This window comes from Sphaerodactylus townsendi, linkage group LG10 (genome assembly GCF_021028975.2).
Source record: "Sphaerodactylus townsendi isolate TG3544 linkage group LG10, MPM_Stown_v2.3, whole genome shotgun sequence".
Lineage (NCBI taxonomy): Eukaryota > Metazoa > Chordata > Lepidosauria > Squamata > Sphaerodactylidae > Sphaerodactylus > Sphaerodactylus townsendi.
This window is the reverse complement of record NC_059434.1, coordinates 62,595,251-62,656,198: the sequence shown is the minus strand read 5'-3', so window position 1 is coordinate 62,656,198 and position 60,948 is coordinate 62,595,251. Positions and strand designations below refer to the sequence as shown.

Here is a 60,948-nt window from a genome sequence, read left to right as displayed (position 1 = left end):
AAAAAATAAATAAATTACCAAACAGTATTTTTCTAAATATACAGGAGATCTCCAAAATGTGCCAAACGATCTACCATTTTTGAAGAAACCTCTGTTTTGTTGCTTTTATTTAGTAGTTACTGGACAATCAAATGTGTTATTAGAAGGAACAGCTAGAGGCTTATGAATAATCACTGGCGGGAGTATGTGCTAGTAGAATCAATAATTTGGAATCCCCTCGCTCATATTTTGTAACTTCTTCCTCTTGAGAAATTCACTTTCCAAATTTCTCTGGAATTCACCCCCCTTTAAATTACTCCCAAGTATATGGACAACTGTGGGAAGTTAGCTCAGAAATAAGAAAGACTGAAGGATCCTTGCACTACTTTGTAGCATGGCAAGGGTCACTTAGGTCAGACCTGCCCAACATTGCTAATGAGGGGTGTTAACTACCCCCCCCGCCCTGTTTTCTTGCTTCACCACTGCCCACTGGATCAGTCAGAAGCAAAGAATGAGCCAATACCCCTCACTGGTACTGTTGGCCAGGCCTGAGCTGAGTGGGCCCACAATAATTGGCAGGGGCCCTCCTTGGCAGAGGCCTACCAGGAATGCTCCCTGTAAATGAAACGACTGGTCTCCTGCTCCCCAGATGTATTTCAAATTCCATGCTATGGGGCATGCTTACTGTTCAGTAGGCTATGTTTTTCTTTAAGTTAGTTTGCAAAGTCATATTTTTAAAATGTGTGTTTGGAATTCCTTTAGAACCTCTTGCTTTTTATGTGGGTGTTTTTGCTGATTTTTAATTGATACAAGCTGGCCACTTTATTGTCAGAGTATAGACTCCTTGACTGAGGCCTTTTCTGTAGTCTTGCCCACGAGGCCCCAAGGAAGAGACGAGACGCAGAGATTCCATCTGGTGGAGAGCGCCAGCGGCAGGAAGCGCGGGATTCCATGATCCTGGCAACTCTGCCGTGTGCTAGGCTCAGCCTCCTTTTATTAGGGTTTACAAGAGGGGGGGGCAATGTGGGCGGACCGGGAGGCAGGAGAGCGGGAGAGCGGGAGGTCATCATGTGATGCATGATCTCGCGCCAGGGCTGCTTCACGTGCAGGAGGAAGCCGGGTCCGTGTCTGGGTCTAATGAAATCCACACCTGGGGCAAGAGCCCCTCTGTCCCTTTGTCTGGGGCAGGTCTGGTGACCGTGGAGTCCAGGCATCTCTATGACCCGTGACTCACGGGGGACCGGGAGGTGGGGAGCCGCGTGTGCACTCCAGAAAGGTCGCAGCCGGCACCCACGGCATTCCAAGCTGCATCTATTTCCACGGTTCTGCTGGGCTCGCGGGCTCACACCCTACATCTCCCCGCTTTCTAACGCTTTTAGAGTTTCGGGCAACCCGAATTAGCTTCTAGGACAATTTAAGGGGAACGGCTTGCCGCCCCAGGAACCCTCTCCAAGCTGGCCGAAGTTGTTTTGTGCAGCATGAGGAACTTGGTTCCTCGTGAGGAATTCAAAGGGCTTCTCATATACATTATAGACAAGGCTAGAAATACATTACTGCATAGAAAAGGCTCCAAAAAATAAGGCATACAATCAAATCCAATGCAGAAATGAACAGCAGTACAGTATCTGGCAACTCATGCACTGTCATATGAATCAACAATAACAAGCAATTGGTAAGCGGCATGATCATCTAAGGTCGCTTAAAGCAGCGAAGCTCTTGCTTGCTGCTTTCGGAGGCCAGAGCATCCAAAAGCAGTCGAGGTGGAGTTGGAAGTGGACTTACGTAGAGGCGCCCAGGCCAGACGGGCCACGATAGTCTTGGCGTTACAGGAAACAAGTCCGGGGGACTCCCACAGGGGAAGTCATGAAGGAAACATACTCTGCCTCCAGGAAGGGCAGAAGCGGTGGCGACGCATACCTGGGCTCCCAGGAGGGCGGAGCCTGAGGCAGGACAATGTAGCAAAGGCGGCTGTGAGGCAGCAGGGGAGTCCCAGCGGAAAGATGAGCCGGGATGTAACAACTTAACAAATAACATAACTTCTAAAATCAAGGCATGCAACTAACTTTCAAGCGATCAGTTGGGTTACAGTACTTGATAGCTAATAATTCCTTTGGAGGTCGGCTCCCAAAAGGGCATCATATAAAGAATGGAAACAATAAGCATAGCTAAACAATACATAAGCTAGGTGATGAGAGAGGAAGGGGGGCAGCCCGTGGCTGCATAATAGTCCAATGCATGGCTCTTGCTGTTGACTACCAAAGCTACAGAGCAAATGATGTTAAGAAGTCCATGGATTTCTCAAGAGCGTAGGGAGGAAGCTACTGATAGTCTTTAGCATTGCAAGTTCCAGTGACTCCCCATGAGCGAAGCTTCGCGGAGAGAAGGCATGTTCCGGAGCTAACAACTCAAGTGGCTGAGACAGCGGAGAGTTCCAAAGGTTAACCTATCAGGAATGTTCCTGGCTGCAACTCCAAACTTCAGCCAGGGGGGCGGCAGAGAGGAGAAGAGAATGGCATGATTGTAGATTGAGGAGCATGCGACATCGTGGCGTCAACCTCTATGAAGAGCTCTAGCTGGCTCCAGATTGATGTTCCCCTTCTGGGGGGGGGGGGGGGGGGCAATGAGGGGCTCGCGTATCTCCATGGAAGAATAGGTGGTGTGTTGGCTCCAGAGAGGTCCCTCCCATCTCGGCCCAGGCCGGGGGGCCAATCAATATGCCCTCTCCAGCAATAGAGGCCGGCTTTCTCGCGTTCCTGGGATTGAGTTGGCCCCATCGAGCTGGAAACCTGTGTGGAAGAGAAAAAAAAAAAAAGAAGCAAGCAAGGCTTTTCCCCGGGGTTTGCCTTTGCTGAGTTAGTTCTCATAAATGACAGTGGAGAACCGCCTGAGCCCTGGTGGGGGGGGCTGAGCGAATTTTTTGAATGATTGATAGAGAATGCAATACTTTGGATATGGTCTGCTGGATGAGCACCTTGATTGGAGTCGATAGGGGGGGGCACTACTCCCCTTTCTTTCGTTTGTATGGCCCAGATCTCCTTAAAGATGCGGTTGGCCCATTCCAGCGATCGGCTTGCAATATTCAAGGCATTATGAACACATAACACAAAGGTGGAGAGGGCTCTGAGGAAAGGTCACACCCAGGTTGGGTGCTTGTTTGCAAAGCAATCCCAATCACCGTCTAAGTGTGGGTTTCTAGTAAAGCAACTTAAACAATTCACAGTGCATAGAGAGGATTTAGAAAGAAAAATTGCAGAGAAATAATTCCTGGGCTTAAGGTTTGATCACACGAGCGACTTGAGAGGGGTTTTGCAAGAAAAACCTTTTATCAAATCCTAGATCTGGAGGTGGGGTGTGTCAGCCCATTCGAGAGAAGGAGGAGGTGAGCAGAAGAGAAGGGAAGGGGGGAAGGGTTTGGAAGTTAACCCTACCTTCCCCTCCTGTAAGGAGAATCTAGCTGGTTTGAATTCGCTTCCTATCTTCACAGTGGAGACTGTGTAAGATAGGTGGGGCTGAGAGAACCCCTAGATACTGTGACTGGCCAGATGGCACTCAGCAGAAAATGTGGGAGCACGGAAATAATCCTGGTTTCACATATAAACCGGTGCTACGCCAGTGCGGCAGTGTAGGCTCAGATGGCCAGAGGAAAAGGTTCTCAGGGAAGAGCAGCAAGAAGGAATTTGAGGGCTAAAACTAAGATGGAGGTGGCTTGAAGCAGAATCCACTGGCATCCTAGGGAGCACTGTGTCCCTTTAAAGGCTGAATCTATAATGGGTGAAACCTTTCAGGGCATAGGCACACATAATCAAAAGGAGGAAAACTCTAGATTCAAGCACAAGAGTATAGCTTGGAAGCAATGGGAAAATCCCCCTCATGAGGGGAAAACCTTAAGGGTCCCCTTTAAAGGGGCAAGACACACAGAACATACATAAGCATACCTAATACAATGAGGAGGTTTGTGATTTTGACTGTCCCAAGCAAACCAACTGGGATTTCTTATGAGAGCATTCAAGGCAAGGCAATTCAATCATAACAGGGATTTCTGTGAGAGCATTTTAAACAAGGCTGAAAAGGAAGTGGGGTTAGTCTTTTGTCCTAATTCTGTAGGAGGTGTATCCAAGCTGAATAATTTTTATTGAACATACAATTGGAGACATATCTAAGAGGAAATAACATGAGCTGAAAACATTCGGGCTTCCCTTTCCCCCCTTCTCCTGGGAGCCGGAGGCTCTTGTTTTGCTGTGGAAGAAAGGGGTTATGTGAGGGTCGAAGGGGGATTTGTGCAAGCCTTTGTTCTCTACGGGCTTGATTCCGAACCAGCTCAATCTGGACTTTAGAGGCAAGCATGTGTTGGATCTTTATGAGAATGGCTACACCTGGATTTGGGAAGCTTAACCTCTGGATCTCGCAGGGCGGTTCCTTTGCAGGCTGGGGTCCTGCTCTTCCTGAGGTACTGGCGCTTTTGCTGTTTCTGGGTGCTTTGAGCTTAGGGCTCTGCACATGCTCAGAGGCTATGAGATCTGGCTTGAACCTAACTGCTGGAGGGGGCCAAGGGGGCTTCTTCTTTATGAAGGACTCTAGGCTTAAGGCCATTGCGCGAGTATCTTCCCCCTCCCAGGCCTCCCTGCCCTGTAGATTGGCTGCGGGGCATTTTGCGGAGGTCTCAAGGTTGCAGTCCTCTTGGTTAGCGAGATGGACTGGGCATGGTGCCAGAATGTTGGCATTTTCTTCCGTCGGCATTTCTTTCTGCTGCAAATCAGTGGCTATGCGCTTTGCCTTGCGGAGTTCGGTGAGAACGTTGTAATCTATGGGGCGATGCTCAACAACTCGCTGGGTGACGCCATCTTCCCCTACATGGTCGGTGAAGTGGACGGGGCACATGGCGAGGAGGTCAGCTTCGTCTTCCGTCAGGGTTTCCTTCCTCCACAGATCGTGGTAAATACGCTCTGCTAGAGTTTTGAAACTTGCGCCATTATGTGGCATTGACGGAGGTGTGGTGGCTTTGGAAATGGGAGGGGGAAGCGGATCAGAAGGCGGAGCGAAAGAAGGAGGCAGCAGGGCCGCAAGAGGGCGAGCGGGAGAGTTTGAATGAGGCAAAGAAGCAAGTGAAACGGGAGGAGGACAGGCGTCCTGTTTAGTGGACAGAGAAAATTCTGGGCTTGAAATTGTAGGTGAAAGATCAAAAGGAGGGAGATCCATGGCAAAGACACCATGGACCTGCAGGCTGATGGTGACATAACATTGTCTCCACGTCAGTAGCAGCGACATCGGCGCGCGAGGCTCTCTGTGCAGAGTGCGCTCGATGTTTTCCTAGTCCTTAAGATTGAATGTCCCCCTCTCTGGGTACCATGGACATTGCCTATCAATCTCCTCAACCAATTCGAGCAGATCCCTTCTCTTTACTGGGACTCTGCCGCTTTTCGTTAGGGCCTTCAGCTCACTAACGTGCTTGTCATAAGCTGTGCTTTTGCAAGCTCCCATACTTACCGGTGGCTCGTCAGACAAGAGAGTGTCCTAGAACGCGGGTCCGAGGATGCGCCGATCCAGCGGACGGTCGGTACCGAAGCGTGGGTCCGAGGATGCGCCGATCCAGCGGACGGTCGGTACCGAGAAGCCCTTTCCCAGGCAACGGTAAGCAGGGTGGAAGTTCGAGGATTCCCGGGTTTCGGCACCAGCTTGTAGTCTTGCCCACGAGGCCCCAAGGAAGAGATGAGACGCGGAGATTCCATCTGGTGGAGAGCGCCAGCGGCAGGAAGCGCGGGATTCCGTGATCCTGGCAACTCTGCCGTGTGCTAGGCTCAGCCTCCTTTTATTAGGGTTTACAAGAGGGGGGGCAATGTGGGCGGACTGGGAGGCGGGAGAGTGGGAGAGCGGGAGGTCATCATGTGATGCATGATCTCATAGGGCTGCTACATGCAGGAGGAAGCGTCCGTGTCTGGGTCTAATCCACACCTGGGAGCAAGAGCCCCTTTGTCCCTTTTTCTGGGACATCTGGTGACCGTGAGTCAGGCATCTCATGACCCGTGACTCACGGGGGACCGGGGGGTGGGGGAGCGTGTGCGCCCAGAAGGCCGCAGCTGGCACCGGCATTCCAAGTGCTCTATCTACGGTTCTGCTGGGCTCGCGGGCTCACCCCTACACTTTTCTACACAAGTTGTTTACCAATGTAACTTGCTGTCAAAAGCTAGATTTTCTTTTCTTTTAATTCTGTACTTTCCCCCTCTGTTTGGTTCTGGAAATGTTTCCCTTCAGTTTTTTTCCCTTTGTTTTCCTAAGCACTTGTTTTTGGTTGATTATTGAGTCAGCTTCATTTGTATATGTGATCATGGTGAAATGGTCTTTTATTTCTCTGACACACCAAACTCCAAAGTTGCCTTTGCAGCAAGAAATCAACAAGAGACTGCCACAGTAACCATTGTTCATTACTGAAGCTCTGGCTGGAAAATGTTTTTTGGGGGGTGGGCTATGTATTTCTGTTCCTTCAAGTAATGACACCTGCTGCTCCAGAAGTCTCTTTTCCGGGGTGGGGGGGTGGGGTGGGGTGGAGGGGGGTTGTTCCATTTTGTGTGGGTAGATCTCAAAGGTAGACATAAAGGCTGAGACATTTTTGAATTGTCACTTCTCTTCAACTGTGCAGTAATGCTAGAGTGCCTGCACAAAAGAAAAAAGGGGGAGGGTTGTTCTTCTGTATCTTGGATGACATCCCACCACCATTACAAATAGTATGCTTTCAGCAGTAGCATGTGAAATAAATGCAACTGAAGACGCAAAGGAAAAACAGCTGGGGAAGTGGTGGTGGAGGTGTGTGGATTTCACAGAAAAGGTTTCCAAGGCGCAAAGTTTTACCACTGGAAAATCTGTGGTAATTTTTGCATGCAGAAAAGGCGTGACCATCATCACTGTGAGAATGACAGCATCCAGTTTTGTTGAGCCTCCTGGATTATTAGTGGCTTTTGTTACCATTATATTTTTCTGCAAAGTGCAGCTGGATTGGGAATGAAAATCACCTTTGTATTGTCAAAGGCTTTCACGGCCGGAATCACTGGGGTGCTGTGTGGTTCCCGGGCTGTATGGCCGTGTTCTAGCAGCATTCTCTCCTGACGTTTCACATCTGTGGCTGGCATCTTCGATCCTCTGAAGATGCCAGCCACAGATGCAGGCGAAACGTCTGGAGAGAATGCTGCTAGAACACGGCCATACAGCCTGGGAACCACACAGCACCCCAAAAGCACCTTTCTTCAGTGTTTGCACTGGTTAGCTAATTCTGGAAGATGGTGCTGAAGGACTGCTGTTTAGCCCAATGACACTTAACACTTTGCCAAACCTTGTTCCCTATACTATTTGACATCTACAACAAACTACTGGAGAGATTTTCTGACGTTCTTGAGTCTCTTAACGTCTGCATATTCTGCCCACACCTTGAGAGGTGAGTCGGGGTCCTTCTCTCTCTCTGTATGAGAATAGGGTGGATGAAGTCATGATTTAACAGGAAGGCAATGTCTAAAAGGATTTTTGCAGTACTGTCTCCAACAGACTACAGCTGCAGTCTCGCAAACTTTTAAATATCTGTAGCTGGTACAGATCAGGACAATTTAGCACATGTAATGTGTACAGAGAAATCTCCTTCAAAATGATCAACAGACCTAGAGGCACTTTTGATCCATTCCCAAAGCTGAATGTTTAGTTACCTGGATCATGGATGTTAATTGTTTTCTATCTATATGCTAATAACCAAATGGGACTAACAGCAATGAACAACTCGCTAAGAACCTTCCTGAAATTTATTTTCTTGTGACTTAAAATGATCAAACTTGATGGTACCACATTAGTAGCAATATGGTAGGATGAACCGAAAAAGTACCAGTTAAGAGAAATCCGAGCCCTAAGAATCAGGTCAAATAAAAGAGCTTTGCCTTTGGGGAAAACAGTGTGTATTCGTTAATCTGTTTAGACTGACACTACACTCTGTTGGCTACAGAATATGCTGATGCTTCAAAGCGTTGCAGAGTCAGTTTTGCAGGGCTCAGCTGGCTTGTGAAAGATACAGTGTGGAATCAGACAGGTTTCAATGGCTGGAATGCCTGAGGATAAAAAGGTACCAATGTCAGCTCTAGCTTAAGAATTTTGTGATTGTTGTGCAGCTGCAAGGTGACAGGTAGAATTGATAGAAAGCAAGTTTTAATGTGCGTGACATGAGGAAGATAGCTCAATGGATAGTCTGATGCTTTGCTGCATCCAGTGGTCTTCAAATAAATAAATTTTAATGTTGTCAAATTTATTTTTGTGATACTTGAAGGAGGGTTAAACAGGTTTTAAAACCAAAGTATACTAATTAACGCTTTAGCTTATTACCCATTGTTAGCAGAACACTCACAGGCAGAACTAAATATAGAGATAACCTATATATTGAAATATCCCTAGAATAAACTCCAATTTTGTGCTCACCTGAAATCAGGACACAGACCTGAGTCAATCCAAACATGTCAAACATGGATTCCCAGGTCATTCCTCTAGTGATCAATGAGCTTTACCAGGGTTTGCTTTAAACTTGCAGCCTTTTGATGTGCGAGAAAATCAGGGAAAGGACTTCTGGTTCTAAATTTACAATCCCAAAGCTGATCAGCTAATCTTAATTGTAAACAACCGTAATTATCCAAAGATACATTGAGAATCAAGATGATGGATAAAATAATGAGGAAGAAAGTACAAAACTTAGTTACTCTATGAACAGTGGTTGTAAGGAAAGTCTCCAGATAACCCTTTGGATCCCTAGATCACCATGGTACCAGCAAGGAAAAAAAAGTTCTTTACATGCAAGATTATGTTGATATTACAAACTGTTAGTGGCTACAATTTATTTTTTTGTGCCTTTGAAAGTCTGTCTTCTGTAGTACAATTACTTTAAACGATTGAACCTTGTATTGAATCAAAAGAATATCACAACATAGCTTTGCCATTTGTGCTTTCCATGCGGATATCTCATGACAAATATCAGACAACAGTGGGGAAACAACTTGTAATGAGCAAATATTTTATTAGAAAACACAATGGATTATTTTCAAAGTATGGTTTATACAAATATTGTAAAGCAAACAATTCAACTTGTTGTCAGTTTGTGTATAACAGCGTTTCACTGCAAATGAGGTCACTCCAACCTATTACCGATGTAGAAATTAGGGAACCTAGATCTCCATATGTCCAGGGTCTGATAATTCCCATCAGCCTCTGTCAGCATGGCCAATTGGCCATGCTGGTAGGGGCTGATGGGAATTGTAGTTCCTGAACATCTGGAGAGCCGCAGGTTCCGTACCCCTGGTCTAAACCAAAGAACCTGTGTGTGAGCAGAAATGACTTCTGTACATGTATTGGTGTGTGTATCACTATTTATGCACTCATGCTGCACTATTCGCAACACTGGATGAATCAATGATCTTTGCTGTTTTGTGATGCATCATGAAGAAGAGTCTGGAAACACTGTGCATGACTTTTGAATCTTGATAAGATTCCTGTAAACAGTAATTTAAATCATGTATCCAATAATAATAAGTTGGCCCCCCAGTGTAGATCAAAAAATCTGCAAACTCCTCCAGGCTAGGTAGGGTACATAGTCCTACAAATATGAGATAACCCCATAGTTCGAAGATAAATCTGAAAACTAAAGAAGTATGTGTGTGTGGGGGGGGAGGGGTTAAAATACCATTCAGAAGTAGCCAGTGGGAATGAAGCAGGCTGAAAGGAGAAGAAAGTTTTAGTGGGTGGCATGCAGCAAGTTGAGGAGAAACAGTATTGGTTCACTTATTTTCAACATTAAATTAGCTTATCTGGAAATCTAATAGCAAGGGATGGCCACCATGTGGATAGGTAATTCACAGAACAGGCTACCCACAGCTGTGATCGAATGGCTCTTGCCGGTCCAGGAGAACTATGATCCTGTTGGAACAAAAATTGGGGTACAATTCTCTCAAGTTAACAAATGTTAATTTAAAAAAACCCTGGCATTTGGGTGCCATTTGGTTTGCTTTTGCAAAATTACATGCAAAATCACTGCAGTGTCCCCCAACAAAAGGTAAGGAGATAAACATAAGCTAATTCTTCCCCCTTTTCCCACCCTAAATAGGGAGAAGAGTACAAGCAGGTAGGAGAAGTTAAAGTGGGCAGGGCATGTGAGCCAGTGTGGCAAGAAGGAAGCTGAAGTGCGTAGGTGGGGGGGGGGGGGCAGAATGGTGGGTGGGGAGTTGGACGTAGGAAAAGCTGGAAGGGAGGAAGTGGAATTTTCTCTAGGATGCTGATGGTCCCTCTCTTGTGCTGATAAACCCAAATCCAGAAATTCATTTAAAGATGCAGAATATAAACTGCAATAAGCTGAAGAGGCAGCAAAATACTACCCAAATACACCACTTGCTAAAATTCTGACTTTTTATTTTGTAATCTTTATTCTGCTTCAAAAGTGTAATTATGTTAAAGAATAAAGTTTTTGTAAAAGAAAATCTCCACTGCTTTTTGAATTGTGCAATCATGAAAGCATTGTTTCAAGGAGAACTGTCTACGTGGCCTGTAGCACCCGTACAATGTACATAAAGCAAAAATTGCGAAGTCATTACTTCATATCTTCACAGCATTTGTAGGGCTTCACTTTTGTCTAATGTTCTAATATTCCCACAATCCTCTCACTCAAATAATCCTTTACTTTGCAATATAACTGATCTCAATAATTTGAAAACACACTGCACGCACGTGGCTTTACCAAGGGGCATTCTGTGACATTCTAACAAACTTAAGAGAGAAGTGAACTCGATAATGTGATCTGAATTATAAGATGCATAACAAAAAGCATTAACCATGACCTATTAATTAAACTACACTATTTCGTATGAGCCAGGAATATCTGCAAGCATATTTCCCATGGTTCTTGATTATCCTGGATTCTCTAGAATATGTTCACAGCTGTGACTAGGGAACTTTACAATTCAGCAGCGAACGTCTACATTTTTTTAAAGGGGCAAAAGTACAATCTATTATATATAATTTTTCTTTATATATACTATATAATGGATGTATATAATATACATATACTTCTATAAATAACCCTTTTAAATGATAAATTATGTTGCCCTCTATGAATTGTTAGTGAACAACTACTCTTTTACATTATCTATGAATAAATACTAGATGCTGTAATTAAATTTCTAGGCACCGTGTTGACCTGGCACCTGGGATTAATCAAGCAGCCCTGCCTTGTGTAATGTGTAAGATGGCCATAAAATGTAGCATGTTCTTTGCTCTCTATGTATAAACACTAAACATGAAAAATACAAATTCATTCAGTAGTAGCTGATGTGAGATTCGTGTGTTTAGGGCTGGATCATGCTTCCAAAGGCTTGAAAAATACTGATATCTAAATCCTATCCCATGGCAATAATCTGACTTTTCTGTTACTGTATGTCAACACACTCATACCCAGCTGAACATTTCCATAGAGCAAAGGGGTTTTAAATCTGGTTCTTCTTCCCTTAGAATCCCTACTGTGCAACCCAAAGGGGTGGGGCAAAGTCATATTGGAAGGATTGTGTTGATACCATGCAAAGTGGCATGGATGCTGGCATCGAGGGACTTACTTGGTGACAGGCTGTGGGGGCAGTCCTCAGCCGCAACAGCCTCTGATGGCATGGAGGGGGCATTCCCAACTTTAATCAGCTCCCAAATTGGCTCCCAATTGGCTCCCAAAGGATTTTGCCCCCTATGCCAGGAGTTGACTTATGCCACCAAAAATGTGGTGGAAGTCAGTGATCCAAGTGGGATTTTTCAGGTGCCTGGGTTTTTATATTTCCCCCGCATCCTGCACTACTTGAAACCCCATTGGAGGTGGTGTGGGTGAACTGCCGTGGCTATACCCACTCGCTTTGGACTGGGTTGCCTGTAAGCCACTATAACACATTCATAGTGATACTTGCAAGTAAAATTGCATCCACTCTGTCCTTCATGTCATTATTTATTAAAAGGGATCAGTGGTTCTTCTCAGATTTTACTGATGACATTTCTACTGTTAATTCTCAAGACTGTAGACAAGGGCTTAGATTCCATGAGTGCCATATACTTGTTTGACCCCTATCCTTTGTAGTTAGATTAGAAAAACTGGAAAAAAAATCAATGACTTGGTTAACATTACAAATGCCTCACTGATGAAATGTTTTACAGTATCCTTGTGATTTTGGGAAATTACAGGTCAGCACCAAATACTGTTCTTCAAGCTGAGCAAACATAAACTAAATAATCACATGTACTTCTGCATGATATTAATAAACTGGACCCTATTCCAATCTGCCTACAAGGACATAAGGTTGCTGAGGTAGAGATTCTTTGTAATCCTATGGAATCTACTGGATTTCTCTTCAGCTTTTGGAACTACTGATAATGGTGTCCTTCTGGATCAACTATGTGTACTCCCAGCAGACTAGATTCTAGTAGAGCTGGAAAACTGTTCCCCATTTGAGCACTCAGGAATCTTCCATATTTTTTGAAATCCATTTTAAATTTCCAATTGTCTTTAGGGATGCAGTTAAATGAAGGTTTATTGGCATATGTTAATGTTGTGTATTTGTATGTTAATCTGTTGCTAGTCAGCTTGGGTCCTGATTTAAGGGACAAAGTCAAGCTTATAAATAACTAAATAATGAATGCTCTCTGGGTTATTGGATGCCTGGAGTGGATGCTGATGTTTCTCTTTTCCATCAGAAAAAGGTGCAACAATTTCACTCTCCGGTAACCAAGGTTGGTAATGGGTTGGACAAACTGAAACTCATTGCAAGTTTTGTGAGTGAGGGAAGGAGTGAGCTATGTTCGCATCACCAGGTGTCCTGGCTCCCTGGCTTGGGCTGATCAGCATCCCTGCTCCTTGTAGGAATGTAACAGTTAATGTCTGCCTGACAAAGTTGGCAGAAGGGGCTGGCAGGCACGGCGGGAAGTACCAGGTTGCTACCTCTGGAGACTCAGAACTGAGCAGTTCAAGGGGTGTTCTTTTATGCCAGGTGGCTATCGGCAAGAGGCAGGTTCTCTATCATGGAGCCACCAGTCCTGTCTGCATGCTGCCTTCGACAGATGTTTTCTCTCGCTCCACTAGATCTGGCCCTGGGATACAGTAGCAGCAAGGGCATTAGGATAAACAAAGTGAGTTGGAATTGAGATCTCTAGGTCCAAACGTAGAACTTTGCCCCCCAATGAACTTTGCTCACATGACTGAAAAAAACAAAGATTATTGTTGGAGTGTTTTATGTAGCTCGTCTAGGACCTAAAGTCTGCTTCTTTCCTTTTGCAGAAATGTCAAAATTAGAATGCAGTTAAGTTATAAAGCTGTTATACAACACAAGTGTTTTTATTCTGATCACCAATGTCAAGATATCTCTTTTAAAAGTGTGAAGAGACAATGGACACATGACCAGGGAGGGAGAAGCTTTCAGGTTATCTGCAAAGTTCAAAACGTTTTCCTCCTTTTATGTAGGAATTTGGTTGCCCTGACCCAGAAGGTTGTGTCAGATCTCAGAAGCTAAACAGAGTCAGCCCCAGTTAGTAACTGGCTGTGAGGCCACAAAGGAAAGCCAGAGTTACTGTACAGAGGAAGGCAATGGCAAACCATCTTTGTTAGTCTCTTGCCTTGAAAACCCTGCAGGGTTGCCATATGTTTGAGGTGACTTGATGGCACACACACAGGCGTTAGGTTGAAGGCTAGGAACCACAAGCAGATTTCCGCGTGCAGAATTGATTTTTCCTGCATGCTCCTCTGTTGCAGCCACCCGAGAAGCCACATCTGAGCATCATGGGACCTTTGGGAACAGTCTGAGACATGGCACACAAAGCTGCAGCCGGAGGGGAGAATCCACATAAACTGCAGGCCTCCCCTTGTGCAAGCAGAAATGCTAATCTGAATACAATTCTAGCATTAATGGCATCAGTTTGTTATACAAAAGCAGATTTGCTTTGGTAGATGTTGTATGTTCATACAGTCACGCAGGTACACACAATTAACTGTGTAACAATTGAAGCTGAAAAAGTTTGCAAAAAGATTTACAGTAAAAAAAAATCATTAAAAGCATAAAAGCTTATACAAATCGGCCTTTTAAAGTTCGGTTCCCAATACAAAACATAGGTAATCAGTTGAAAGCAGCCACGGCACAAATATCAAAACAATGCTGACAATTTATACAAAGACGTTTCATACCAGTAAGAACTGAAGCTCGCAGGCTTCACATTCAAAAACATTAGGTTCCACAGTCCTGTACCAAGATTCCCCTGTACTTACTGTTCATGGTGAATCAGAAATGTTTAGATTCCTTTTAAATTGCAAAGATAGTGTCAGTCTGAAAAGCAAGAGTGCAGAAGTTGGCTACAGAGTTCAGCACAGCAGTTTTTAATACATTATCCCTGTTTGGCTAAGTACATAAATCCACCAAGACGTGACATCGTTGTTTATCTGCCATACGCTGTGTTTTATTGTTGCACGTAAATGATGACAAGGCACAGGACAGCGACAAGTCCAAGGGCTTGTAAACCAAGGAACCAGAGCATAACCCAGAAGAATATGACTATGACAGGTTCTACAATCCGTTCTCCAAAGTATATCCTTGTGAAGCCTATGCTGATGAGACTTTTGTTGAGCTCACCAAAGAGAGTACCCATCTTTTTATGGTCATCTATCACCGGTTCATCACTGTTGTTGTTTCTTCCTTCTTGTTGGACCTGCAGCCAGAAAAAAAGCAAACAAATCCATAATATATCAACTTGCTGTATCAATTTGCTATTTTTAGAAACCCTATTTCACCTTTTACTTAAAGATTGAAACAGATTTAAGTCACAGATACATCCTATACAGGCCTTTTCTTGTTTAGCCAATAGTAAAAGATCTTGCTTGTGGTATTCCATATGCCAGGAGGAATCACAATAAAGCATTAGAGGTTTCAAAAACTATCACAGTCCTCAGGACCAGAATAATCAACCACAAATATGTGTGGGGTCACACCCTGACCTAGGTAGCCCAGGCTAGCCCAATCTCATCAGACTTTGGTAGCTAAGCACAAACCCGAACTCCCCGCACCAAGCCCTACAAACCTTTCCTCAGTCCCAGCAGTGCTGAGGCTGGCAACTCACTGGGGATAGAGACAAGGGCAAGAAAGTTCACCCTCCCTGAATTTTACCTTACTTTCCTTTATCCAAGTGGCACCACAGCTGGCAACACACTGGGGGCAGAGACAAGACCAGCAAAGGAGTGTGCCCCCCTGGCTTTGTCTGCACCCTCAGTATGTTGCTGCCCTCAGTGCCACTCACATGGGGGAAAGTAAGATGAATTTTCCTCTGTGTGAGTGGCACTGAAGCCGGCAACACACCGGGGGTGGGGGAGACAAGGCCAGAGAGGGTGTGTTGGCCTGGCCTGTGTAGGCAGGAAGGGAGGGGAAAATGTGTCCCCCATGTGACCCAGGCCCCCCTCTTTCCTCCCTCCAGATATGCCATTGCATAATGTGATGCAGGGTGGGAAATTCTATTCCCTCCTGTTGCCTCCACTTCTCCCATTCTTATTGTGGGCCCATTTTTTCTTCCCACCCTGTCTAATCTTTTTGCTTTTATTTACCTAGACCATCTACTCAGTTGCCTATTTCTCCCCTTAACCATGTGGTTTTTCTAATCTCCCTTGCCAGTCCTCAAGACCCTGGTCCCCTATTAACCCCTCCCCCTTTTAACCACTTTACACACCTGCACTACACTACCTACTTCAAGTTGTTAAAAAAATCTTTTAACCACTTTACACACCTACACACTAGCTACTTCAAGTTGTTAAAAAAATCTTGTCTTAGATTTCATATTTTTCTTAAAAATGAGGTATTTCAGAAACACACATACTAGCTAGAGATCTCCCTCTCCTCCTTGTGACTGAATAGGATTACTACCTATTGCTATGAACTACATGACAAAATCAAAAGGAAAAGATGAAATTCAGAGACAGTGAGAGGTTAGCAGTAAGGTTTAATTAAAAACATTTTTAAAGGAAAGGGATGATGAAAGCTTTTGAATTGCTAGTTCATGAGGAAGGAGAAATAGATACAGACTCCAGATAAAGATGAAGTCTTAAAAAATCTGAACTCCAGTTTGGCATGAACTCGGTCACCTGCCAAGCCCCTTTGCCTGCACCCCATCTTGCCAGATATACAGCAAGATACTTTTGTTGGGCCAGTCAGGGGGCCTTTCCCCACTTACCTTAAGCCCCGCGCTACTCTCCTCAAGTAGCGCGGGGTCCCAGGGAACTCCCCACGACAGAGGCGGCGACAGCACAGCCGCCCCGACGCTGCCCCTCTCGCGCCCCCTCAGTGCGCGGCATCCCTGGCGCTCTTGTAAATGGCGCCTTTTGATGACCCTGCACAGAGCGCGGGGTCATGGGGACGCCCAGGCGCACGCCAGTGATGCCATGCGCTGAGAGCAGCGTGCGGCAGGGCGTCATTGTGATCAGGATTTACAGCATAGTCCAGTGATGGCGAACCTTTTCGAGACTGAGTGCCCAAATTGCAACCCAAAACCCACTTATTTATCGCAAAGTGCCAACCTGGTAATTTAACCTGAATACTGAGGTTTTAGTTTAGAAAAACCGGTTGGCTCCGAGGCATTCGTTACTCAGGCGTAAGCTTGGTGGTAGTCGGTGGCTTTGCTTTGAAGCAACTATGCAACTCTTCCAACTAGTGAATCACGACCCTAGGAGGGTTTACTCAGAAGCAAGCCCCATTGCCAGCAACCGAGCTTACTCTCAGGTAAAGGATCGTGCTTGAGTTCTTCGCATGAAAATCAGTGGGGTTTAACAGCGCTTAACAGGGTTACCTACACTGCTTCCCCAAAACTAGATCTTAGGTTTAATGCTAATAATCGAGCCCAGTGGCCCAGGCCAGCCTAGATGGGGTGGGGGTGCTGTGTTTGTGCGTGCCCACAGAGAGGGCTCTGAGTGCCACCTCTGGCACCCGTGCCATAGGTTCGCCACCACTGGCATAGTCCCTCATGGTTAAGAACCACCCCCAGTCCACACAGTATTTGCCACTCTAAACTGAGCCGTATGGTCAATGGTCAGAGGATATGACAAGGAAATCAATTTTCCTCATTCACTTCATTATCTTGTCAGCTGTGACACACATACATTTGACAGAGATGGGCAATGTTAAGGCTTAATGATCACCCTTGTAACAGAGCATGTTACCAACCTTGCAGGAAACATGCTTGATTCTGCTAGTGCAGGGGTAGGGAACCTGCGGCTCTCCAGATGTTCAGGAACTACAATTCCCATCAGCCTCTGTCAGCATGGCCAATTGGCCATGCTGGTAGGGGCTGATGGGAATTGTAGTTCCTGAACATCTGGAGAGCCGCAGGTTCCCTACCCCTGTGGTTCCATTAGAAAGTGCCACAGCTAAGAAGGAAGCTGTTCATAAACATTTTAGTCAACAGGATCAATGTCCATCAATAAAAAGCTGGCAAGTAAACTGTAATGATATAGAATAGAGGTCCACCATAAGGTTTCTGTAGATTAAGGCTGTATCAAATTCAGGTTGATAATCAAAGCATAATTCCTATGCTGGCGAGTAATTGGGAACGATTTTATGGAATGCGTCAGAATTCTGTTCTGACATCCATGATCTTCATTATTTACATGAGGCCACTGAATAAGATAATTGGAACTAGGATACCGTCTGTATGCAGATGACACCCAACTCTACATTTCATCCCTTAAACCTCCAGGTGCATCCATTTCTGCTCTGAACCACTGCTTTGAGGCTGTGATCAAGTGCTAAGACAGAACAAGCTGAATTCAGCCAAGGCACAGTTAATGCTAGTTGCAAAGGTGATTGATCCCATAGAGAATCTGGATACACTTGAAATAGATGGAGTAGAAACAGCAGTTGAAACAAGATACTTAAGGATGTAAGGAAGGCACTATCTTCAGAGGTTTTTAGGAGTCACCGCAATATAATTTTATTTAGTAAAGATGTTAATGGTTTATAAGTTGTAAGCAGGGAATTAATTGCTGTTTTATTGTACTTAAATTTGCTGTTTTATTGTACTTAAATTTGGAATTGTTAACTGCCTTGAGCTTCAAGGGACTGAAGGATATAAACATTTTAATAAAATAGTAATTTGAGAGAATTATTCCAGTTTTCCATCATTCTAATTAGTAATAATTCAAATACTACCAATCCAATTAGATCAAGAAATATAAATCTGCAGAATAGAATTCTTATCCAAACTAATGAAGTAAGAGTTGAAAGTGTTATGTTTCTCATAATAAAGCAAAGCACAAAAAGCTATTCCTATCCCGCTAACAGATGGACAGATTTGTAAAGTACTAGCAGGAAAAAAAGAGTATGACACTACTAGTTGTCACCAATAGGACAAAGCTAAAACCTCTCCAGAGGTATTTACAAACTCTCTGGGAAGATGTTTTCCATTCACATACCTTGGGCAATAGGCTGGCCCTTGCTTACAGACAGCTCTTCAACTTGACACAATTACTCATCAGCAACAACAGATCACCTACTGGTTATATGTCATGGATTTGGCCTGTACCAATGCCAACTCATGTATTTTATCCATCCAAATGAGACTCCCACAGAACCCAGAACCACTAGCCATACCACTGAGAGTTCAATCACTTGCAATAATATAACATGTGCTATGATGTGCATATGTAATGTCCTTCTGCTACAGGGCTTATTTTCAGGGTAGGTCTTATTTTTGGGGAAACAGGATACATTACTAAACAACCTCTATACAAAATAATAAATAGATACAAAACAGACATTAAATGGAAACACTTTTGCATGTTTCTTCATGCTAAAGATAACATTTCTACAGATTAAAAAGAAAGAAAAACCCCTGCCATTCAGTACTTAGCATTCAGTTTTGGAGCATTCCCATGTATTTGATGCTTTTGAGATGTGGGGATTCAGAATCAGCCTGATACAGCAGCACCACTTGAAATCTGCACCAAACAGTCTGCAGTGCAGCCCAGTCACCTGTGCAATTTGCCATTACTATCAAAATAGTATTGAAAAAAGAAAGAAGAGGAAAGGTCTTGCTGCACATCACTGATATGTTCAGGGGCATGATCTATCCCATTTCCACTTCCTGATACTGGAAAAAATGAGATATCCTGAAACTTACAAGCTATTCTGGTACACTGCGGAAGAGACTTGGGTTCAAGTCCCTGCTCAGACCCAAAATTCACTGGGTGACCCTGGACCAGTCACACGCAGCCTAGAGGGTTATTATGAGGACCAAACACAGGGCAGAGGCATGCCATAGATCAGTGGTGGTGAACCTATGGCACTCCAGATGTTCATAGACTACAATTCCCATCAGCCCGTGCCAGCATGGCCAATTGGCCATGCTGGCAAGGGCTGATGGGAATTGTAGCCCATGAACATCTCGAGTGCCATAGGTTCACCACCATGGCCATAGATGGTCACTTCTCTTCCATTCATACTAAACTCAACATTTTAAAAGATAAAGATTGTTAGTTTAACTTTGGAATGCAAACAAGCATCAACCAGTTTCCTTAAAAAGATGTACTTTAAAATATAAGAAAGCAGAATTACGTCCAGCTGTGGCATTATACTCGTATGAACATAAAAATAAAATAAGATAGCAAAGCTTGAACAGTCAAGAATGATGTTTAACTGGTAGTAAATGGCCTGTATTTCATCTGGAAGGAAAAACAAGTACAGGATTAATATGTTAGTGTTGACCAGAGAGATAAGGAATAAACATTGCAAAGCAGAACAGCCACTAAGCAAAGTTATTTAGCTGTTATGGCAATAAACAGTCAGATATGACAGAAAGAAAACCAAGGATTTGCCAAAAGTTGTTATGGCAACTGAGCTATTTAATAGCTGAGCAAATACAATTCCACACAGTTGATCTACAACTCAGCCAAATCTTTATGGAACCATTTTTTTAAAAAAAATAAAGCCACTTTTCCAAAGTATTTCATGAAACAAATATCTAAACCAACCAACTATTTAGCTCAGTTGCAAAGACATTAAAAGCAGAAAGAAGTGCAATTGTCAAGTTGAATTTGGGATTTTAACAGGTCCAACACATTTCAGTATATATCATACCTTCACTCTGCAACTTAAGTCTGTACACACATGTTTGTAATAGTCAGGGCTTAGTGCAGTGTATGAGCTGCATTGCCACTATTTTGCAACACACTGTTTCTCTATAAACAGGAACTACCCCAGGCTGGAATGTGGGATGGAAAACCTTTCATGACCCATCCCAATCTCCCATACACTGAGCAAAAAGTTTAAAAGATGACAAATTGGTGTGAGCACGGAGGGTGGTAAAAGAGTTTTGTTTGTTTTGGTTTTCCTTTGACATTTTTCTCATTTCAGCAATCCTCAGTAGAAAAAGATGAAACAGAACTCGTAGTTTGAGCAGAGCGATACACAAACCCATTCCTGGCTTTTCCACTGTCAATGTCCAAATTTATGTAAAAGAAGAAGGTTTTGGATTTATGCCCCACTTTTTTCAACCATAAGGAGTCTCAAAGTGGCCTACAAATTCCTTCCCTTGCTTACCTCGCAACAGACACCTTGTGAGGTAGGTGGGACTGACAGAGTTCTGAGAGGGCTGTGGCTAACCCTAGGTCATGCAGTAGGCTTCATGTGAAGGAGTGGGGAAACAAACCTGGTTAACCAGGAGTCTGCTACTCATGTGGAAGAGAGGAGAATCAAACCTGTTTACCAGAGTAGAATCTACCACTCTTAACTGCTATACCACACTGCACCATAGGGAGAGAAAAGGAGCAAAAAGATATCTTATAGCACTCCATGGTCAGGAAGAGTGTTTTTGTACCCCAGTGATTTCTCAGAGCCCATGATGTTTGAGCTGCAGGAAAGGGCCATGTTTGAGAATGAAGCCAGGGAGTTAAGATCAGGCTGTGTGCCACTAAGAGGTTGGTATGAGGAGAAGTAGTCTAATTCCTATGAGACCCACCCTGATTGAAGGCTCTATTCTGTACACTTCTAAGACTCATCGACTCTCTGGCCATGATTAAAGACCAGTGCTTTTAGGATAATAACCTATCCTCTGAGATCACTCAAAGCTCCGACTTCTCCAGACCTAATCAAATTACACAGTCAGAACCCATCTCTTGTTGCCAGATATTAGTCATACCTGCTGCATAAGTATCTCAATTGTCTTAGACAGGCACATTTTCCACTCCCATTATAACACCTAGACACATCTCTCTCAAGCATCTCCAACAGTTCAGATCTTGATACTTCTTTTGATAAGTATGCAAGTTCAAGTACTTCACCAACCACAGATCAAACCTAAACGCCCCAGAGACTGGTTGAATCCTAAAGTTCGGCCCACTAGCAAAGTGGATTCAAAATTGCAGTCAATAACATTTGGACCCAATAGGAAATGTCTAGAGCCCTGTTCAAATGTTATAGTTAATGGACATAGATCCTGGCTATCCATGAATATGTGCCAACGTGTGTTTACTTTACAAATGAAACTGGAAACCACTGGATTTTATATCACGTGTTGAGCTGCACATGTATTCTGTGACATAATGATACAATGTACATGCAAAGGACAATCAAGTGTACATTGTTCTCAGAATATATGTGTTCACTGTAACCTGTGAACAAACTTAGGATAAAGGGATATAAGAATGGTACTCTGAAACAAGCAAACTAGATTTGATCTCTCTGCCTGACTCTTCTTCCACCAGTCCAGGGCACAAGACCAGGTTAAGATACCACTCCATCCCTACTAGGATTGTTCCACCATCACAGACACTCATAGTTTAATACATATCTTACATTTTAGTCTATTGCTTTGATTTTTCATCACTATTCATTAGAGAGTACAAGCAGTTACCACCTCCTTCTGTCTTCTCCAACGATTCTACCTGAGAAAGTATTCTGACTGCATACTCATGTAAAATCAGGCTCAAAGGTATATATCTGAAGACCAAAGACATGTGACTCCTGCTTCCTTGGTAACACAATCCTTGCTAACCTCCAGAAACCAACGGCTTATTTTGGTTTCCAAGCTGTCAGTAGGCATATAGCACTAAGTTTAAAAAGTTGCTTTTCCTGCTCTGTGGATAATTTCCCCCCAAGACAGCTTCTATATCAGTCATGTCATCTTTACAGGCCTTTAAATTAATTAGCATATGAAATTAGCAATGATTAAAGGTGGCAGACTCATTTTGCAAGGCATAAGAACCCCAAACAGGCCTTTGGTGATACACACAGCACAGCCTCAATTAATACATTAATTTTTTTTTTAATGACATATATTTGGCATGGGTTTCACAACAAGAATAACCACAACAAATCAGCAACACAGGACATCCATTTCCCCTTCTATACTTTTTAGTACATAATTCTGCTTTCTTTTCAAAATTCTTCTTGTGTATGGGTTTGTGAAGAGTGGGAGTTTCTATGCTGCAGATATATAGAATACAAAACAGTCTGGTTTGCCAAATGCTTACAACAGAGATAGAAAAACAAACATGGCAATATGTTGCTAAACTATCACCTAATGAAACAATTACACCATCAACTTAAGCAGTTACACCCTTCCAAGCTCACCCTTCCAAGTCAATGGGCTTAGAAGGTCATATGATGGCACTACTAATGAAAATAAGTACCAGATTACTGGCTGTTTAAGGTTTTCCGGGTTGTGTGGCCATGGTCTGGCGGTTTTAGCTCCTAACGTCTTCCCTATATCTGTGGACAACAGCTTCAGAGGCATGTCGCGGTTAGATGTGTTTCTGTCCCCGGCACACAGAAATACATCTCACCATGACATGCCTCTGAAGATGCCAGGCATAGATGTGGGTGAAACATTAGGAGTTAAACCACCATGGTCACACAGCCCAGAAAGCCCACATCAGCCTGTCAATTTGACCATGAAAGCCTTTGACAATACAGTGCCTGATTTCTTCCCTTAGCCAGTTTCCCCCTGAAAAAAAGGCAGAAAAGGCAGCAGATTCAACTATGACAGCCTTGCCCTTGCAGTAGGTGTTTTATTTTTTATGCTGAATGGGAAAACAATATTACAGAACAGCAGCAGGTTGAGTTGGATGCTCAAATCCAAGTGGTGACAAGCTGTGGTGACTAGAGAATGATACTCTACAACAGTGGTTCTCAACCTTCCTAATTCTGCGACCCTTTAATACAGTTCCTCATGTTGTGGTGACCCCCAACCCTAACATTTATCCATTTTACAGATGGAGAACACTGATTCTGGGCGTTTCCCCACTTACCTTGGTCCAAAGGTTGCTGCGCGCAACTCCCAGCGCGCACAATTTTGGTGCACGCCCGGGCTTCCTCACGACCTCGTGCTCTGCGTGGGGTCATCAAAAGGCGCCGTTTCAAAAGGCGCCAGGAATGACAAGCGCTGAAGGGGCGTGACAGCGGCAGCGTCGGGGCGGCTGCGTTGTCGTTACCCCTGTAGTGAGGAGTCTGGGGGACCCCGTGCTACTTGCGGAGAGTAGAGCGCGGCTTAAGGTAAGTGGGAAAACGCCCTCAGAGAGTCTTAGGCGACCCCAGTGAAAGGGTCGTTCGACCCCTAAAGGGATCCTGACCCCCAGGTTGAGAACCACTGCTCTAAAAAGCGGCAGACTGTTTGTTACCTTCCGTCCAAGAACTGGGGCAAAAACATCTTAAGCAAATCATCCAAAACAAAAGCTCCAATACGCAACACCAGAATGTGCAACAAGGTTCTGGAGTCCACCTTAGCCTGAAGGCAACTCACCACAATAGCTGCTGGTCAACATATAACAGCTTTTTTTTCTTGAAGAGCCTAATCAGTTCATGAGACTAAGCAACATGAAACAGTATAACACTCAGAGGATGAAGATATCTGATAGAAAATTATTCAAAGAAAGAGTGATCTTATACCAATAGTCCTTTAAAACTGACACTTCTGCCTCCAGTGGGTTGCAATTTTATCTGTTATTTATTTTCATCAGTGCTAAACAACTATAATTTATACTGTAAAGAAACTGAATGGTATAGTTCCTGATCTACTGGTCAGGATCCAACCACATGAAGAAAATATAATGGCCCTCAGGTTTTCTTAAAGAGGGGTTGTACATTTTAAAAATTAATTCTGCCTTCCTATTGCAGACCCCCACTATGTTGAAGATGGGGATACTAGTGCATAACCAAGAATCCAGCCTGAAGGGAATTTACCCTGAACACAAAGGAGACCACAAGTGAGTAATTGGTCTATGTTTCTTTCCGACTGTGGCTAAGAGCAATTCAGGGGGACAACTTCTACTGGGGATCCTGCTCCCTGTGTGTGTGAGTGTGTTTGTGTGTGTGCGTGTGTGGAGGGAGGGAGGGAGAGACTGCTCTAGTATTGCAACTCTGATCCAAATGGATTACTGTGTACACACACTGATATCAGATCACTAATCTTTACTAGAACATGTAGTTTGGCCTTAATAGGCTTTTTCTGTGATAAGATCTACTTGCAGAGAAACCACCTGTAATCAGAGAGGCCTCCTTTCTCCAAAATTGACCTTATATCTCTTCTCATTTCTCTTTTATTGCCTCTTTTTTGCATCTTCCACTACCAACGTGGCAGATTTTGTTTTAACACAAACCTATTTCTTCTGCAAAGCCTTCATGATACAAGAATTACAGGAAGCTCTAAATGACCTGCTCTGAACCTCAGGAAGGAGTGTTGTATTTATTCACAAGGTTCCGGCAAATTACCTAATAGTCTATTAATAGATATTGATCCTGCTGTATGGCAAATTACACATAGTTTAAAGATAGCATTGCCAGCAGCCTTGAAGAAAAATGTCCTATCCCTTTAATAGTGGCTTAAAATGTGGAAACAGGCAGGCAAAGGTTTTTTGGCATGGAAATAAATAACATCCCTTTGAAGCCTATATTAAAGGGAGAAGACTTTTTTTCTCCAGGCAATTGACAACTAAACTTGAAGATGACATAAGAAGAATGAAAACCTGCATTTTTAAAGCTATGATCCTGGGACCAAGTGCCACTTTATGCAGAAGGACTTACAAGCAAGTGTGCACAGGATCAGAACTGTGTTGAACACATTTTTATGATGGGAAAGCCTGCCACAAGCTACAGGTATATGAATTTCACAAACAGAATTTCACAATCTGTTGAAATAATTTCGATGCAATCTTTCTACCTAATTCCATATTTCCAAGGCAGCATTGAATAGTGGTTAAGTTGCAAGATTAGGATCTGGGAAACCCAGGTTCAAATGCCCACTTGTGCCATGGAATGTTGCTGGATGACCTTGAGCCAGTCACATACTCTTAGCCCTGACCCTAGCTGGTATTTGGATGGGAGATCGTCAAGGAACACCATGGCGACAGCAAAACCACATCTAAGTATCTCTTTACCTTGAAAACCCAGTTGACTTATACCGTGACTTGATGCTGAAAAAGCAACACGCATTAAAATATTAAAGCATTTTGAACATTAAAAGCATTTAAAATATAAATTTACACACTTATATAAATAATTAAGCAATTAAATAAAACATATAAACACTTAACAAATAAAAGTACACCAACAGGGAAAAGGGCTAATAAGAGTTAGAAGGGAACACCAAACCAAACAAAAAAGTCTTCACCCGCTGGCAGAAGACAACAATGGAGGAAGGGAGAAAAATCTGCCTGGGGATGAAATATCAGAATTTCTTGAGTTGCCGTTCCATCTAGCCTCTGATGGTGGGAGCACACAAAGCAGGGCTTCTGAAGATGAATGGGGTGGTCAAATAGTTTTATATGGAAGCAGCTGGCTCTTCAGGTGTTTGACCCCCAGGCCATATAGGACAAATATCAATAACAACACCCTGAATTGGGCCAGGAAGCAAATTGGGAGCTAGTGTATTGGGAGCTAATGTAGATGGAACAAGACCACAGGGTGGACCCACTGTAGTCCAGTTTTGTGGACCCACTGTAGTCAATGTCCTGGCTGCAGCATTTTGTACCAATTATAGCTGTTAGACTGAATACGAAGAACTAGAACATTTTCCGAGGCTATATTTCTGTGGAAAACCTTCCACCCCCCACATTATTTATATCTTACATTTCTACCCCACCAATCTCCCAAGGGGACTCAAGGCGGCTTACATATAAACATATAGTAAAACAATACAATAATATAAAAGCAGTATGAAAGATATAAGCATTAAAACCAATTATCAACAAGATGATAAAAAACCTAAGTAAGAACATAAAAGAGCAGACATGCATGCCGCACCCAGACAAAGGCCATAGGACGATATTTAAAAACGGGTGCTTGGCTGGCAAGGTAGAAAAGGCCTGGCAGAACAACTCCATTTTACAGGCCCTGTGGAACTGAGACAGACTCTGCCGGGCCCGGATGTCACTAGGGAGTGCGTTCCACCAAGCCAGAGCCAGGGCCCTAAAAGCACTGGCTGTGTCAACGCCAGCTGGACACTCTTGGGACCCAGGACCACCAACAGATTCCTCTCTGCAGACCGGAGGAGTCTTTGAGTGCAATAAGGAAAGAGGTGGTGACGCAGATATGCCGATCCAAGAACGCTAATGGCCTTAAAGGTTAACACCAAAACATTGAAGACGACCCGGTGCTCGACAGGCAGCCTATGGAGATCTTTTAGGACAGGTGTTATGTGGTCCCGGCTGGAAGATCCAACTAGGGGCCTAGCATCTGCATGCCGTACAAGCTTCAACTTCCAGATCAATAGAAAAGGTAGGCCAGCGTAAAGTGAATTACCGTAATCTAGCCCAGAGATATGTAAATATAGCCTATTTATCTATAATTGACAGAGTTGCTGAACTGTAAATCAATGCTGGTGGATAGGTTAAAGGTGAGATGGACAAAACTCAGTGTTCGTACATGGTGAATTTGCCCTTATTTATAGCATAATGTAAAATTTGCAGATATTATTTAAATGTGAATCAGAATATTTCCCCAGGAAACTCACATTACTGATTACAACATATCTGAAGAACGTGAAATGAAAGATGCATTCAAAGCAATTTGGAGAAACAAATCACCAGGTGTGTTTGGATATTAGTAGATATAGGATTTGGTTATCAGTGTATTTGGATATTAGTCAAGCCACAGAAATAGATTTCATCTAAATCTCCACAAGAATATGGCAACAGATATGGAAAAAAAACATGGCCTATGAACTGGAAACGCTCAATCTAAATTCCTGTTTCAAAAAAAATGACATCATAGACTGCAGACGCTATTGGACCATCACATTAACTTCTCACATGAGTAACATGATGCTCAAAATATTGCAACAAAGACTGCTATCATACCCAGAACAAGAAAGGACAGAAGTCTGAGCGGGATTCAGAAACGGAAGAGGCACGAGAGATCATATTGCAAATTTATGCTGGTCACTGCAGAATACGAGAACATTTCAGAAGAAAACCAGCTTTTGTTTCAGATTACAGCAAAGCTTTTGACTGTATGAATCATGAAAAGTTATGGTTGGTTTTAAAAGAAATGGGTGTGCTACATCATCTGATTGTTTTGATGCACAACATATTCTAGACAAGAGGCTACTTTTCCAGAATATGGAAAAACAGAATTGTTTCTGACCGGCAAAAGTTTCAGACAAGGGTGTATTTTATCTGCCGATCTGTTCAATAGGGAAAGATGGATTGTATTTAGATGAAGGTAGAACTGGTGTAAAGAATATTTGACAGTTTGAGATATGCAGATGACAATTTTTTTGTGTGTGATGTCAAGTCACAGCTGACTTCTGACTTTTGGGGGGGGATTTCAAGGCAAAAGACTTTAGAGTTGATTTGGCATTGCCTGCCTCAGGCTTGCATCCCTGGTATCCCTTGGAAATCTCCCATCCAATTACTTGCTAGGGTTGATCCTGTTTACCTTCTGAGATCAGGCTACCTTGGGCTATCCAGATCAGGGCAGAAAATAATGAAAACTTGAAACAACTACTGTTGAAGGTTAAAGCAGAAGGTGCCAAAACAGGATTACAGCCAAACATCAAAAAGACAAAAGAAATGACTACTGAGGAATTGAACACCTTTAAGGCTGACTATGAAGAAACTGAAATTATTCAAGACTTTCTATTCCATGGCTTCATCGTCAACCAAAAGACTGCAACCAAGAAAACTGGTACTGAAGGGCAGCCATGAAAGAACTAGAAAAGATCCTTCAGTGTAAGGATGTGTTACTGGTGATTGAGATCAAGGAAATTCATACCATAGTACTGCCCACTGCTATGTAAGCTTGTGAAAACTTTTCCACCATTCACACACATAAACAGCAACGGGCAGTACTATGGTAAAGAAATTTGATTAAATTGAACAGTAGTGTTGGAGGAGAGTTCCATGGATACAATGGACCACCAAAATGACAAATAACTGAGTTCTAGATCAATTAGAGCCTGAACTCTCCCTAGAACAGTAATTCTCAACCTGGGGGTCGTGATCCCTTTGGGGGTTGAACTACCCTTTTACAGGGGTCACCCAAGACTCTCTGCATCAGTGTTCTCCATCTGTAAAATGGATAAATGTTAGGGTTGGGGGTCACCACAACATGAGGAACTGTATTAAAGGGTCGCGGCATTAGGAAGGTTGAGAACCACTGCCCTAGAAGCTAGAATGACCCAACTGAGGCTGTTGTACTTTGGTCACATTATGAAAATAAAAGGCTCACTGGAAAAGACAACAGCCCAATCCACAGCCTCAGGCAGCTGGGGATGATGTTGCTATGGCTTCACCCTGTCACCTTTTCCTATGATAGTGTTTTCATTTCATCTCTTGCTTTTAAACTTTTTGATACTGAAATATATTATGCACTGAAATGATGAAATAAAGAAACCTGCATTTTATAAATCATGCTGGAAATGTGCATACTTGTAAATGTATTTAGCCATTTTGTTACATGATATCAGAGGCTGCTATTTTCTGGAAAAGTGGTGATAATCTTTTACCGAACAGTCTCCTGTAGCAACTTCTGCATTTTTTAAATTCTTGAACCTTGCAGTGTTGTTAGCATTGTTTCAGTTTCACTTGAACAGTTTACACCTGAATTCTTGTGGAAACTTACGTGACAGTAACACCTGCTGAATTAAATTAGATTTATTTCAAGAAAATGTGCCTGGATGCACAGCAAGTTGCCAAGTGCATACAGTAAAAGACCGTGATGTGCCGCCTTGTTCACACATAATCCAAGACAAAACACCTTCGCCTTATTCTCTGAACTGCTTGCCTCTATGTTATTTAATCTCTGTTCCCTAGTAAAGGTTGAGAAGTTCAGTCAAAGGTGGAAATGGTGTCACATAAATATGCAATCATATATTTCTATTGCAGTCTATTGCAAAGTTTCAGAACTCTGATCATTCTCCCTGAGACTTCATACTCTCTTGTCAATGCATTTTGGGAACTCTAAATTCTGACACACATAAAGCCAAAAAAGTAATATTCACAGAAGATCACGTTCAATTTAGGTCATCAGAAAATTCCGTTTATATTTTCCCCAGAAAAACCTGTATTACTATTATCCCCATTTTAGAAACAGCAGTTAACCTTCTCCTGGTTTTAGGATCCATGCTCATGTTTACATGACAATCTAAGCTTCTCTTCCCTGCAGCCTTGTTTCTCTTGGATCACTTCGCTAAAAGTGAGGACACCATGTGCCTTGAGATGTCAACTACTGGGCCACCTGCTACAACTTCTCACATGCAAGATGACAAGCCCTTCCTGTGCAGACTAGATTTTTAAAACCACTCTTTGCCGATAGCTCAGGCCACACTTCATTTCCTGTGCCCTTACAAATGCTACTAGACATGCTTTTCATTCATTTTTCACAGCCTACATCCTCTAGGCCTTGGTTTGAGGATCAAGAAAAGCTGTACCCTCTTGCTTACTCTCAGCCCTTATAAGAACTGTGAACCAAAACAAGGTGCTTCAGGACTAAGACGTGCAGTAGCGTATCTGCTCAGGTCAAGTACTAATGCTATTCATGCATGCCTTAAAGATTAAATGTTTAGACTAGGAAAAGACACTTGGGAAGTTTGGAAGGCTGGTGAATTTCTGGACCTAATCTGAAAAGCTGTTCATTGCACCATTGCAGAATGCATTACCTTTCTCAGTTAGCTCCTGCTGTCAAGTTTATGTTGGCAAATAATTAGTATGTGTGTTTAAGAGACAGAATGTCAATTAGACCAGAAAAAGGTATTGCTCTGTTGGTACAAATGTGGATCAGAATTAGTATCATTGCACTATGTTAATAGGACACAGTACAGCAAGGCAAAATGAGGCCCAATAAATCAGCAAAACAGGCTGCTTTTGGGAGATGTAGTTGAGTGGTTTTGGAGAGGTTGAGTGTTTTTAGAGATTAAAATATCAGTTAAAGCTGTGGCATGATAAGCTAGCTGATCATGTGACTATATGCAGCATGGGCCTCCGGGATAAGGGGCTTCTTGTAACAGAACACTGTTTTCAGTAGCAAAGAGCCCAATACTGTGATCCCTTCTATGTAGTATTTCAGATATCTTCAGATGGGGGCATGTTACTACTACGAATGCTCATGTATGGATAGGTGAACATAAAGTCGCAAATGTCATATGCCATACTAATATTGAATAAATTCAAACTACCACTCAAACACTATTTGAGTCACAACTCTACATTTGCATTGCATTGTAAGAGGAACATGTGAACGCCCCTGAAACAAAGTTAACTCTTTTAGCACGCTTTAATGACAATGTTTAAAAAAGCTACTGTGGTTAAAAGGAGCCCAGACAGTCCAGATTTGAATTGGGGTGGGAGGGTATGTAGAAACTTAGACCTGTCCCTTACCCAATATCAAAACCATCCTCCACAGTTGCCCCCTCCCACTGTTGTTTATTGTGACCTTCACTTTGCAGTTCACTTATTTTTCAACTTGCTCAGCTTCTCACCAGGTTCATAGTTCAAGCCCTCCCACACGACATCAGAATTTATTTCACTGTACTAAATGGCTCCCACTGATGCTCTGCAACTTTCCCTGAGCAGGGAGCTCTTCAGTCACATTCACAGTATATAGAAATCCTTAGCTTCACACCTTAAATCCAGTACCTTGCAACTTACTGTAACTTTAGAATGGCCCAGCAGCCCAGCTCAGCTGTCATACGACATTTTGCACAAATATATTTAACGCGCGGGCAAAGTTTGCACGCGAACACGGAGCAGCCAGTGAGTGCCCGCTTGCGCCCCGACCCCTTGCGAGCCAAACTCCGGAGAGGGCAATATTTCAACCCCAAAGCAGCGTCTTGGGGTTGCCATCGCAGCAGCCCTCTCCCTTGTTTCGGGGGAGGGCGTGCCTGTTTTATTGCAGCCCGCCACCGCACCGCCAAAGCTCACGCTGCACAGATGTGCTGGGAAGCCCCCGGGAGGGCGTGTCCTTGGCGCTGGGTGGGTGGTGGGTGCATTGTCTGCGCTGCCAAGAGGTGCCTGGGCATGGGGGCTGATTCAGCCAGAAAGGGAGGGGGAGGAATGCAGCCCCTCGAGCGTGCCTTTTTCTGCAAGAGAAACGACCACTCACCTGCTGCTGCTGCTCGTCCTCAGGGCGCAGCTGCTGCTGTTGGCGCCTGGGCCGGGCTGCCGCTCTCCCACCTAGCGATGGCGCCGACTCCCGCTCCCTCTCCAACGCGCACTTGGGCGCCAGCAACAGTAACTCCTCGGTGGAGCCCATCGGCTCCGTCGGCGCGGGGGCGAAGCGGAGCGAGACGCCTCCGTGGTGCAGCTCCAGGCGGGCGAGGGCTGGCGAGGGAGGCGAGCAAGGCAATGGGTGGCACGGTCTGCCAGGCTGCTTGGACGGCCCGCAGCCACAGCCTCGCAGGGCGTGTCCAGAGCGAGCGCCGTCACGGGCTTCGGAGAGGAAGGAGGCGGGAGCGGGGAAGCAAAGGCGGCGCGCGGGGCTGGGCTGGGCTGGGCCGGACCGGAACGCGGCTGGGCACCTGCACTACTAGCGTGGCCTGCCGCCTCTGAATTCGAACTCGCTTCTCAGGGAGGAATTCAACGTGCGCAGCCTGCTTTGTCTGCAAACCCGATCCCTGGGTCCTAGTGCCTCTGCGAAGAAATGCCTCCTCGTGTTTCCAGATGGGGTGTCAAACTCAGGCCCTCCAGATGTTCATGGACTACCATTCCCAGCAGCCCCTGCTAGCATGACCAATTGGCCCTGCTGGCATGGGCTGATGGGAATCGTAGTCCATGAACACCTGGAGGGCCAGAGTTTGACACCTATGCGTTGCGATTCTGCAGGTCAGGAGAAGTGAGGTGTGGTGGGCTAGCAAGGCAGAGAGGCATGAGACTCGACTTGGAGCTAGCCCAACCGTTTGGAGGAAGGGGGTAGAAGAGAACAGCACGCACAGGTGTGCAGCTACCCAGGTGTGTCTTCGTTTCCCGCATGCTCCTGTTTTGCATTCTCAGGTCACAAGCTTTGCGACGTGTGCCTGTTCACTCCGTTGCAAATGCTACTAGAATATGCCTGTTATCAGGTTTTACAGGTGTACACCATGTACACCTATATACTTACAATGAACTGAAGTTATTTTCCCCTCTCTCTCTTCCTGTCTCTGCTGGCTTTGCATCCTCTAATTTTGGCAACTGGATAAAAGCAGCATTCTGGTGTAGCCAATAAAAGCCTGGCTGGAGGGCAAGTCAGAAGTAAATGAAGGAGTAGGCTACCCGGAATAGAGATAGATTTTGTAACAGATTTTCCTCAGTTGAATGGATGTCTGTTAGGCAGATGTGAATTGCATAGAAGGCTTACATTAAAATATAGCCAGTGGTGTGGGGAGGCTTCAAAAGCTTGAAACCTCCCCTTTTGCCAATAAGCACTCCCCCCATTGGTCTTAAAAGACTTCCACCACCCAAAAAGGTGGCTTGAGTCTCAACTGATGGCACCAGCGTAACATGTCGAATGGTTGGGAGGGACCCAATTAGTGTCGGCTCCTCCCCCAACCTGCCCACACTACGCTGGCAGTGGAGGTGCTTCTCCAGTACTGAGGAGGCCTGTGGCAGCTGCATGCTGGAGAAATCACCTCTTTGCCTGGTTAAGTGTCCTTGGAGGGCAGCTGCACGGTGCTTCCATGGGCACATTCATCTTCCCAGATGGGGTGCTAGGTCACCCAACAGGCTTCATGTGTAAGAGAGAGGTAACAATCCTGGTTCACCAGATTAGAGTCCATATTCTTAACCACTATGCCATGCAGAGTGTTCTAATCATGGGAGTAGCTGCATGTCTGGCCGAACTCCCCGCACAGCTGTTCCCCACTGCCTGTGCAAAAAAACTCCTATGGTGCCTTTAAAGTGCAGCTTATGTTTCTTCCGAGACATGCCAAGGGTGGCAAGACACTGCGGGCGGACTGAGATCTAAGAGACCCAGGTTCAAATGTCTAATCTTGGGTAAACCAAAAGGATGAGAAACAAAAGGATATTACAATGAAGTACATAAATAACGACCTGAACTTTCAGTGCCTGGTGAAGGCTGACCTCTTTATCCAGGTGTTTGGCTCATTCCCCCCCTGCTGGGAAGGGGGATTCGTTCTCTGTCTGCATTTGTCCTCCATCTTTTGGGTGTTTGTTGGGTGGGAATTTTAAAATTTAGAATGTTTTATGCTTGGTTTTTATTGTATGGGATTTTATTATGGTTTTTATTGTAACCCACCCTGAGACTGTAGCGAAGGGAATAAATCTAAATCATAAATGAATAACTAATCTATGACTTACACTATAAATGGAAGCAGTATAGTCACATCCCATTCACACAGCGTCATAAGCCCCCAAAAGCCTGTTGGATGACCAAATTAAAAATATGAATTCCTTATAATAAAGCAACAGGGTTCAATAGTTCACGTCAGGATACAGTTGACTGAATTTGTAATACATGTGTGAATATATTTCCAAACTGATACCTCATAGCTTTGTACACACAATTGAATTGGTCATTATTTGTGTGTACATGTGTACATGTATGTATGTGTGTATGTGTATGTATATTTGTGCGTGTGTATATATATATTGAGAGAGGAGTAGCAGCAGTGGGAAGAAGACTTGGCCAGGAAGAGCAGAGTGACCTGCTGGTGTTCATTTTGGAGGGCTTTTCTCAAAGCCACACAGCTTTTAAAAAAACAGTGTATTTTAACAAGTGGGTTATCTCTTTTCTCTTTGTAAGGTCTCCTGTGAGCTAAGGCCAAGAATCTGGAAGGTGGGGCTTAACAGGGGTTAACAGAGTTCATCTCTTGTTCCTCTTTGTCCTGAGAGGTGGGGCTTTTGTCCTTAAAGGTGGGGGCTTTAGTTCAGTCTCTTGAATTGAAGCGGTACTTTTTTTAGTGGCTGCTACAAGAATTTAAATTCTAATTTTTTTTGTTTTGAAATTAATAAGGACAAGGAGTTTGACAGATAGTACATGCAGATAGCTCCAGGGGCACTGACTAAAAAGCTTAATATTTTAAATATCTAAACAAATAAGATATGAAGGCAGAAAGCCAGCATGGGGAGGGGCTTTCCAGTACCTTTTGCACTGAGTGTCACATGGGCGACTATCTGCCACTAGGACAGAAGTGAGCGGGTGTGCTCTCGCTGCAATGAGCTTCCTGGCACTCAAGGAACGCGTAAGTGCTCTTGAAGCCAAGGTGTAAGGTGACCTGGAGAAGCTGGGAAAGAGGCAGAGAGGGTGACAGGACGGTAGCTTTCCGTGACTTAACAGCCTGAAGTCCCACTTCCCAAGGTGACATCTCTTCAGATGTCATGGAGAATGAAGGTCTTGGGGATGGAGGGTACTCAGTCTCGAGGTGAGGGAAGATGCTCCCTCAGATGGGATCCCTTCCCTTAACTCCAGCATCAGCTATCCCTTCCTCAAAGCACTGAGGATAAAGGCCCTCGGGAGGTGGGGGGCTCCTTGTAGTGGGTGATTCATCATTAGAAATGTAGAGAGTTGGGTTTGTTAGAGGCGCGGATGACCGCGATGGGTGGACTTGCTGGCCTGCCTGGTGCTGGCGTCAAGGCGGATGTCACGCCTCGCCTTCCAGATAGGCTTTTAGACAGTGCTGGGGTGGAGAGTCAGCAGTTGTGGTCCATATTGGCACCAACGACATTACTGGGAAGAAATGTAGCCGGAGGTTCTTGAAGTTAAATTTAGGCTGCTTAGGAAAACAGGTTGAAGTCCAGGACCTCCAAGGTGGCATTCTCTGTGAAGTCGCTACCTCGCTCCATCGCCAAGAGGGCGAAGCTAGGCAAGCTGGATGATACAGGGTCCTCTGGGCGTTGGGATGAGAAGGTGGTGTAAGGCAGAGGGTTTCAGATTTGTCAGGAACTGGGGAACCTTTTGGGACAAGGCAGGTCTTCAGGCCAAACGGGACGGGCTTCATCTTAACCAAAGAGGGAACTAGGTTGTTGGCGCCAACATTAAAAAAGTTGGCAGAACAGCTTTTAAACCGATCACTGGGGAAAGCCGACAGGAGCTGAGGTGGGACTTCGGGTTCGGAATACAGTATCTATGGGGATGCAGACAGAGAGGGAGGTTTTTTCTAAATCAAATCCACATACAAGCTGCAGGGAACATATAGCAATGTGCATGTGACAAGTGGATAGTGTCTGCAAAAAGACTTGAGGGTAAAGGCACATAAATCCCAGGTTAAGGATAGAGACAGGGTATACAGGGTGTGTCTCATGCTAATAGCTGCAGCTTTATCTCGACCTAAAAAAACGCGGAGCTAGAGGCTACAGGGAGTTTTAAGGAGGACTTTGATATAGTGGGCACTTTAAGCAGAGACATGGTGGAAATGGAGGAGAACCAGTGGGATGCTGTTATTACCATGGGCTACAGGCTCTATAGGGAAGGATATGGGACAGGGCGCATTGGGGTGGGAGCTGTTCCCTTTACATCAAAGAGAGCATAGTATCACATAAAATAATAGATGCAAATGGGGAGTTGGTCTCCCTACAGAATCACTGTGGATATCAATACCAGGTGTGAAGGACAGTTTAATATTAGAATATATTATCGCCCTCAGTAGACCAAAGTGCACAAGAGGATTCTCGAGATGGAAAAAGAAATTAGAGAGGCCAACAAAAAACAAAAAAAATGTAGTGGTAATGGGTGATTTTAACTATCCCCATATAAACTGGAAAAATGCATGTCTGTGGTCATAGTAAGGGAGAGAGCATTCCTGGATATGCTAAAATGACTGTGGCTTAGAGCAAGCAGATGGTTGTGGAACCAACCAGAGAGAGGTGATCCCAGATCTAATTCTAAGGTGGGGACCCAGGACCTGGTGCAGGAAGTCAAAGTGTTGTTGAGTCGTATAGGGAACAGCAACCACAATGCTGTCAGATTCAGTGGTATCTCAGCATGCTTAACAAGTGGCAACTACCAATGTAGCTACATTCACTTCTACAGAAAGGGAAATTTCTCAAAGATGAGGGGGGGATAGTGCAGGGAAGCTGAAAGGGAAAATCAAGAGAGTCAAAACTGTCCAGGATGCCTTTGGAGGTTATTTAAAAAACACAGTAATAAAAGCTCAGCTGGAATGTAAGACCCACAGGTTAGAAAAAGGCAGCACCTAGTCCAAAAAGAAAGCCACTCAAGGAAAGCAATAAGAGAGGTTGAGGGAAATTATCAGAAAAGAAAAATGTCTCTTTTAGAAAAAATGGAAGTCCAGTTTGACTGATGAAGAATATGAGAGGGTCATACAAATGGTGGCAAAGAGAGTAGCAAGTTAGCTGTAAGGGAGGCAAAAAAAGGATTATGAGGGAACGATGGCTCCTTAAAACATCAAGACCAGCAAACAAACAGCGCTTCTTCAAGTACATCAAAAAGCAGGGAAGCCAGGCAAGGGAAGCTGTAGGCCCACTAGGATGACAAAGGGAACAAAGGGTGTGCTAAAAGATGGCAGGAGATTGCAGAGAAGCTAAATGTTCCTTTGCATCTGTCTTCACCCAAGAGGAGGTGAGAGGAACATTCCTGCACCTGGAACCAAGCTTCTTAGGAGGCTTAATCCGGCAGGAACTAGCTTAAGATAGTGGTAGACAAGGAAGAAGTTCTGGCAGCCATTGATAAACTAAATGTTACCCAAATCCCCTGGCCCAGATTGCATTCACCCAAGAGTTCTTAAAGAGCCTCAAGCTAATGAAATTGCTGATCTTCCTCTAATTTTAATATGCAACTTATCTCCGAAACCAGGCTCTAACCCTGAAGACTGGAAGATGGCCAATGTCACACCAATCTTTAAGAAAGAATCTAGGGGACCTGGAAATTAAGAAGCTTCAAGGCCTGATAATCTGTTCCTGGTGGTAAATTAGTAGAATCTACCTATTAAAGATAAAATTATAAAACATGTAGAAAAAAGCAAGACCTAAGCTGAGAAAGAGAGTCAGCATGGTGGCTTTTGCAGAGGCAAATCCTGTCTTACTGTAAACTTACTAGAGTGCCCTTGAGGGTGTAAAACAGGCATGTGGACAGGGTGAACCGGGTGGACATTGGTTCACTTGGATTTCCCAAAGGCTTTTGACAAAGTTCCCTCACCCAGAGACTGGTTGAGAAAACTCCCAGCAAACAGCTGAAGGAATAAGAGGGGAAGTCCCTCCCATGGATTAAAAAACTGGTTGAGTAAAACAGGAAACAAAGAGGGTGTAAATGGGAAGCCTCTACAAATGGAGAGATGTCGGGAGTGGTGTCCCCCAAGGATCCGCTTTGGGACCAGTGCTCTTTAACCCATTCATAAAATGACCTGGAAGTAGGTGGGTAGCGTGGCGGGCCAAGTTTGCAGATGATAATTCCAACTACGAGGGGTGGTGAGAACCCACAAAGGATTGCTAAGAGCCCCAAGTGGACCTTTGATAAATTCAGGGTGAGTGGGCTCCATGAAAATGGTAAATGTAATTCACAATGTGAAAGCAAAATGTAAAGTGATGCACAACATAGGGGCAAAAAAAATCCAAACTTCACATACACGCTTTACAGGGTCAGTGCTATCAGTCACAGACCAGGAAAGGGATTAGGCATCTTAGTTGGATAGTTCCATGGGAATGTCAACCCAATGCATGGCAGCTGTAAAAGGCAAACCCTTATGCTGGGGATAATTTTAGGAAAGGGAATTGAGAATAAACTGCTAAAAGACTGTCATGCCCTTACATTAAGCAGTGGTGCGACTGCGACTTGGAGTACCCGTGTCCAGTCTGGTCAGCCGCCGCATCTCAAAAAAAAAAAAGGATATTGAGGAGATAGAAAAGTGCAGAGGTAAGGGCAACAAGGATGATTGAGGGACTGGAGCACCTTCCCTATGAGGAGAGGCTGCATGCTTGGGACTCCTTTTTTTTTTTTTAGGTTTGGAGAGGAGGCGGCTGAGGGGGGGTATATGATTGAAGCTCTACAAAATTATGCATGGGGTAGAAAAAATGTTGACAGAAATTTTTCTCTTCTCACAATACTAGGAACCAGGGGCATTCGCTAAATTGCCTGGGGAAGAATTAGGATCTAATGAAAAGGAAACACTTCTTCACGCAACGGTGATTGGTGTTTGGAATATGCTGCCACAGGAGGTGGTGTGTGATGGCCACTAACCTGGATAGCTTTAAAAGGGGCTTGACAGATTTATGGAGGAGAAGCTCCATTTATGGCTACCAATTAATCTTGATCCTCCTTTGATCTGAGATTGCAATGCCTTAACAGACCAGGGTGATCGGGAGCAACAGCCGTGAGAAGGCCAATAAGTGCTCACATCCTGCTACATGTGAGCTCCCAAAGGCAATTCCTGGTGGGCCACTAACATGAGTAGCAGCAGAGCCGCTGGACTAGATGGACTTTGGTCTGATCCAGCTGGCTTGTTCTTATGTTCTTATATGTGTGTGTGTATGTGTATGTATGAGTGGTCTGCCCTACTCCTAAAAAGACCTCAATTGGATTCGACCAATTCAATACTGCCCTGCCTTGAACCTTCCGTTTCTGGGTATGGTAATTGAGCGAGCTGTGGTGGATCAGCTCCAGAAGTTCCTGGATGATACTAACGTATTGGATCCCTTTCAGTACAGCTTCTGTGCTGGCCATGGGACTTGAGATGGTACTGTTCGCTGTTGGGTGGATGGGGAACTCCATCTCCACCTGGTAGATCCCACTGCAGTAAGTTTAACAATGTAGCTCTATCACTTAATTCTGTGGTCCCACACCCTCAGTGCAGCTACCTAATGGCTCCCAGGGCGTGGGGGGAGGTCCAAGGACGCACTGGCACACAAATTTGGGCCATGTGGGGGGCACAAAACCTCCGCTCCCCCCCCCCCCCCCCCCCCCCCCCCCCCCTGCAGCACTCCACTCCTATGGGCGCTCTTCCACACACTCCTTACTTTAGAAAATTGAGCAGGCTGGAGAACAAGCTCTCCTGTTCTTGTGGGAACTACATTTCCCAGGGTCTCCTGGGAAAATGTGGTCTCTCACCAGAACAGGGAAGGCCTGTTCTGCAGCCTGTTCAGTTTTCTAAAGTAAGTGTGTGTGTGTGGGGGCGCTGCAGGGGGGCGGCGTGATTCCCCCCACACTTACCCGCTCGGTTTTCTAAAGTAAGTGGGAGTGGGAGTGGGGGCCCGCCACCGCGGGGAGGGGGGAAGCCAGAGTATGCACTGGGCACACTCTGGCCCAGCTATGCCTCTGCCTCAGTGATATTGGAGTCTGGGGGGCATCCTTGTGTTGGCTTTTCGATCTCATTACTCTGGAGACCAGGGGACTGTGGTGGTGGCATTGGAGGGATAGAACTCCTGGCATCATCCCATAGTTTGTGGGGTGCCACAGGGGGCGATACTCTCTCCGATGCTCTTTAACATCTACATGCACCCCTTGGAGCTCTCCAGCATTGTTTAGAGGTCGTGGCTGGTTGCTTGAGAGCAAGTCGGCTGAAATTAAATCCAACAAAGACAGAAGAATTGTGGTTGGCAACTGTGGTTGGGTTGGGGGGAGCGGCTGGCAGACATTTGCCTGTCTATGCTAGATGGTGAGGCCTTTAAATCATCTTAAAATCATCCTGTTTGTGCAGAATCGGCTGTTGATTCCAGATACATGATGTTCAGAATCCAGCAATTCCCACTTATCAGTTCCGCGTCAGCATGGCCAATTGGCCATGCTGGTAGGGGCTGATGGGAATTGTAGTTCCTGAACATCTGGAGAGCCACAGGTTCCCTACCCCTGGTAAAGCCTGGCGTCACCCTGGACACAATGTTGTCGCTAGAGGCCCAGGTTACTCGAAGACATTTTCTACTTACCAATTACCATTTTCTACGTATAATTTACGTATGGAAGTTAATGGAGCTGTAGCAGTTTAAGCACTCTTTAAAAACAGACAATATAGATGCAATCATAACGCTTTTTCTTTCTTTATAATGGTTCCTGCCCAAACCTACAAACTTCACAAACTTCACAAACTCTGAAGTATTTATCAGTATTGTAGAAGAATGTGTAGCTTTCCTTTAACCTGCTAATTGAAAAAATGTGCAAATTAGAATAAGAACAGAAGAGATAATACACAGTGTAAAGCCAGTATAAAGTCAGCACAGTTTTCCTGTAAAATAATTCATTTAATACTAATAAGCATGTTTAGAATCTTTTATTGGGTTTATTTCCTCCATATCCAGGATGCTAATTTAGCTAAATATTATTCTGTATTCTTAGGCAATTGGGCCATTAAGTCCATGGTCATTTTAGTTCTAAAGTAGATTTTCCAGTAAAACTGAATAACATACTAAATTGTGTTATTGTACTTCTTGTAGTCTCTCGTGTGATATATAAAGACATATAAAAAGGTTTTAAAATCATAGGAGCAATTGAAATTCAAAACAGGAGCCTAGATCAGGAGGCACCTGGTCAATACTGAGATGAAACTATTAATTAGGTCACTGCTGTAGTTCCCTCTTCTTTTAAGCATGTATTTTTAAGTTTTGTGTTGAAGTCCTAGTTTCACTTATTTCATGTTTTTTACTAACAGCGACTTGTGTGGAAGTTCTGTGTCTGTAAGGCTGATTACTGTTTCAGGACCACTTTACTCTTCTATCCAAATACAATCTCAAACAAAGTAATAACCTTATTTTTTTAAAAACCGGTTTCTAAAACTATGATTTTAGATTTTTTAAATAAATAAAACAGTTTTATGAATATTCTGTATTACTTTAAATTGTGAAAGTGGAATCACAATGAATCATTCCTTACATTAATATTTTATTTTGCAAATTGACTGTAAGTGCAACATTGTTTTCTAAATGCATCAATTATTTAACAGTCCTTTCCCACATGAGTTGTTTACAATGTATCTTGCTCCCAAATTCTACATTTTTTCTTTTAATTCTGCACATTTTTTCCTCTTTTTTTTGGTTTTGGAATTGTTTTTTTTTTAATTTTTCCTCTGTTGTTTTCCTGAGCTCTTTTATGGTGATTTTTAAAAATCCATTTCCAAGCCAACTTCCATTAAGTGGGCAATCATGTTGAAATGGTCTTTTATTTCTGTGCCCCACTAGACATATGGTTCCTATCAACATCCCTACGAGTCGTCAACCTCCCCTTAAGCCATTTTCCCTCCCCCTCATCCTCCATTTTCAAAAGGAATTAAAATATTTTTTCATCTATGGCATTAGTAATAATATGTAAGGGCACAGCCACAAATCAAGTCAGTTGTTTCAACATTGTCAATTTCACCCTGCAGTAGTGACGCCATATAAAGATGAAGAGTCTACCCTTTAAAGCTGCTAGTTGTCTGGAAGAAAATTAATCTCTGTAGACTGTAGTTCAGTTTCAATCCTGGGTAGGACAGGTTGTGCTCTGGATGACTCTAGTCAGGTTTGATTCAGATATAGGCAAGCACTTAAGAAACCTAAGCATCTAATTAGCTTTCCTGTACTAGATCTTTGCCGGGGAAAGCAATGGCAAACTACCCCACAAAAACGGCTTGCCTATGAAATCACTGCTTGCAGTGGTACCCTAGGGTCGAACACAACTGAAGGGGAAACTTTACCTTTACTAGATCTTTAAACTGTTAGTAGTACACCTCATTACCTTTGTATGTTTGTTCTGGCTGTATCACACAAGTAAATACTGTTGGAGAATCTCTAAACTTTTTAATTGAAACATAATTATTGTATTGTCAAAGGCTTTAATGGCCGGAATCAGCATGCTGGCTTTTTTGGGCTGTGTGGACATGGTCTGGCAGTTTTTGCTCCTAATATTTTGCCTGCATCTGTGGCTGGCATCTTCAGAGGTAGGTCATTGTAAACACATCCTACTGTTAAAGGAGAGCAAACACATGAGTCTAAAATGTCTGAACCTGCGGTTGCTCTCATACTGAGCAGGATTACTATGGCAACAACACATCATCAGTAGGGTATGTATTCATGGTCTGTATTCATACTGAGCCCTTTGGGTGAGGGTGGGTTACAAATGTAAATAAATAAATAAAATAATAACATAGTTTCTTAGCCCCCAAATAAGCAAGTCACAGGCAAGGAGCTTCTTCTGAGAAAAAGCTTGCAATCAATACAACTTCCCATATTTATAAGATTTCAAGATTATCTCCTAACAATAGCCAACAATAGCCAACTGCCCCATTTGATAAGTGTGCACATACTTGGCTAACTCATCCTATTAAATATAAAAGGCTAGCCATGGGGGCAATGACTCACTTTCAGCCAATTGCCACGCATGACTCACTTCCAGCCAATCACCATGCACACACAGCTTTGGCCCAGAGCTTACACAGATTGGGTAAAAAACAACACAATCAAAACAGTGGAATGTGGCAGTTACTCGAGCATGCACATCCTTCTCCACCACTGCTGAATAATTATAGTCACTGTACTATCTGCAGCTGCCTGAGGAGGAGCAGGCGCAGGCATCAGCCATGGGAAGGTGACTGCTAGTGGCTGCAACTGCATCATGAACAGTTGCGTGATGATACAGGTGTTCAGGAAGAGGAGTAGGTGTCTGGGAAGAAGAGAAGGAAGAGGAGGGAGCTGATGAACATGGGGCCAAAAAGAAGAAAAGGCGGGAGGGATTGGTGGGTGTTGTTAACCCACCAGCAGTTTTCTAGAGCCAATTGTGTTCGTCCATACAACAGGCTTACTGCTATTTATTTTATAATTTCAAACACCATACAAGGTTATTCACAATTAAAATGTTTTCTTAGAATATATTAAAAATGTTAAATTGTTCTTGCCACTTTTTATCTCAATGAAGCCTATAAAATTAATTATTTCAAGTTTCTCATACACATGAATATATTTTGGTCCTCAAACAATGCTCTTGTCATTAAACCATATCTTCCCTGCTATGAAGTTAGACATTCTTGCAGTTTTCAGACACTTCTGCATCCAGGACTAAACAAATAATAGCTATGGGTTAGAAAGTACCAAATCTACACAAAGCCATATGATTTATATTACCACTTTGTATTCTTTTTATATTGTATACTTTTTGTATTCAAGGATTTCTATTCTGGGTCTCTAGACTCTCTTCTTAGCATGCCTTCTTTAGAAGCCAGGTTTGTTCTGTTTATTTGTGCCACAGCATCCTCTACAATTTTTTTTGGTTAAGTCCAGCAACTGTTCCCCTTGTATTTCTGGCCATACCTGTAACAGCTTGCAGCTCTAATCCCAGTCCTTGGGGAAACCAGTGCTCTAGTCCTTTTGTTTTGATTGCTTAGTGTGATGGACTGCACAGAAACATTAAGGTTTAAAAGTGCAAGCCAGAGAGAGAGAGGGGCAAGCCAGGAAGGGGAGGGGGGTGGGAGAGAGAGAAGTAACTTCTAACTCTAGAAAAGTAGTGACTTTCCATAAATAAAAGGGAAGGGAATATATCTTTTGGCTGTAGAAGAAGAACTCGTAAGCCAGTTGGAATAGGAATTATACACACAGGTGGATTCCCAGTCTGGTGTATTAGTGTTCTGCTATAGTTACCTCAGGAGGGAGATTTATGTGAAGCAGGTAGCTAACAGTGTCAAGGCTGTATGTGTACTCTGTGAAAGGGTATCAGCCTGTTGGAACCCAAAATCATTGTGATTCCATTAGCCAGTAACATCTAACTGTACCATCTTAAAGAAACTCTCATAACATCTAAGCAATTGAAGAAACTTATACAGCTTGAATGAAGACCTTTGCCTGTGCCAAAACTGATGTTTGTATATTGTTAATGCCTGCCTGATTTCCATCCACTGAAATATTTCTTGATCCAATCTAGTTTGTTCAATAAATTTTACTTTTGTTCATAGTACTTGCCTCAATTCTCTGGTGCCTTGAAAAGGGGGGATTTGCCATTGGAAAACAAGGCTCCCTTCATTTTTCTTGTGTTCCTAAGACTGAGCAGACAAGCATAACACATCTTATACATTAACATCAAAACAGCTCAGGCATAAAAAAGATGGGAAAACCTGCCCAGCATTGTTAGGAGGCTGCTTGAGTCTGCCACAGATAGGTAGAAGGGTAAAGGGTTGGTGACAGAAGGCTACCTAGACCAAGACAGAAAGTCTTGTTTGCTGTAATTCAGAAATTGCTCCTTCAAACTATGGTGAGTTTGGATTTTTAAACCATTTTGTGTAAATTGGAGAGATTCAGTAAACTAGGCTTGTAATATCTCAGAAACAGCAAAACAAATATTCTGAAACTGTTACAACTTTTGATTCACAGGTTTCCTGCAAGATCTCAAATCATTATTCAATCACGTCATCTCATGGCATTTTCACACATGCTGAATAATGCACTTTCAATTTACTTTAGCAATTGTTTGCTATAGGATTTTGTCATTTCACATAGTAAAATCCAGAATTTATGCTGGTCTTTCCTAGGAATTGCCAAAAATACTATGGTTTTACCAAAGAGTTTCTGTGATTCCTAGAGAGGGATGACATCACTTCCCAAACTGGAAAATGATGTCATGCCATTACTGACATCTGCCTCCATATGGTCCCACCCAGTCTTCTGCCAGTTATCAGGTTGGCCCTGCTACCCACATAGGCATGGGCGTTTTAAAAGGCATTCTTCCCTCACAAACCTGTAGAAACTAAGGCCTGCACATACACATTGTTGTCATGGTACAGGTGAATGTGTCACAGGTGCATGCCCATAGCCGACAGGAACTGCCGGGCATTACATCCAGGGTAAATGGGATGCACATTCAAATGGACAATCCTTACTTGGTTGCCTATCTGTATTACACTGTTTTCAGTGAAAGGCCCCATTCAATCATTGCTGGCATCTCAATATATGTCCTTGTCCTCTGTATACTTTGATATGTAGGTAAGGTACATGATTTGGTTTCAAGACCATTCTTAGATAGTGGGGAGCTGTGTGGTTTCCGGGCTGTATGGCCGTGTTCTAGCAGCATTCTCAATGCTTCTAGAACACGGCCATACAACCCGGAAACCACACAGCACCCCAGTGATTCCAGCCATGAAAGCCTTCGATAATATATTCTTAGATAATTTCTTCCACTTTCTCTTTTTTTAAAAAAGGACAATTAATTGCCATGGTGCCATCATGCAAATGAAGAAATGTGCTATCTGAATTTTCTTTTCCCCGGTAGAAAAGCTGTTTTCTTCTCTTTGAGTACTGATCATAGGTTGAATTTCAGAGGATTTTGCAAGAAAATGATAACATTAATTTATTGTATCTTTACATAGTGGTCCAAAGGAAAAAAATTGTTAGTTGTTTTAGGAGGTTATCCAGAGGTTAAATTGATAAAAACTGAAGTTATTACCATAAATAAACCACACAAAGCCACAGAAACAGATGGGGTTTCTAGATCAACCTGAAACTTTTCCAAATATTAATTCATTCCAAACATCGACTCTGAATCTTTGTCATTGTATGGACCTCTGTTCCCACTATAACAGCAGGTTTTTTAAAAAATAGATTTTACCTATTAAAAAGTTTTCCCAAAGAAAAGCAAAGGGGCATACTAATGTTGCCTACAAAATAAATGGTTGTGAAGTTAAGAAGGAAGATGCAGCTTATGAATGTTAGGGATTACAGAATATTTTACTATATTAATAGAATATATTTAATAGAATCTTGAGCAATGGCAGGTGGAGAAGTTTCACACCAGAAATGAATGGATGATTATTTGTCTAAAGCCTTCATGAAGTTTCAATCATCCCCCCATGTGATTTAATTAGAAAATTTATCCCTCCTTCATCACCATCATCCTTCCAACCAGTTCTGAACCTGACTAGCTGTCATTCATGTTTTAGTGAAATAATTATTGACTTCATGGTTGTCCAGATTGGGGATATGATGGAAACCATGACACTCAGTTTGCAAGACCTGAGCAATGCTATTAACAATAGAACGTTTTGGAGGATGTTGATTCAGTGGGTCGCCAGGAGTCAGTAGCGACTTGACAGCGCTTAACGCATAGGCTGTTTCCGCAGCCACTAGCTGCGCAGCCAGTGGGACCATCTATGTGAACGGTCCTGGGGGGTGCATCAGCATAAACTATGCTGATGTACCCCCGCTCAGCTGGCCATTCAGAAACAGCCATATTTACAAGTTGCCAATCAGAATACATACAAAATAGTTGAGACCAAGACTAAAAAATAAGGGAGAGATTTAGAAGGGGGAAGAAAAATGACAGCAGATAATGAAAGAAAGTGATTTTAATTTTGTTTCCACAAGCTAATAGGGCTGTCCTATTGCAAGATCTGGCTGAGCAGAAAAAACTGGAAGGAAAGGAAGACGGAAGCCACAGACAGCTGAAGATGACCTAATGAGCATGCTGCATCCTGGAAATGGCTGTAGTGGCCATGAGCTCTACTGGTGGTTTCACCTTGCTCCATTGCTGGCTTGGTTGAGTAGCATCTTATAAGCAAGACAAGGGTTTACCTCAGTTTAGTAGAAATTTGTCAGGTCAAACCAACACAATCAGAACTAGGGGGAGCACAAAAGAAAATATTTGGTAAAATTTGGGGGCTTTTTTGCTTTAAATTTATTGGTGAAACCTGAAAAAACCCAAATACCAGTATTGGTAAGCTGAATATTTTTGTCTTCCCTGTAAAAGCTGAAAATATTTGGTTCCATTAAAACCTATGAGGAATTTGTGTGGAGGGATCTCGGGGAGTGGGGGTGGGGGTGGTCATCTTTTTTGAAGTAGAGGCACCAAATTTGCAAGTAGCTGTGGGAGACAAACCCCAAGGTTTGGTTCAAGATGGTATAATGTTTTCAATTATTTATTTTTGAAGTTTCTTGTTAGAACTTTGGGAACCGGGTTGTGGGAAAGCTGATATGCAGAATCATTTGGCTTATCCTCTTCCATTGTATTCAGCTTGACTTTTTAATAGCTTTTAAAAAGGCAAAACAACCCCCCTCCAAAAAAATGGCTGATATGACACGGGGGGAGGGGTTGTGATTTGGCTTTACTGTAATCAGAACTACTGCTGTTTACTTGGCTCTACCTTCTCTGCACTCTTAGTGGCTGCACTCAGATGCACACTAGAAGTGTTACCGGATTCTATGAATGCAGCATGACATTGGCTTCAAGGACCCTGATTTGGGCCTGGGATTTTTGTTCCCCCAGCATTCTGTCCCCCTAGGACAACTTCTAGGAGTAACTGAAGCTTTTAAGGTCTATTCCTAGCTTGGCTTCCCACCTGACTGTGAGACTGAAGTACTGCTGGATGACCTGCATTTGACAGAGGAAATGGTTTCCTCTTGATCTTATTTGTACTGTCAGATCTTTTTCCTTGTCACCAAGTCCATGTTGTTGATTTCTGTGGAAATGAATGCCTTTTATATTTGTTTGGGTAAATTCCTTATTTTTATTCCTAGCACCCTAGGATTTCTGGTTAAGATGGCAGAAACCACTGTAAAAGAGCTCCACCTAGAGTCTCATATAGCAGAAGCTTAGTAGAGGTTTATGTTTTAACCAGAAGCCTTCAGCCAGTGTCTTTTTAAATAAGCTATTAATCCAGATCCATTCTTTTACTCTACTGTACTTTATTTGAATTTCTACTCGGCCCTACCTTAGCCGGAAGAAATGAAGGAAATGTAACTCAAAATGAAAGCCAAGCATATCAAACAACTAAAAATGATTTACTGCTTTACTATGCAGTCACCAAATTATATATTATTCTGTAGATACTGTACCAATAATTAAAATTATTTGGCGTAAAATAAGATGAAACCTTTTTCCAACTCATGTGGAAATACTGTGCTTTGTATAAATGGTTACATATTCTACAAACATGGATTACACAGTGTTCTCTAGTGGGTCACACTCTGGAAGCTCATAGAATGAGGAAATAGTGTTATACTTTATCATAAACTCTACAGACAGAAAAGGAAAAGATATTAAGTTGTGATGTTGCAACATATGTCAACCAGGCCTAACCAGTGGTGGGATCCAAAAATTTTAATAACAGGTTCCGATGGTGGTGGGATTCAAACAGTGGCGCCGCCGTACTCACGCACCTCCAGTCCCTATTGGGCAGGGAGGTTGCTTTAGTAACCCCTTCTCGGCACTCAGAAAAAATTAGTAACCACTTCTAGAGAAGTGGTGAGAACTGGTTGGATCCCAACCCTGGGGCTAACCATACAGCCGTAACCAAAGTTACACCCTGGTATGTAACTGCTTAGGACAGCAGAGGTAAGAATGTAGAATGGCTGTGCATGAAGATACCTAGTTCAAAGGGTAATTAAAAATGGAGAATATGCTATCATCCAACTAACTAGAACTCTGAGAATGATCCTGAGATGAAGGAAGAAATAAGAAAGTTGGCCGAAGGGAAAAATATAAATGGATGACTTCAACTACCCTCACATAGATTGGATCAATTGTTTGGCCCAAGGCAAGATTTCTAGATACTCTAAATGACCATGTCGTGGTCCAATCACAGAGTTCTGTGGTACTCACAACCTAGTGTGAGACATAAGTGTCATTCCACTAATTGATCACAAAGTCCAACATTCATGTTAATGGAAAGTTTCCTGAAAAGTTCAGTATGATGACATTTTATTTCAAAAGAGCAAACTTCTCAAAAGAGAGGGGATTAATCAAGAAGTTGCTAGCAACAGCAAAAAGTCATATGAACATATGCCGCTGCCTTATTCTGAATCAAATTCTTTGTCCATCAGAGCCAGTACTGACTACTCAAACTTGGCAGTGACTCTCCAAGATCTAAGGCTTGTACTTTTATACCACATTCTGCTCATTTTCAGATGGAGATACTAGGAATTAAACTCAAGATCTTGTCTGTACCAAGCAGATGCTGTAGCACCGAGCCATGGTACTCCTGCTGCCTTTAGAATGTATGGAAGCTACTTCAATTCAAAATAATTGAAATTCAGATAGAATGTTTATTGTAGGAAAGGTACCATCAAAATTAGGATGATGTCAGCACAATTAACAAACACAAACTCAAAGACGTTATTTTAAAAATGGACGTCTTGTTGAAAAAAGCAGACAAGAAGTACAGTGTCAGGAGCCAGTCTCTGGACACTGAGGACTCTGATGTAGATAAAGGGGAGCTCTCTAGGGGAGGACGGTAAACAAACAAACAAGCAAACAAACAAACAAACAAACAAACAATCCCATGGACTCTGAAGACACTATGGAATTAGCTGGTTCCTTGCGAGGAGATGCAGGCAGCAGAGCCATCTCAAAGCCGTTCCTTGCAAGCCAAGGCAGAGCCTGTTGCCATGCAACTGGGAGAGCCATCAGGAATTTAGAAAGAGCAAAGTAAAAAGCCAGCAGCTCAAAGGAAGCAAAGGAAGCTGCAGCTGCAGAATCAAAGGAGAAGTGCTTGCATTGCTGCAAGATATGGTAAAAGGCTCTGTGAGATGGAGGCATCTGTATCTGAGGATCCTACATAAACTCTGCCTTGTTAGCCAGGACATCCTGTGTAAACCCTGCCTTGGACTTGGGTCTGCCTGGGTGCAATGTCTGTACTTCCTGGTAAGCTCCATGTGCCTAGTCTCTCCCTGCCCTCCAGCTCTCAGCCTGCCTGCCTGATCTCCTGCCTATGCCTTGACTTTGGATTGCTTTGACCACATCTTTGCTTGTTGCCTGCCCTGACTCTGAACTGTTTGACTATGCCTTGCTGGTTGCATGCCTTGACTCTCATCTGCCTGGCTAGCACCTGCCGGCAGCACATACAGTCTCTGACAAAATCAACATTAAGAGTAAAACAAACAAAACAAGAGAAGTAAACAAACAACATACATAATGTCCAGTAACCTGTTGGTCAAACGTCCCTCATCAAACACTAAAGTTAACTTAGCGATCATGGGATCTACTTACTGGTACTAGGGTTGCGAAACTTCCTGGTATGGTGGGAGACTACCTACCAATGATTTTACCATAGAGTTTCTGGCAATTCATAAGAGCTATCCATTGCCATTTTTGGGCTGTACATCACCGAAGTCAAATGCCAGCTCATGTTCCCTCTCCCCTGCCCTTCTGCTTCCTGCAACCCATCAGTAGGACATGCTGATGGATGTGTACCTTTCCCACATTCCCCTCCCACCAGGTTCCTAAAGTTGTGGGACATGTAACAGCCATTCAGGTTTGGAGACTGGTGTGGGAGAGGGAAGAGGACAATATCACCCATTCTGCCTCTGTCATCAGTACAGCTCCACTGACGGAAGTGAGAGAAAAAGGTGATTTCAACTCCTCATTCCCCACTGCAGACTCAGGTGGCTATTACAGCACATGGGTTCCTCCCAAGTCCTTATGAATAAACCGTCCCATGGTCAGAAAACACTACTGGGATGGGAAATGCAAAAATTATCAATGGCATCAGTGACATCACATCATCGCCTCTTTCATTTTTTTGCGCATTCTGAAATTGACATATTAATGTCATGGCAGGATTTTTTAAAAAGATTGAAAATGAAGAGAAGAAGAAGAGTTTGGATTTTTACTCTGATTTTCTTTCCTGCAAGGACTCTCCAAGCAGCTTACAAAGTCCTTTTCTTCCTCTCCCCACAACAGATACCTTGTGAGGTAGGTGGGACTGAAAGAGTTTTGAAGAACTGTGACTAGCCCAAGGTCACCCAGCAGGCCTCATGTGTAGGAAAGAAATCCAGTTCACCAGATAAGACACTGCCGCTCATGTGTGGGGAATCAAAACTCATTCTCCAGATTAGAGTCCACCTGCTCTTAATCACTACACCATGTTGGCTCTCCAAATGTTTAGGGACAAAAAGGGTGGTTCTGTTGACATATACAAGGAGGGAAGGATAGCGTTACAGGGGTGGGGGGAGGTTGCAGCTGGCTCTTGGGGAGGGAGTTCTTCCTATGCCTGTCGGTCTTTTCATAGGGAAGCCTAAACATGGAGCAGCTCCACCACCCATCTGTTGATGAACTGCATGTTCTGGTGCCAGAAATGGCCACCCCTGCAGGCTTCTGCATTTCTTCAAAAATAATTTGCACTAAAATATTGTTATAATGATATACCATTGTAGAAATAGGTTTAGCAGGTTCTCTGAATTCACAGCTTTCATTTTTTTTTAAAAAAATAGGTATCTAGCCTCTTCACTCATGAAGATATAAGGAAGAGAGAATTGTCTAAAGTTGGAAATTTAGAGAACCAAAACTAAATTTAGAGAACCAAAGCTAAAACTCTGATTATGATTCTTATTTTGGTGCATGTTTATATCAATAAAAGGGTTGTGATTTTTTTTTTGAAAAGATTGAAAATGGAACCATTTATCTTCAGGGGTGGTGGTGAGAGAGTGGTTTGAGGATGACGACAGTCCTGGTGAGTAGATGGAACAAAGAAAACCAACAAAAACTTTACTCACAAGGAAAAAGGTGACTTAAAATCCGTTTCTAGAAAAATATTGAGGTAAAAAAGATCTCAAAAGAACGGGGAAAAAGGAAAATAAGCTAAACTTGGGAACTGATTTATTTATTTATTTATTTATTTATTTATTTATTTATTTATTTATTTATTTATTTATTTATTTATTGGGTTTATAAACCGCCCTCCCCCGAAGGGCTCAGGGCGGTGAACAAAATAGATAGAGCACAGCATTAAGTTAGATACAATAAATATGGATTAAAACAGCTCTAATAAGATAAACCCTACCCCATTTAAAATGCAGCATCAATTAGCTTGAGATGGCGCCTGTTATCAGTTCCCACTAAACCCCAAAAGGGGAGGGGTGGCAGGGTCCCCATGATGTCATAAAAGGGGAGAGGAAAAAGAGGGCCCCTTATCAACGGCTGGTCCCCTGTGCAAAATCCTGGTCATTTCTAACCCATGTGGTAATGTCACATCACTATGTTTACTAGGTAGACTGCGTTTTTTGGGGTGGTTTGCTATTGTTTTCCCTGTCCTCTACACTTTACCCTCAGCATGCTGGGTACTCATTTTACCAACCTCAGAAGGATGGAAAGTTGAGTGAACCTTGAGCTGGCTGATTTGTACCCCCCTACTATTTTGAAAAATATGAACATTGGGTCACACAAAACCCTAATCCAACTTGTGTTTATCTTATCCGATCCTAACATTCAGTCCTACTAAAACAGGGGTAGGGAACCTTTAACACTCAAAGAGCCATTTGGACCCGTTTTCCACGCGAAAAGAAAACACTTGGAGCCGCAAATAATTTTTGACATTTAAAATAAAGATAACACTATACATATAGGGGTTTTTTTTACCTTTTACTCCGCTCATTCAGAGAAGCGCATGGATGCGCCCGCAAGGATGAAGCTGGCGGCTTGGCCTCGCCGGCCGCCGGGAAAGTGCCCGCCCACATCCAGCGGGGGGGGCAGAGAGAGAGAGCCATGAGTCGCGGCTTGGCCGACCGTGGGCAGTTAGTGCGCCTGCCCTGCTGCCTTCAGGGCGGGCAAGGATGGGGCCAGCGGCTCGGCTCGTGGAGCCACAGTGCAAGGGCAGAAGAGCCGCATGCGGCTCTCGAGCCGCAGGTTCCCTACCCCTGTACTAGAATCTGTAAGAATGTTTGAGGTAAGAATAGTTGAGGTTACTTTGAACCAGGAATAAGACTGTAAAAGGAACAACGAAAAGTGATTAATGAGCTCTGGCCCAACCCAAATTCAGGATCTGTAGGATCCAAAAGGAATCTAAATTCTGGATTGAGCCTATCTTATAGGTAGTAGTGAAATCTGATCACATAGTTGACCCTTAGTATAGGTTGCTCCTCTCTGAATGCACGGCTGCATAATTTTTAGATGAATGGTCTTCAAGATTTTCTTCCTGCTTTACTGAGCACAGAGCTACTGTCTTAGGACTAAAACAAAACAAATAAAAAACCTTCAACCTCCCTAAAAATAGCTGCTAAAAACTGTCTTCTCATATAGGGCGGTGATACTTAAGAGAGCTGCTTCAGTGTCTATGATTAGCCATAAATTAGTTATAAGTCAAGTTGTTCAATTTGTTCAATGAGGCAATGATTGGCAAAATCAACAAACTGTGAGTTTGCAAGGGAATACCTGGAGCTCCAATAATCAACATGCATTCCAGATAGGAATATGGTGTTATGCTGCTGATACGCTTGATAATATAAATAATTATACCTTTTACATTCATTTTTGAGAAGACTTATTGAGCTTTATCCTGACTTCACATTCTACTTGTTTAATTATTGTAATTTGATCAGATCCCATATAAAGTGGGTAATAGGTTCTTATGGTTTGTATCTAAATGCTAACCACATTTATTTGAAGCAAGTCCAGTTGATTTAAATGAAGCTAATTTCCATGTAAATGGCATTGGATTTTAGTTTTATCAAGGTGTGAAGACTTCGGCATTATATTCTGTGAAATGACATTCTGGTGATGAGACAAACTTGGTAACTACTCTGTAGTGGAAAAAACAAAGGAAAGTTAAAATGGCTGGTTAGCGTTTAATGCAGTTCAGCCAGTATTGTGGATTAAAACATATATAACATTGCTTGGACAAGGCCGTTATGATTTTTTCCCCCATTTATAGTGTTACTTTCTTTTAGACCCTGAAGGTGGATTGTCAGAATTAGAAAACAATGCAGTAAAAGTCAGTATAACAAATACAAGAAACAGTGCTACAAAACTGGATTACAAAATTAAATAACACAGGATGTGGTGGGTTTTCTGGGATGTATGGCCGTGTTCCAATAGTATTTTCTCCTGACATTTTGCCTGTATCTGTGACTGGCATAAGAGCACCCAAGAGGGTGCGCACCCCTGTGTGGGCGTGGAGGGGGCATGGCATGGCAGATGAGGGTGTGGTGGGGGCACAGGGCACATGCATGCCCTGAGCACAGTTCCCCCTCACTCCGCCCCTGGGCTGGCGTCTCTGAAGATGCCAGCCATAGATGCAGGCAAAACGTCAGGAGAAAATACTACTGCAACATGGCCATACAACCTGGAAAACCCACTACATCCTAGTAATTCTGGCCGTGAAAGCCAGGAACATTAAATAACACAAATAATTATGACATTAGTGAGAGGTGAAAATAAAAATCCAGCCTTTAGATATATCTAAAGCAGCATTTTGTCATGTTTGTACATTATTATACATTGTTTAATCATGAAATATCTGATTTTATGAGACTGTGCTGAAAAGAATACAAACTCTTTTCCTGAAACACACATACTGGTTGTTGTCAGTTTATTTACGGTCATTGACCAGCAAAGTACAAAAATTAAAAATTATATAAAAAGCACAGTTATTAATACAGATTAAAAAAAATAGCAGCATACAGTTAATAGGGAGCAGAAATATTCATAACGTGCATACAGATCCTATATCGAAGCTACTGTGAACACACAGTCCCTAGATCCCTCTTTCTGGAAATAATGTATTCAAAATGGTCTTCTGAAATGCATTCATGTAGCCACCAGATGTCACTGTTTCTCTACACAAGCACTTTGCATTCTTGTTTGGCATTGGTGCCATTACACATTTTCATACCCAGTATGATTGTAGGAATCACAGAGTGGCCTTAACTGATGACAGAGTAGCAATATGAACAATTTGTAAAACATTACCAAGTCAGCAATAAAGTTTCCATTAAATACAATGATGAAAAATGATACAAGAAAATATCAGGACCTGGTCAGAGTTTCCTGTTGGTATTTAAATTTACTTGTAGTTGATATTCAGAACAATGTCTGTAGGTGCTGGGAGGCTTTTTATTTCAAAACAGGAACCTTTTGCATATTTCAAATCATATTTTCCAATGAAAGGGCACAGAGGAACTTGAGAGTGCTTATAATTCTGAGAAGAATGAAAAATCTCTTTTGTGAAGGGTGATGGAAAAAATGCTTTAAAAGGAGGGTTTCTTTCCCAAGTGCCCATTAACTAACAGCGGAGTTAAAAACTATTGTTTATTGGATTCCATTGAAATGTCAGAAATCTTTAAGATGTGGGCATCATTTGGGGCTGTTTCTACTCACTATGGCAGGTTTGTCTTTAATATGGAAAAGGCACTGGGAAGTGATGGTAAAATCTCTGGTTTGATTCCAAAGTGTCTTAGATATAGAAGATGATTCCACAATCCCTTCTTTTATGATGCACATGGCACAAAGGAATGCTTTAGGAGTATGATATCTAAATATCATTAATGAAATGGTTGGTTTGATTACGTAGTCAAAAGAAAGGCATGATGTGATACACAAGGGCTTTTATGCATATGGCATCAGTAATTTCTTAATTTTTATTGAGTATTTTTATTGAATAACAAGTATAAAAAGAATACATTATTAAAAAGTTCACATACTAAAGCAAATAGATGAAAAAGTAAGGTTTCTAGAGTGACAATACAAATATTACTAGAGTTAATATATATAACCCTGACTACAAAAGTAAAAAGTTAGAAGAAAGAATATACAAGAGATAGGAAAGAAAGAAACGAGAAAGGAAAAAAATTCTACGTACTATCTTAACTGTAAAGATACTATATATCTTAGATCTTTCTTAATGTCCAACTTTCTACAATATTGGTTTTTTAATAACTAAAACTATACCTATGTCTATTAAACTATATCTATGTTTTCTCCAGTAACTTGATGGTGAGTTTGTAAGTGTTGCAGAAGTTTGCAAGTGAGTTTGCAAATATTGCTGCTTGTTTTAGAAGTGATTTTTGCAGAGATGTCATGTTTCCTCACCTCCAAAATGTTTCTAAGGAGGCACAGCATAAAAAGGGGTGGGGTGAGTCTGGCTATAGATACTAGGGAGCTGGAAAATGTCAGTATTGCTGGTTTCCAAATACCAAAATTGATTTTTTGGGAGGGCTTTCAATATTTTTGGTTCCATTATTCCCTATGAAGAATCTTTATTGGATAGTGGTGGCAGAGAGGCTGTTTTTACTGCTATTGGCTCCAGTATTGCTGCTGGTGCCTGCCCTTTGAATTATCTGCAAATTTCAAGAGAATTGAACCAAGAGGTCTAATTCTTTGAATGAAGTTGCCCCCAGCCCTTGGGGGGGAAAACATTTTAAAAAAATGCAAAACTCAAGAATTGCCACCAATATCTAACTTGAGAATTGCTCAAGCCAAACAGATTAAAAACTCTTTTGAAAGCCTGGAAAATGTAAATTAGAGAAACCAGACAATGTAAACATGAGCATCTACAGCAATGTAGACCTAGAATCACCACTAATGTACAATCCAAGAAGCACAAGCAATGTAAAACCTGAAATTCGCTGCACAGTACAAACTTGACACAAAGCAAGAGACACCTTGTGAGATAGGTGAGACTGAGAAACTTCTGAAAGAACTGTGACCAGCCAAAGGTCACACAGCAGGCTGCCTGTGGTGGAGTGGGGAAACAAGCCCATTTCCCCAAATAGGAGTCCATCGCTCTTAACCACTACATCACACCGGTGGTTAAAAATCAAATTTCCAATGGATGCTAAGAATGTGTTATTAGGCATAGTGCCAAATATATTCCAAAAAATTTAGAAGTGCTCTTTTAAAATCTGATAATGATGGCAAGAGTAATACTTGCAAAAAAAAAAAAATGAAAGGCAGAGGAAGGCAGAAGAGAACCGGCAAGATAAACTAGTGGAATGTACTTATGACAGTAGAGTACAAAATGAGGAACTTTGTGAATAAGTGCGCCCCACCCTCCGGCCCTCATAGGGCGCAAGCCTGGGAGCCCCAGCCAGAAGGCTCGTTCTCTCCCCAGATGTGCGACACCGTTGCAAACCCGCCACGAGCTGCCCACCCTTGCAGCTCACCGCCCAAGCTCCTCAAGCCTGAGCCTGTCTCTATCTTAACCACCGACGAAGGGTAAACTGAACTGACTGAAGCCACAAGTCCATGCCCCATGGGGACAGGCGGACGCCATCCGGCTGAAAAAGGTCCATGACGTCCCGGGTGATTTCGGAGTGTTCTGCCACCGCTCCCCCGAGGGAAAGCACCACCTTGGCGGCCGCCTTATTGACTTTTCTGCAGGCCCTGTCCACTGCAGAGGGATCCAACGCTCCGCTCCAATGGGCCCGCTGCACCATCTCGGACCAAACCAAGGTCATGTTAGGCCGGTGCCTGGCAAAGCTCCTGAGCGTGGCGGCCACCGCAAAACGCAGGTCAAGGCCCGACCTGGCAGGGAGATCTTCCTCCCCAAGGTGGATGACCAGAAGGTCCGGTGTAGCCAGCTGAAAAATGTATTCAATGACCTTGGGCTCTAGCTCATGCCAAAGCATGTGCCCCTGCCCCATCCAGGAAATTCTTACGTGCGTCCCGAGTCCGAGATGCCGGCCCCATTCGGAATTGCAGGCATAGTCCCCGACTCTGTTGACGAGGCTGTGCCCCACGACCCACACCTGCCGATAGACAGTCTGCGGCGTCCCTGGAGGCACTGAGGAGGGAAATCAACAAGTCAGGTGTGGGCGAATGTACGCCCGAAAGGCCCCCGACCGCCACCTGCCCAAATTGCGGATATCCTCCGGGGCCCTGCCTTCTGCTGCCGCGGCCGTGGCGGCCCCAATTCTGAACGAGTGCAGGCCGAACTCCGCGGCCGGTAGCCCGGCTTGAGCCAAGCATGCCCTGAACACCGCCAGCATTTGGAACCTGGTGAGGGGGGACCCATCCTCGTGCACCAAGAGCATGCCACCCACCCGAGGCCTGTGCCGTAGCCACTCAATAAGGGGGGGAGGGGGCAGGTGGCGTCGCCCGGTAGGGCTGGCATGGTGACCCAAGCCCCGCGGCCCTCTTGGTCGGTTTTTGAATGGGCCAGCCAAGCGTAGACCATGTCCCCCGACAGGACGAGGTGTTCCCTTTGCAGCGCGGTGCTGGAAGGTCGATCCCTGGTAGGGGCGACCAGTTCCCCAGGCCTGAAAGCCCCGTGGTGTGCCAGGTGGAAGGCGGCGGCGAAAAGCAAGCGCTCATAGCGCGAAGCGCACACCTGCCTTAGCACCCCAGTGACCGCCCTCAACACTTCCTTGGTGACTGGGCGCCTGAGGTCCCTCTGTCTGGTGCCCACCCGCCGCCACCCAGCCACTAGGCGGCGGACTACAAACGCCTTGGTGACGTCAGGAAAACCGGAAACCTTGCAGTAGAAAGCGATGCCCGCCAGGTGCACCCCCATGGTGCGCGGGTGCATCCCCTGCCCATGGAGCCGGACCAAATACTCGAGGAGGAGGCCAGTGTCCACCCCACCGCAGACCGGGCGCCCGGAGGACGCAGCGAAGCTCAGGAAATCGCGCACGGCTCCGTCGTATTGCCTGCACGTGGCCGGTGCCAACGAGTTCAAAACACCTGTGATGACGTCTCGTTGCCAAGGCTCCAGAGGGACGCCGGCACTGTCGCCGGGAACGGCTCCGCCCCGGGGGCCAGGCGCCGGAAACGATCCACCTGCTGGCGAGATAAGGCGTCAGCAATCTCATTCTGCAAACCTGGAACAAAAGCAGCTTTGAAAGAGATGTTATGAGTGAGGCAGGTGAGAACCAAATTGCGAACCAGGCGCATGACCCGTGCCGATTTGCTCGACTGTCTGTTTACCACACGCACCACTGCCTGGTTGTCGCACCAGAAAAGCACCCGTTTGTTAAGCCAGAGGTTGTGCCAAATGTGCACCGCCACCAGGATGGGAAACAGCTCCAGAAAAGTGAGATCCCTGGTGATGCCCTGCGCGTGCCACTCTGGGGGCCAAAGGCCCTGCGCCCACTGACCCCGGAAGAACACACCGAAACCAAAAGCCCCAGAGGCATCAGAGTGCACCTGCAACTCCAGGCCAGGTTCCAAAGCTGATTGCCACAGAGAGATGCCGTTGAAGTTTCGGATGAAGGACAACCAGACCTGTAGGTCTTCTTTCATGCCCCGGGAAACCCTGATGTGATGGTCAGGGGACTTGCAGCCCGACAAGGACCTCGCCAGCCGGGAGCAGAAAGCCCTACCCGGGGCCACCACCCTGCAAGCGAAATTGAGGTGGCCGAGTAAGGACTGGACCAGGCGCACCCTGCATTTTCGGAGGAGGAGAACGGACTGGAGCAGGGCTGAAAGGGCTGTAAGCTTGTCAGCCGGGAGTGACGACGTGCCTAGGACTGTGTCCAGGTGATTGCCCAGGTAGCTGAGGGCAGTGGCGGGCCCCTCCGTCTTGTTGGGAGCCAAGGGGACCCCCAGCTCGGCGGCCAGGACCTGGAAAGCCTGAAGGGCCAGCTCACACTCCCGGGTGCCCTGCCTGCCGATAAACAAGAAATCATCAAGGTAATGGGTCACCAAACCGGAGGGCACCCGCTGCCTGAAAGCCCATTCAAGGAAAGTGCTGAAAGTCTCAAAGGCGGCACAGGCAAAGGAGCAGCCCATGGGCATGGCCTTGTCCACATACCAATTGCCTTGGAAGTGGATGCCCAGCAGCTCGAAGTCCACGGGGGAAATGGGCAGGAGCCGGAAGGCGGACTGAATGTCACACTTTGCTAGGGATGCCCCCGGACCCGCCTGCCTGATGCAGAGGATGGCTTCGTCCAGGGTGGCGTAATGAACCGAACAAACCTCTGGGTCAATGAAATGATTCACGGAATCGCCCTGGGGGTGGGAGAGGTGTTGAATTAAGCGAAACTCCCTCGGGGCTTTCTTAGGCACGACGCCAATTGGGGAGACCCTGAGGTTGGGGAGAGGAGGGTGACTGAAAGGGCCAGCAATGCGGCCGGCCTGGATTTCCTTGTTGAGCTTATCAGCCACCACTCCAGGGAGATCGCGGACAGATTTTAGATTGCTGGCTTGGTAAGCCCTCCTTGGGCCTTGGTATGGGATGCGGAAGCCAGAAGAGAAACCATCCCCCAGCAGGCGCGCAGCCCCCCTGTCTGGATAACGCTGCAGCCACTCCAAAAGCACCCCCACTTGAACGGGTGTAGGAGCCAGAGACTGCAGCTGAGCGAGCATCTCAGTGTTTTGCGGGGGCGGGAGCACTGCCCTGGCCACCGGCATCTTTGTGGGAGGGCCCGGCGCCGGGCGACCGGGCCTGCCGAAAGGGAGGGCGTCCCGCCGGCTTGGGACAGCTGATCCTGCTGTGGCTGCCGGAACAAAAGGAGCAAGAGTGCTCAAATCTACATTTTGGCCGCTGGCAAGCACCTTTGTTGAATTCCCAACACAACCCCTTAGCCCCCACCCGCCCCGGGTAGGCTCTGCCGGGTTTTGTAAGAACAGGAGGATCCGCCGCCCCTCCCATGGCGGGCTGGACCACGACCATCCAGGTTTGGTCGTGGATGAGGTCCCAATGGAAAAGGCACTTGTGCGAGGCGTTCTTGCGGATGGCCTCGTCGTAAGCGATGGCCGCAGTTTCCCCAGCCAGCGCCCGAGCCCGCAGCACATGAGCCATGTGAGCTGCCAGGTGCCAGGCCCGCAGGGGATACGCTGCCCCGATGAGGGCCAGGAATTCGGTGAAGCCCTGCAGCCAGTTGTTAAAATTCCGCTCGGCTGCTGCCGGGTCCTTCCGTTTTTTGTCGGCCTTCCCGCCCGACAAACCCAACTCCCCCTCCCGCCGCGGGAACTTAAAGATGTCCACGTAATACCCATCCAGCGC

At 44.2% G+C, this 60,948-nt stretch overlaps 1 protein-coding gene across 1 annotated transcript; it reads right to left on the bottom strand.

Moving 5' to 3' along the window:
* Nucleotides 1-8,987: 8,987 nt before the first annotated feature.
* FAM241A (family with sequence similarity 241 member A) lies at nucleotides 8,988-31,991 on the bottom strand. The gene is made up of 3 exons (XM_048509927.1): nucleotides 31,569-31,991; nucleotides 9,308-14,706; nucleotides 8,988-9,158 (listed from the first exon to the last, which is right to left on the bottom strand). The coding sequence occupies exons 1-2, from the start codon at nucleotides 31,716-31,718 to the stop codon at nucleotides 14,458-14,460; spliced, it is 399 nt and encodes a 132-aa protein (XP_048365884.1). The 5' UTR covers nucleotides 31,719-31,991; the 3' UTR covers nucleotides 8,988-9,158; nucleotides 9,308-14,457.
* Between the last annotated feature and the right edge of the window lie 28,957 nt (nucleotides 31,992-60,948).

Excerpts from the sequence above, each read along its gene's own strand:
- FAM241A (XM_048509927.1), bottom strand. The coding sequence starts at position 31,718 with ATGGGCTCCACCGAGGAGTTACTGTTGCTGGCGCCCAAGTGCGCGTTG. Across the intron at positions 14,707-31,568 it reads AGGACGAGCAGCAGCAGCAG|GTCCAACAAGAAGGAAGAAA; the intron begins GTGAGTGGTCGT and ends TTCTGGCTGCAG.